This window comes from Asparagus officinalis, chromosome 4 (assembly GCF_001876935.1).
Source record: "Asparagus officinalis chromosome 4, Aspof.V1, whole genome shotgun sequence".
NCBI lineage: Eukaryota > Viridiplantae > Streptophyta > Magnoliopsida > Asparagales > Asparagaceae > Asparagus > Asparagus officinalis.
In genome coordinates, this window is record NC_033797.1 from 33268195 (window position 1) to 33340283 (window position 72089).

The 72089-nt window shown below is 40.6% G+C and overlaps 5 protein-coding genes and 1 long non-coding RNA gene across 6 annotated transcripts in view; 2 read left to right on the forward strand and 4 right to left on the reverse strand.

Moving 5' to 3' along the window:
• On the reverse strand, positions 2480-3017 carry LOC109835881. Its single transcript, XR_002245719.1, has 3 exons — positions 2796-3017; positions 2623-2710; positions 2480-2529 (listed from the first exon to the last, which is right to left on the reverse strand). It is a non-coding gene; the product is annotated as an uncharacterized LOC109835881 (long non-coding RNA).
• LOC109838474 lies at positions 32240-32803 on the reverse strand. The gene is made up of 3 exons (XM_020406915.1): positions 32689-32803; positions 32395-32586; positions 32240-32328 (listed from the first exon to the last, which is right to left on the reverse strand). Exons 1-3 carry the CDS (start codon positions 32801-32803, stop codon positions 32240-32242), a joined length of 396 nt encoding a protein of 131 aa, XP_020262504.1.
• On the reverse strand, positions 43127-49724 carry LOC109837139 (BAG family molecular chaperone regulator 1-like). The gene is made up of 2 exons (XM_020405250.1): positions 49410-49724; positions 43127-43472 (listed from the first exon to the last, which is right to left on the reverse strand). Exons 1-2 carry the CDS (start codon positions 49531-49533, stop codon positions 43243-43245), a joined length of 354 nt encoding a protein of 117 aa, XP_020260839.1. The 5' UTR covers positions 49534-49724; the 3' UTR covers positions 43127-43242.
• LOC109838475 (protein FAR1-RELATED SEQUENCE 5-like) lies at positions 50922-52508 on the forward strand. Its single transcript, XM_020406916.1, has 2 exons — positions 50922-51008; positions 51114-52508. The coding sequence occupies exons 1-2, from the start codon at positions 50922-50924 to the stop codon at positions 52506-52508; spliced, it is 1482 nt and encodes a 493-aa protein (XP_020262505.1).
• Positions 52593-53477, forward strand: LOC109838476 (protein FAR1-RELATED SEQUENCE 9-like). The gene is made up of 2 exons (XM_020406918.1): positions 52593-53348; positions 53442-53477. Exons 1-2 carry the CDS (start codon positions 52593-52595, stop codon positions 53475-53477), a joined length of 792 nt encoding a protein of 263 aa, XP_020262507.1.
• Positions 61509-72089, reverse strand: part of LOC109837141 (proteasome subunit beta type-1) — a 14163-nt gene continuing 3582 nt past the window's right edge. The window contains exons 3-7 of the mRNA XM_020405251.1: positions 67280-67361; positions 62335-62464; positions 62117-62259; positions 61948-62034; positions 61509-61840 (exon numbers count right to left, since the gene is read on the reverse strand). Coding sequence (XP_020260840.1) covers positions 61766-61840; positions 61948-62034; positions 62117-62259; positions 62335-62464; positions 67280-67361 — 517 coding nt within the window. The 3' untranslated portion in view covers positions 61509-61765. The remainder of the gene's footprint in view (positions 61841-61947; positions 62035-62116; positions 62260-62334; positions 62465-67279; positions 67362-72089) is intronic.

Here is a 72089-nt window from a genome sequence, read left to right on the forward strand (position 1 = left end):
AGAGTGTGAGTTGTGGAGTTTTCGGTTAGCTAGAAAACCGAGTGTGTAGAAGAAGTTCCGGCTTCCAAACCGGATTGTGTTAGTGGATTTCTCCCCGAGAGTGGGGAGCGGAGACGTAGGACGGAAGGTCCGAACTCCGTGATCATATCGCTTGTTTGAGTTTGTCTTTGGCGTAGTTGTTTTTACATTTATTTTATTCTTATTTATGCTCATTGCTCATTTCGCCATTGTCTCATTATTTATATGATCCACTATCTAGTTCATATTGTTTACCCCTTGTGTTAGTTTATATATCATTGCATATATATAATTCATCATCTAGGATATATCTCATTGTTTATATTGCATATTCTTGCACATAACTCTTTGTATATCTATCTTGCAAGAATATATTTGTTAATTAGTTTTAATTGGCATTTAATCGGATTAGATTAGCATAATACCCTAATCACCCCCCTCTAGGGTCTAACACTAGCTGTCCTACTATTAGTTCTACAATATCTCGAGTTAGTTCTACTTCGTGCTGGCGTTATTTCTAGCACAAGTGTGTGTTCTGTTGGCCATGTTAGCCCTACCTAACTGCTTGTTAGTTCTAGCTGCCCTCCTGTTAGTTCTATCCCTTCTCGAGTTAGTTCTACTGCGGGCTGGCGTTATTTCTAGCACAAATGTTTGCTCTGGTGGCCATGTTAGCCCTACCTCACTGCTTGTTAGTTCTAGCTGCCCTCCTGTTAGTTCTATCCCTTCTCGAGTTAGTTCTACTGCGGGCTGGCGTTATTTCTAACACAAGTGTTTGTTTTGGTGGTCATGTTAGCCCTACCTAACTGTTTGTTAGTTCTAGCTGCCCTCCTGTTAGTTCTATCCCTTCTCGAGTTAGTTCTACTGCGGGCTGACGTTATTTCTAGCACAAGTGTGTGTTCTGTTGGCCATGTTAGCCCTACCTAACTGCTTGTTAATTCTAGCTGCCCTCCTGTTAGTTCTATCCCTTCTCGAGTTAGTTCTACTGCGGGCTGGCGTTATTTCTAGCATAAGTGTTTGTTTTGGTGGCCATGTTAGCCCTACCTCACTGCTTGTTAGTTCTAGCTGTCCTCCTGTTAGTTCTATCCCTTCTCGAGTTAGTTCTACTGCGGGCTGGCGTTATTTCTAGCACAAGTGTTTGTTTTGGTGGCCATGTTAGCCCTACCTCACGTTGTTAGTTCTAGCTTCCCTCCTGTTAGTTCTATCCCTTCTCGAGTTAGTTTTATTGCGGACTGGCGTTATTTCTAGCACAAGTGTTTGCTCTGGTGGCCATGTTAGCCCTACCCTCACGCTTGTTAGTTCTAGTTGCCCTCCTGTTAGTTCTATCCCTTCTCGAGTTAGTTCTACTGCGGGCTGGCGTTATTTCTAGCACAAATGTTTGTTTTGGTGGCCATGTTAGCCCTACCTAACTGCTTGTTAGTTCTAGCTGCCCTCCTGTTAGTTCTATCCCTTCTCGAGTTAGTTCTACTGCGGGCTGGCGTTATTTCTAGCACAAGTGTTTGCTCTGGTGGCCATGTTAGCCCTACCTCACGCTTGTTAGTAACACATGTCCTCCTGTTAGTTATATCCCTTCTCGAGTTAGTTCTACTACGGGCTGGCATTATTTCTAGCACAAGTTTTTGCTCTGGTGGCTATGTTAGCCCTAGCTCACTTCTCATTTAACATGAAAATACTTACAACACACAACAACAACGTAGTTGTCTGTAAATGTACACGCAAAACAATTAACAACATATTAACAACATGAACATACTTACAACACCACAACAAAAACCTTGGAGAAAATTAAAATAATATTTACAAAAAAGGTGAATCGCGTGCATACAAAAGAGCAGCACAAAACTTTGCTCTATATTTTGCACAATCTCCTTTTGAAATTGTTATCGACCGTTTTTTGACAATGCTGTTAATGAATTCAATCATAAAGATCCCACAATCTAACGTTCGGCATTTAAGGGGAAAATATTACAATATTGAAAATGACTATGAACAAAAAATGAACAATTAAATTAGAAATGCATGAAACACTTACGGTCCTTGTTGTGGCACGGCAACTGACACAAGACCATGATGCTCCAATTTCCCCAATCCCCAATTACTCTCAATGAAACTCATAAACTTATTTATAAATTTCACAGCATCGGCGGTATAAATGGGGGAGTTGATTGAGGAGTAGTGATAGAATTTTGTCTCCTCTCTCACTAACTCTACCAGGTGCCAATGTCCGGAGCTGACAATCGGGATCAGAATTCTTTCACACTCCAAGAACTTCTGCAGAGAAACATTTTCCTTCATTCATTTTGCCACCATTTCAATATTTCCTTCTAGAAATGCTTGCTAAAAGATGCAATAATGTCAACATTGTGGGATAACATAATAATAATATCCACCAATTAGTGAAAAAAACAAGGATATACTTACTGCAAGCCAAGGTCTTATGACTTGTATCTTTCGATCATAACTATTAGTTGTTTCAATCTTGTTACAAAGCCGAATAACAAATGCATCGATCACCTACAAAATTTACCATGAATGAATAAAATAGTTAATATAAATTATTTTATATACAACATCAAACAAACAATAACACAATTGTTTAGAACCTACATCGTCACTGAGTTCACCTCCCGTTAATAGTATATAAGCATCTAAGCGAGATACGCTTGCTTCGGCACACTTCCAAATGTACGTATCACTATATGCAAGTACATTGTGAGAAAATTGCTACTAGAATTAAGTAAATTCAAAGATTATTATTAGAATAAGTCAGTAACAGTTACCTGTTCATTCTCGATTGTAGAAAGTCTTCAATTAATTTGTTCTCATAATCAAACGCCAGTGCCTTACCTGGATAGTCTCTAGATGTAGGTATGAAGCCTTCTTGATTTTTGCACTTTTTTTCCCCTCAGGACTATCCAATATCTGGATGACACGTCTCTTCTTTGTGCCTTCCTTTGGTTGATCTAGAGGCATATAAGGTGAAGTAACAGAGGGTCCATCCTTCCTCTTCCTCTTTCCGACAGCCCGTTTGATAGATGGCGTTTCTCTGTTATTCTCATTACCACCTTTATCTTTTTGAGAAACATCTCTATAGAGTCGAGAAGTCATATAATTAACAAAGAGTTACACAAGAATTATATGGAAAATATAAAAATTAAAATTGCAAGAAATTTTAAAAACTAAACTCACCGAGCATCTTCTAAAATTCTCATGTCTCTTGCGCTCATCACAAAGTCATCACATAAATCGGCTTCCCCAGTTCCTTCCAAATTCTCATATTCCTTAGCTTCCATATCCTCTTTGATTTTTTTTCTTCAGTAACATTTCCGTCATCCTCTTTCTCCTTGGTTTTTTGGCATCTAGCACTACGCTCTTCTAATTCTCGTAATTCTGTAGTGAGCTCATTCAACTCGTACGTCTTCTCCGCAATTAAGAAAATTAATTCAGCTTTCCTTGATTCCTATTTGACAAAAAAGCTAGTATTAGTACGTATACTATAGTTGCAAACATAGATACTAACAAAAGAGACATAAAATAATGAACTATTAGAGCAACGATATGTACAAATACTATTGGCGATGCCGTATGAATAAGAGGAGTATTCTCTTGGCCATTATCCGTAACCAACTTCGGGACTCTATATAATTTGTTCATAGTAGTCCTCCTCCACTTTCCAGTACTCTTCACACAAAAGAGCAGCAGTAACCTTTCAACATCTGAAGTATACTCTAATTCCCCCACTTTTTCATAAAACCAAACCTACAAAAAAGAAACTACACATTAGCATGTACATAAACAATAATCATTATCAAAATGAAAAGATATACAAAATAATGTTCATGTAACTCACCAGTAAAATGGAGGAAAAACCACCCATGTACCCGACATTTGAGCGCTGACCTAATTCCCGCATACTAAGAGACTTCTTTGATTTACTCATCTCTTTGCAAAGAAAAGTGAACACCGCATGGCACCAATTATATTTATGCAAAGTTGATAACTGCTCCGCATATCTAAACGCCCACAAGGGACATGTCTTACATGTCCGCGGGCATAATATGAAGCCGATAATGAAAGCCACAATAAGTTTCACACATATTATAAGGTCTTCATTAATCATATCTACAATCATCTCGGCCATTCTATCGCGCTTCCCCGAAATCACCGCCTTCTTTTCCTCATCGGCTTTCTTATAATTCTTTACAAAATAGGTGTAGATTGTATTAGCCGCTGCCCCACTCATTTTTATCAGAATTCCCTCCTTTGGCAATCCGGTAATTCGGTGAATATCATCTATACCGAACACACAATTTTTATTCCCAATCATGAATGAGCATTTATCGGGATTAAAATTTTGAATCAAGCAATCAATTGTTATTTGCTCATTGCTCAAGGATGTGGGTATATTGAGAAAGTTGTGAAAAAGTGTCGTCTGTAGGGCTTTTATGTGTCTTTCATCTAATATTATTCGCTTATCAATTAAATCTCGAAAATAACACAAATTGGCCGGAATTCTCAAGTGTGTTATCTTAGCCCTACAAGAAAATTATAATTCAGAAAGAGTTAAAAGTTAAATATATTTGGGCAAATTAAGACGCATATTAACAAGTTTATTAACACAAATATTATACATCATGGCTTACAACACCGCCGCATATGACAGGGGCACTCTGATAAAATATCATAATTTCATCATTAGACTAACAAACAAAGTTTCATACGGGGTTTCTATATCTAACCAAATAACTATATAATGCATAACAGATTTGGGGAAGGGGAGAAACACATGCAAGGGGATATATCTCATCAAGCAATGACTTGTTGACAGAGACATCAGTAGGCGTCGGCAACAATTTCAACTTTCGACGCATATTAACACAAACATTTGAACTTCTTCAAAAAAATTACTTACGAAGTTGGAGGATTATTGCATTTAGAAGAGGTAGGCTTTGATTTTGAAGAATTCGAAGACGTCGACGCTTTCAATTTGTTCGAAGCCATGAGGGCTGACGTCGAGGGCTTGGTCGAGCTCCGGAGGCGGCGATGAACCTGAGGGCTGAGCTCAAATGCCATCGGAGGCGTGGCTGATGACGAGGGGTGAGTTCGATGGCGAGGAGGAGTAGACGGCGCTGACCCGGCGGCGACGCTCAGCGGCGGCGATCTCGGGAGCTGGAGAGGAGGAGGGGAGGTGATGGCTAGGGCAAGGGGACGGCGGCGACGCTGAACGGGGACGTCGAGGGCTTGGCCGAGCTTGGGCGGCGGCGCTTTCGGGCGGTGGTGAGGAGGAGGGGGTCGGTGATGGCGAGGGAGAGATGATGTTGACCCTATAGTTTTGATGATGATTTGACAAACAATTTATTACTAATAAGTTTTCTAGTGTTTTGTGTTTATGTTCTCTTTTCAGGTATTTCCACACACGTCAATCAAGCGTTAAAGATTCAAGTTCGTTTGCGTGGATTTTACCTAGGTATATTGTTTAGTTTACTTACATATATTGTATGATTATATCTAAGCTCAATATATGTACACGTAACACAATTTTTTGATGTTTTCTATCATATAAATGATTTCTCATCAAACGTTGTTACAATAACTTTTCTCTCATGCTTACAGCTCTTTAATATTTTCTTGTATACATAGAATATATGCATAACATATATAAACATATTTTCAAGTTCTATATTGACTTTCACCTTCATATAAAAACAGGTTTTCTAAGCAGTTTTCAAAAATGGGTGGTTTTCACAAACAAAAATTGATTTTCCAAAAATTCTTTTTTAAACATGTTTATTTTATCATTTAGAAACTTTCCCCAAAGTTTCATTACTTTTGGACTTGATTTGATATTTTTTCTGGATTTTCAAACTAACCCCAAAACCTGGAAATTTACGTATATCAGAATTCGGTCGACCGGTACGGTCGACCGACTGTTGTTCCGTTTCTGAGTAAACTTCCAGAGAGCCCTCCGGTCGACCGGAATTTATATCGGACGACCGAAATTTCCAATTCGGTCGACCGCTTTTTCCGTCGGTCGACCGACAGCTTTAATTCTTCGTTTCTCTGGGTTTTTGAACTAATCGGTCGACCGTACCGGTCGACCGACGAGTTGTCAGTATGAGCCTAACGGCTAGTTTTTTTTTAAATGGACTTTTTGGTCTTTTACTTATTTCTAGCTGTTGTATTGGGGTGCTATATATACCCCATTGCTGCTCTTCTTCTCTAACATCCAAGAAATCCAAGTTTGTTGTTTAACAAGATATTAATCGCGTTTAAGAGCTGTTTAAGAGGTGTTTCGTTAATCAGTTTTCAAGAGAAAGTTTTCTACAACAAGAAGAGGCTCTCATATTCCATTGGGATCATTTTCTTCAGCTCCTCTTGTTCATTGAGAAGTTTTTCTAAACTCTTTCCATATAGCTTATTATTTCACTTTCATTTGATTAAGCTATATTCATTGAGTTATATTTATTTTCATTCACTATTATCACACACACTTATTGAGCCTGATATTCTCATATTATATATTGTGGGTTGTAGTGTGGGATTTAGTGAGTGTGAGCTTTATTGTGTTCTCACTTGTTAATTGAGAACAAATCATTGTATTGAACCTTTATTTGTGAGATTCACTTGTAACACACTTGTACACCGAGAGAAGTGTGAGGAGAGAGAGACGGGGTCAAATCCAATAGGAGTGGCGTCGATTGACGAACCTAGGGAGAGGTTGTAATCGAGCACTTGAGGAGGAGGACACGGGCTAGGTTCCTACACTTAGTGTGTAAAGTGTGATTGTTGAGTGATTGTGTAGTGTGAGAGTTTTCGGTGAACTTGTAAACCGAGTGTGTAGAAGTTCCGGCTTCCAAACCGGATTGTGATAGTGGATATCTCCTCGAGGTGAGGAGCGGGGACGTAGGTCGTGGGGACCGAACCTCGTGAACATATCGTGTGTTTGTGTTTTGCTTTTGTCTTATATTTTATTTGTGTTCATATTCTTATTGTTCTTATTGTTCATATCTATCTCTTGCAAGAACATATTGTTCTATGTATAATTTTATTAACGCTTTTTAATTAAATTAGATTAGTATAAGAGCCCTAATCACCGCCGCCCTCTAGGTGCTAACAAATGAGAGAAGGGTAGGGATTTTGGGGGGATGAGATTTTTTCACGAAGGGCTGAGATCCTTTATTAGGTTTTATAATAAACCGTCCAAGATCGCGCATCTTCAAGAAGCAAGCCTACGGAGTCAGCCGCAGATTCACTTTTCGCTATATATATTTATGATATATCATATATATATATATATATATATATATATATATATATATATTATATATATTATACAGCACACACACACACACACATACATACATACATACATACATACATACATACATACATATATATAGTTTGAAATCTCATTTTAGAAAGCGATTTTGACCAAAAAATCCAACAATAACCATAAGGCTAACAATCTTTCCCTTTTTGATGATAACAGTCAATCTGCATAAAGAGTATATAAAATATGCATGATATCAAATGAATATATAATTTGTAATGCTCAGGCATAAAAAAAACCAAAGTAATATATACTCATAATATACATATTTCTCCCCTTTTATCAACATCAAAATGGGGACAAACAAAAAAAATTTGAGAGAGCGAAAGCTCTCCCTACCTAGATGCACGGTGAGTATAAAAACAAATAATAGGGAATTGCTCCCTCTATCAAAATGCCTTAATAAAAATATACAATGATGACCATGGAAAACATATGTGAGCAAGCATAGATGAAAAACATACTAATCATAATTCATATACAACAAGACCACGAGAACACATATAGATATATCAATATGAAAAAGTGTGTCTTAAAATACAAATATAAAAACAATGTATAAATAGATTTATGAAATCAAAAGAATAAAAATCATGAGAATCATGAAAAAAAAATATTTTCAAATGAAAACAAAAATGAGAATCATAAAAACTATGACAATCATAAAGGTCCAAAAGAAAAACAAATCACTCATATGAAATCATAAATCAAGTGAAATCCCATAAAAACAAACCACGAATAAAGGGTAAGAGAGGCAACCGTATCAAGCTCTTTAGCTTGTAACAACCCATATAAACCTTTTAGTACCCGGTAAACATGATTTGGGAAATACACACCCAATAAACCCGATGGGTTGCTTAAACACAAACCTCTCATCAAAATAAAAATCAATAAAATGAAAAAAAAATAATTGATCAAAAAAATATTGTTTTCATTTACAAAAATTTCAAAACACGTTTTTCAAAACTAAGAATTAAAAAAGAAAACCACTAAAAATCTTGGTTTAAAATTAAAAAGATTTTGACACCCAAGCATTCTTGGTGGCGAAAGATTTAGGAATATGACCCCTATCATTAAAATTTAAAGCCCTTGGGTTATGAATTTGGACGCATTTAGTGCACGAACTCGGTCAAAGTAAAAATTGTGCAAATGACTTTTTTGATTAGAATAAGTGCAATAGAAGAGGCACATTTGATTTTGTTGACCATAAACTTGTGCACGAGGAATATTTGCAAACATAGATGGTCTTTTAAAATTGTTTTACATATGTGAAACACTATTAAACAAATATGGTTTATTTGAAGAATTTGGCAAAATTGAACATTTTCTTAAATCAAAATAAAACTTTGCTAAATGACCAAATCTATCACAAAAATTATATTTATACACACTAGCATGTTTATGATGAACTTTGGATGCATGTGTATGTGTGTGTGTGAAGATGAAGCTTGATGGGATACACAAGAATCAACATTTTTGGACTTGGTGGTCTTTTGTGCATTATAATAAAATTTAGCAAGATGGTCTTTACGATCGCAAATAGTACATTTGTAAATTTTGTTATACATGTGTGCATAATGTGTAGAAGAATTAAAAGTATTTACACGGGACTTTGCACACAAGTCCATAAGCTTTTTATTATTTGCAATGCATGTTTTAAGAGTTGAATCTAAAGATGATATACGATCCTTAACAAGATTCAACTCATCATTATGCACAAATGTATTGTTATTAGAAGTAGAACATATATAAGTGTTAGCAAATGAACTAACTTTATTTCTCATGTTCTCTACTTCTAATATGACATTATCTTTCTCATGAGTTAAATTAGCAACATTTGAAGTTAAAGCAATATGATCCAATTTTATTTTTTTATTATTTTCTTTGAGGATCACATGCCCATTAGAAATTGTATCAAACTTAGATGCTAACAACTCATGATCGGATTTTAATACAACATGCTTGCTTTTAAGATTAATAAAATTATTTTGTAACTTAGTGTAGGCATGCATTAACCTATCATATGCACATGCGAGATTCTTAATAGAAAGTTTACTTTCGGAATCCGAATTGCATACCACACTAGGGCTATCGCCTAGTGGCAGAGTGCATGATGATGATGCTCCAACTTTACTTGAAGTTGATTCCGCCAAAGCACATTGAATCTTCTCCAAGTCCACTTGATGTGCTTCTATGAATTTCCACAATGTGTAAGCACTATCAAATGAATCAAGCTCATTAGAAAATGATGATCAAAAGCATTTAACAAAAATTCTAACAATAGCTGATTCATTGTAAACATTTTCTTATCATGATTGCTCCACTAACACACCATTGGGCATAGGGGAAACCATCTAATCTAATAGCAACATTAATGGCATAACCTAAGCTAGGTGCACTGTGCATATCCATAATATATTATGCAAGCAAAATACAAAAATATCAAAACTAAATTAGCAATAAGATAACTTGGATCTTTAACTCAAGGAGATTAAACTTTAACTCAAAGAACACCAAGCTCTAATACCAAAGGATGGTACCCTAGAGGGTGGTGGGGGGGTGAATAGGGTGAATGCTAATCTAATCCGATTTAATACTAATTTAAAACTAATTAACAATAATATTCTAGCTAGTATGATATTCAAAAGACTATTGTTTGTTGGAAATTTGATGCAAAAAGACAGTGAAAGAAAATTTGACTTGTATTCTCTCAATAATCGATTACAATTTGGATTCCGATTACAAAAGAGAGGTGGCAGAATCTTTTGAAGAATTCTTTATCGAATACATCCCTCGCCTCCAGAACGCTTATGCGGATGCACTGGCAGCGTTAGCGGTATCACTTGCACAACCTCCCGAAACTGAACTCTTGGTCACGGTGAGGACGCATCAACTCTGCATACCCATATACAGTATGGAGATTGAACAGGAAGATGATAGAAATATGAGCGCCAAGGAGGTGAATTCAACTCAAATTGGGTCTGAGTGCCGAGATTGGCGTTTTTCCATCATTGACTATGTTCAATATGGTATCCTGTCAGAAGATATAAAAGAAAGAGAATCAATCCGGCGAAGAGCGCCAAGATTCTTCTACAATGCCGAAACCTATACGTTATATCGTAGAGGGTACGATGGTTTATTACTCCGATGTCTTTCGTACAAAGAAGCAAAAGAAGTTCTTAAGGAAGCACACGAAGGAGAATGTGGTGCGCACCAGCCCGGTCCCAAACTTTATGATCGCATCAGGAGAATGGGATATTATTGGCCAACAATGGTTCGTGACGCAATTGAATACGCTCGTGAGTGTCACGCGAATTATATGCATCAACCGCCAGAACAGTTGCACACGTCAACCACGTCATGGCCGTTCGAGACATGGGGTATGGACATTGTCGGTCCTATTTTTCCCCCTTCAGTCAAAGGCGATCGGTTCATTCTGGCGATCACGGATTACTTTTCAAAGTGGGCTGAAGCGGTTCCACTTAAAGAAGTAAAGACGAATAACGTCATCAATTTCATCAAGCACCACGTCATATACCGACACGGCGTGCCAAGACGGATCATTCATGACAACGGTCCACAGTTCATAAGCAACGCCTTCATCAGGTTTTGTGACAAGTTTAAAATTGAAGATGTTTCGTCAACGCCTTATTATCCCGCCGCAAATGGATTAGCGGAGGCGTTTAACAAGACGATCATTAAGATCCTGTCAAAGCTCGTGAAGACCAATAAACGAGACTGGGATGATAAACTCGGTGAAGCACTCTGGGCTTATCGCACCACCATACGCACGCCCACAGGTGCCACCCCATATTCACTGGTATACGGATGCGAGGCTGTGCTACCTTTGGAAATTCAAATCCCGTCACTTCGGATCGCCCTCGCAACAGAGATGACGACAGAAGAACAGCATCAGAAGCGTCTCGAAGAGCTTGAGAGGCTGGATGAAAAGCGCTTGGAAGCTCAACAGCAAATTGAGTTTTATCAGGCCAGGATGTCTAGGGCTTTTAACAAAAGAGTCCGACAGAGAAGCTTCAAGGAAGGAGATCTGGTCCTCGCTGCTCGCCGACCAATAATCCTCACTTCCAAGAAGAAAGGTAAATTCGAACCCAAATGGGAAGGACCGTTTGTAATAGACACAGTCTATTCAAACGGCGCATATCGCCTGATTACTCAAGAGGGCGCCAGGCAATTAATGCCAATAAATGGGAAGTTCCTGAAAAAATACTATCCCTAGTATGTTCAGGATAACCCATTTACCGGGAAGTTCCTTGAAGAATATTACACTTAATATTCTAAAGGATAACCCAAAATCATTTTTTTACCACCAAAATCCCTCACTGATCAGTTTCAATTGACAGTGAGTCCACCAAAAGTATCCATCTGGCCCTCTTGATTCTTTCCATAGGCAAGAGGTCCATTTTCATTTCGGAGTCCCCTTTCGATAAACGAAAGAACTCCCTTCTCTTTCTCTTTGGTCAAGCCTTCCCATGGTTATAGCCAAAGTTGAAATACCACTTCGATAAACGAAGAACCAATTTTCAGTTTAGATAACCCATCCTATAAAAGGCAAGTTTATCTAAATTTTCCAGATTCTCGGAGTGGACACCCCACTTCTAGTTTCTTCTTCGCTGGAAATAGAATATAAAATTCTTCCTTTCCAGAATCAGGGAATAGAATATAAAATTCTTCCTTCCTTGTCTGTTGGGTTCGCCTTCACCCTAAAAGAAGACCGGGAAATAGAATATAAAATTCTTCCTTTCCCGCACCAACCTTTTCTAAGAATCTATCAATCTAGGATTCATCCTAGGAAGTTTATCTGGCAGGTTGTTATTAATAACACCAAAATCCATGCCTTACACGCATGGGGAATTTCATCCTGAATCCTAAGAAAGGATATGCCGACGCCTAACACACGTCGCCGGTTTAGTCTTTTTCCGTAGAAGAAGACACCAGAGTTCAATTATGGGGTATTTTATCCCGAAGCCTAAGTAGGGATAAGTCAGCATCTAACACACGTTGCCGGGTAGCCTATTCCCGTGACAATGGCGAAGTCTACGTATTCGAAATCGTAGCGCCAAGTCTAAGAGAATTCACTCTCTTAGCACAACGTCACATGCGGAACGGATTTAGACAATCCGCATGCTAGCCCGACTCAAACGGTAGTCAGTAAAGGCTAATCAAATCCGTTGAAGGCTGGGGGTTAGCCAAAAACACTAAAGTCAATGCCTAACACGCGTCGCCGGGTAGTCTATTCCCATAACAATGGCGAAGTCTATGTATTCGACATCATAGCACAAAGTCTCGGAGAATTCAATCTCCGAGCATAACGTTACATGCGAACGGATTTAAACAATCCGCATGCTAGCCCGACTCAAACGGTAGTCGGTAAAGGCTCATCAAACCCGTTGATGGCTGAGGGTTTGCCAAAAATCCTATGAGTATTGTGGTCAATCATTTCAAATGGAATGACGAATCATAATAAAGACGAAAGCAAGTTTCACTAAGAGAATCAAAAGTCAAAATGTTCAGCAAACAAAATCATACATCAAGACCATGACCAAAAATCTGCTGACTGATCTTAGAAAGCTTCTCATCATAAGCTTGCCTAAGTTCAGCCCTGATGGACTCCTCGGTGGCGGCTGAAGTCCTCGCAGCGATCTCTTCTGTCTCGGCTAGCTTCTGCTCCAGGGATCTCAACTCATCAAATAAAGCAGTATGGGTTTGCTGATCATGTGCTTTCGTCATCTGAAGTATATCCAAAGTCTCCTCTTTTTCACGGAGTGTTCTTCTGAGCTGGTCTATCTCGGTCGCACAAGAGGTAATAGAAAGATCAAGCTCGGCAAACGAAGATAATCTAGTAGCAAGGCTCGTCTTAACTCGATCTACTCGGCCCCGCTACATCTGAATCTCGAGCTCAGCAAAAATCCGAGTCTCGCGTGATGACTGTAAGCGGGCGTCCAGCTCGGCAACAATAAATGAGGAGGCACCTGCATCTCGGAGCTCACGAAACATCTGAAGCTCATGCTCTAGGCAATCAAGGTCATCAACTATAGCCTGTGCCAAATCTGGATGTCCCGCTTCCCTTATCAAATTGACTTTAGAAGCAAGGAACGGCTTGAATTGGCGAAGAGAAAGTCCACCATGGAAAAGCTTGCCAGTCATAGCATTCATGAAAGAGAAGAAGGAGCGGACTTCTATGCAGATGATAATCTTCTCAGGGTCATCATCAGATAACAACTCCCTCGCCAGAATATGAAGACGAGAAGAATTCCCTGCACGATAAAAAAAAACCGTCAGAAAAAGACCTTGAAGAGTAAATAAATAGTATTCATACCCTCTTGAGTCACTGGGGGTGGTGGAGGTGTAACGGCTGGGGGTGTATCAACTGGTGTAGTTGGTCCCATAGCCGGCTCAACAGGGTCATTCTCAACAAAAACTCCTGTTAAATACAAGTCAGAATTCTCAGAGGCATCACATTATAGCTGCATTAGTCAAAATTGGCTAGTCCTATAATTAATTTGGGAGGAGGCATATACCTTCGAAAGAATCATCCTCAAGATTCTTATCGAACGTAGGCTCGGAAAATATATCTCCGGGTAACTGGCCATCAAATTGAGGAGAGCTATACATGAAGTGGAGTGTAGGAGTCTCCGCAATCAAGCCTTCCTCGTCAAAATCATCAATAGAGAAATCTGACGTAAAAGAATATAAGTACCAAAGAAGAATAAAGAGACTACAACAAAAATGAGTTACCCCTTATGGATGCGTTAGCCTCTTTATTCCCAAAATCCACGTTTGCCTCCTGCAAGTTATCTGAAGAAGCAAGATGTACAGAGATGATTAGAGGATGCACAAATTCTTTTGTACACCATCTAAAAGATACATTGTCAATAGTAGATGTACCTGGATCTGCGGAATCAGGTCCTACATTGCTATCCTCCCTAATGTCGGCAACCCCTGTAGGCTTTTTTAACTGGGGCAGCGGGTCAGGCTCACCAGGAGACACAGGAACGGAATCGGGACTCATTTCGCTCTCTCCACGCTCTCCTATATAGAGATGGAAAAGCATGAGTCAATGTTCCGAATAACCAAGAAGGTGGTTTACAGAGTAGATGTTACCTCCGTCACTAGCAGGATCATCACCAACCAAGTCCATATCAGATGCTCGGGAAGCTGCACGCGGCTTGCGGGCTAATCTCTTCCGCCTAGCAGCAGGAACAATAATCGAAGGTCTCGCCTGGGGAGGGGGACGGAACTCTTCATCCTGGTCAACTGGGGTCCCTGAAACATCAAACCATAGTCAGTTTCAATATTTCTGGAAGATGGAAGGAAAAGATGAATAGCAAACCTCGCTCGGAAAAGTCTTCATAACCTTCAGGATCTCCCCCTGAAGCCTCGTCTGCGGAATGAAAGGTCTTCTTTCCCTCTTCATCAATCCGACGAGTCTTGTTCCGTGTCCTCTGTGATCGAGCGTTTCCCAAATCCTACGGGAATCAACCTGAGAAGCTTCCTCGGCCTCTAGCTCTGCAATCGGCTTCACGGGGATGGTCTTGTTGGCTGCTAACAACCACTTGCAGCTTAAGAAAGTGAGGTTCAACTGCCGATCAGCACTCGGGAGACTGAATTTAGCACCAGTACAGCCAGTCACGGTCCACAACCACGCACGGAGACCATCTACCAAACCACCGTGGGCACGAAGCTGCTGACGAGGATTCCCGACGTAAAGCTGATCGTAGCCAAACTGACGAGCGAATCGACAGGGTAGATATGGCTCTATGAAGCACTGATCCCTCACCCGAAAAGTCAAATAACCTGGCCTAATGTTCACCAGCCAGTTAAAGCAGCAAATGTCCAAGTGAGTTCGATACTCTCTCGGCCTGTCCTCATCTATCAAACAATCGCCGTATCGGCCGGAGAACTGCGGAAAGCAAGTGGAAAATGTCCAACACTTGTGGACCTGCAGCTGCTGTCTGATGTCAGAAAATCCGCGCCCCTCCCACTTGCCGTTCTCAAGCAACTGTAGTAAAGGAACGGAATGATCTGTGGCGCTCGGTACCGACATCATATCGGAACGGTGAAGGACGAACCAAGCCATCAAGTAAGTGTACGGGAGCTCTGTCTTAAGGGTGGGAATCTGAGTCGGCGATTCCTTTTCCTTCCGTGTAAAGGCACCAGAAAGCTGTCGAAGTCCTCGGTGAATGTTAGCCACCATCACCGGAAGAAGTGAGAGTTCTTTCTTGTAGGCAAGCTGAACTGCTGGATAGAGCACTTCCAAGGGCAAGGCATCGCCAGACTGATATGGAACAACGCACTTCTTCAACCAGATAGCGAGATAACCGGCAAGAAGAGTCATTGGTCGAATCGGTGCGGTAGCATGCCACAAGAATGATTTGAACTTGGTCCCTGCAGGAAAGCCACCCTCAGAACTGCTAGTGGTATAAGAATGAGCGCCAATCTTCTTCAGCAGACTGTTCACCCCTGAGGGAGTAAGTGGAGCCAACTCACAAATAGCCTCGCCAGAATTACTCTCCAGATTCTTGAACAAATAATTGGCAAACTGCTTCAGACTCACGAATGTCTTAGTCCTCTTTGCTAAAGGCTCAGACTGCGCCAAAGCTATATGATAGTGACAAGTGAGATCCCATAGAGTCTCGTAGCGATCGGGCATACGATCCTTCAGCAGACTTAATTCATGGTTGGAGGGAAAGTATTCCTGATACAACATCTGTCCCATGGGTAAGCCAGAAATCCTGTGCATCTCGTGAAGAGCCAAACCCAACTCCCCTTGCCGGGTCAGAAAAGTGTTCGAATCTGAATTATAAAGCTCGAACAAAGCACAGAAATGCCTTGCGCTGACAGGCAAGCCATACATGGTGGCACGAACGGCTGCATATAAACCACAAGCGTGCAACTCCTCGCCCCATCGGCTCAAGACATACGTCGTCATACGGGTCCACCAAAACTTGTCCAAAGAATGGACCCAACCATAAATCCTGTGACGCGTCGCAGGCATCTCCCGTCCTAGAGCAGCGAGGCGATTCCTCAAGGTAGAAGCGGTGGCGAGGAACTCGTTACGTGGTGGTGCATCCAGCCCCAGTACTCCGGGACGCAATCCGGTGATGTGACTTCTGCTCGAGCCAGGAAACGCCTGATGAGTGATGTAGCCGCAATGGACGCTCTCATGCTCCTCCGTCAAGCGCCACGACATCTCCCGTGTCACGGCCTGACGCCTGAGCTCAGTCAATGAACGATGCCGAGGAATCTTCGGCAAGTATATGAAGCCACTGCCAGTTTTATGAAGCCACTGCTCAGCCTCAATAAACACGGCATCCGGGTCTTCGACAGAGTCGCCAAATAAGAAATCACTCTTCCGAAGAGGCTGAATAGAACTGGCGTCCTTCACAAGAGGTGCATCGGTAATCAACTGTCGAAGAGCTCGGTGCCCACCTTCCTTCACCGCCTGAGCAACCTCAGTCGATGTGCCCAAGACGAACTGAGGAGTGACCGGGATAGGGGAAACATCGTCGGAGGTCGAATAATACTCGCCACGACGCCCGTATACTGCGTGAGATGAGAACGCTCCAGAAGGGTATTCAACTGAGAACAAGCAATTAAACGTTTGTTAATTCCAGTTATAAAAGGAAATTGAACTCATCTTACGAAGGGGTAAGATAGAGTCATTGCCTTATAAAGGGTGTGACGTTTTGGCCACGTTGCGCCTTCATAAGATAGGGTATATCGACAATATATCCCTGCCTTATAAGGCACAACGCAGCGACAAAACGCCCCCTTTATTTATTATGAGATAGTGTTTTGACCAAGCAAAACATATCTTTGAAGCGTCGATCCTCACCAAGGAGAATCAAGGCTTTTCCCGGTTGCCTCACCAAGGAGAACAACGGGGAGTAAAAAAAGAAAAAGGACCAATTTGCAAATTTCCAAGAAAAAAATGGACTAATTTGTAAATTTTCAGAAAAAAGTGGCTCACCGGCATAAGAGGGAGGCGCGCCATCAGTCGGCGCGGTAGAGGATTGACCCCTCGCCATACGGGACATAGAGACCTGCAAGGTAAATTGAGGGATCAGATCTAGAAAAGGAAAAAATCTCATTTTTATCGCAATTCTACCCCTAAAAAGGCGAGCTTGAGGCATCAAATCACACCCTCAACCCTTATATGTGATCCCGCGACTCCATATACTAGATCAAACATGAAATAGATCAAGATGGCGGAGGATTTACCTGAAGAAAAGCCCAAAATCCAATAAAGGCGAGACCTTTAAGGAAACTTGAACCACACGCTCGAGGGGCCTGAGAGAAACTTTTTATTTGGAGATTTTGGGAGATTCCTCAGTCCAAGATTCAAAGGAAAGCCAGATCTAAGACAAATATCAAGGTTTGAAAGAGAATGGATGCTCGAGGGAAGAGAAATCAAGAGAAGAGAGGGAGGGGGTGGCCGGCCCTAGAAAGAGAGGAAGAAAAAGAAAAAGAAAAAAATAAAAAGAACCTCTTTTATAGCCTTGAACCAGATCTGGCTGAACCAGACCAGACCAGACTGAACCAGACCTAGCCAGATTGGACCAGGTTGAGCCAGATTGAGCCAAACTGAGCCAGAATGAGCCACCCCGCGAACAATCTGGCGACCACAGTGGGAGCCACCGATCTCGCTGCTGAGATCGGAGCGTCGCAGCCGCGGATCTCGATCCCGGTCGTGGAGGAGGTCGAGTATGAGTTCGACCAGCAGAAGTACGAGGAGTACGTGTCCTCGTCCGGATCAACCTCCCCCCATAAGTCCAAGAAATTCCAGAAGTTCTCCTCCAGGAGAAAAGTCCGTTGGTGCGAAGAAGTTGAAGCCACCAACGACAACCTCACCCCGATCGACGCCGAAGTTGCGTCGGGTGAAGTCACACCGGCCTCTAAGCAGGTCAAGTCCGCCGTCGAAGCCGTGGTGACTCTCTCTAAGAGAGCTCGCCAGAGGCAGCGTCAACGCCTCGCGAAGCAATTCGCCAAGGCCATGGAGTCCGTTGACGGGGTCCGCTACAATGCGGATCTGAAGAACAAAAGAGAAAATAAAAACAAACCTCCAAATTGAATTTTATCTTCATCTTCATCATCCAACAAAGAGAAGAAAAATATGAAGTGGTGAAAATAATTATTTTATTAATTATAACGAAAAGTTATAAATTTGGAAGGTCTTCTCAATTAAGAGTAACCCTCATCTCCAAATGGAGATACAAAATTTTTCACACCATCAACCCCTCACTCTCTACCTCTATTTATAGTAAACTTAATGAATGAGAGCCCTTGGATTGACTTTTTATCCAAAACAATCAAATTTTAGCCATTGAATTATAACAAACTCATAGCCATCGATGGGGGCATCGATGCCGGCATCGTTGCTGGCATCGATGCTCAGCCTTCTATATTTGATGTCCACAGAATTTCTTCTTCATTTGGCTTTGGGCTTGGGCTTTTTGGCTCTTGCATATATTCTTCATTTAATACATAGGCTTGGTTAAGAGATGTGGTTGTTAGGCTTTATTTCTAATTAACCTACAACTAAAGATAAAAATAATTATTAGTGGTATGTTTATTCATATAAAATAGATAATAATGGTATAAAATTATAAGAAAATATGATTATCAATTATTTTCAAAAAGGGGATTATTTTAAATTAGTAGATCTATTGTGAATTGAGTATGTGCATAGAATTAGCTGTATTCATTTACTGTTTCTTGTTGTGATTGAGAACCGTTAGTAGTCATGACCGTAGTGACCTCATGTGACCTAGAGACATGTGTTATGTTAACTTAGAAAAACAAGAAGAGTTGGGATGGTAAAGTATTTGCTCATGTGTTTGGATATGGCTGTTGATGTATCTTTTAGGCTCACACCAATGAGTTTGTGTTGCACTGGGGTTGGTTTGTTCGATCAAAGTGAAGTTTATGTAGTCACTTTGGTCAGTGGGTTTGATATTCACCCGAGTTTAGCTTGAGTCTGGACCAAGCTAAAAACGTATTGCGTGTAGTCCTCTGACCGAGTTTGTGTAGCGGTATAAGATGCACGTAGGTGATATGCGAACAATCATTTATCAGAGAATATGAACGTTGACTTTATGTGAGATATGGACCTGTGATCTATTTTATGATGGTTAGCACTCGACCCTGTTATTGTATGTTGTTGGCCTTATGATTATCATGATTTAGTAGTGGATTAATATTGCATATTGATTTTGTTAGATTTACAGTTGCACGTTTCTTTGTTATTTCTGTTGCATCGGTTATTGCATTGGTCATTCGACCGTTCTATTTTCTTTTGTGGGATCTTGTTGTGTGCCATGCATACTGACGTACACCTGTTTTCTCTGGTGTACGTTAGATTTAGAGTACAGATAGGTTTAGTGTGGAGATGCCTTGTCGTCGGAGTGTATTCTAGACGCAGCAGAAGAGCAAGCTGAAGCCTAGTCTTTTCTTTCTATAGTTGCCGAGGAATATTAGATTTTTTATGTAGTACTTTCTCTTTTAGTCTTTTGAGGGATTTAGTTATTTTTGCAGTACTTCCTTTTTATTCCTGTTGGACTATGTATTTTCATATTTTTAGTTGGACTCTTTTGTAATAAGGGCATTGTCGACCCAAACTATGTGTCTCGGATGATATTTCATTTATGATATGACTCTTTTCTATTCTGAGTTGTTTATTATATTCTCACTACTATGATCGGAGACCCGTGCCTTCGTTTTATGTTGTTTGACGCTTAGTGTATTAGATTGAGTAGAAGGTCTAGTACTTATTTCTCCTCAGTCTAATACGTCACGGGCTTGTTCACGTTCCGATTCTTTGGTATTTTGGGAAATGGGGCATCACAGGTTTTGTTGGTGGCCCATACAGGTCATGATCCCGAGTTCCTACCAGCGAGAATATAATGAACAATTTTGACTCATATCATATTTCATCCGTAAGACTATAGTTAGCCCTTATCCTATCATCTCGATGAGTTATGTCTTAGTCCCTACCTTACCACTTCTTGACTCTGGAACTTCCTATTGTTTCTTGTCTCGTCATGGAATTGAAACTCTCGTTCCATATCCTTGTCCTTGGGTTCTTTGTGCATCAATCTTATTTTAATTCCGAGGACATAATTTATTTTAAGGGGGTAGAATATAATGACCATGAATTTTTATACTAGTTAAAATAATTTTTCTGATATTTTAAAATATTAAATTATTAATTTCAAAAGAGTATTTATATTTTCTTGATATCCTAGAACTTTCTACGATTTAAAAATCTGATTTTATATTTATTTAATGATTTTGATAATTGTAGGCATCGAAAATTGCCTATAGGTCTCCACGAACGGTTCAGTGTTAAAGAGCAACGATGAACATCACTATCCGATCCACAGGAGTTTGATTGACGTCGATGAACGATTGTAGTGAATCGACGAACTACATGAGCTGATAGGATTTCGGAACAACGAAGACCCGGGCCAACCAGGAACCCGGCGATGTTCACAAAAAGGACAACGCCCTTCGAGTCTCGTTCATTCTACAGATAATCCAACCATTGGAACAGATAGAACTCTTCGTCAAGCTTCCAACGCACTTGGAATCGCTCAAATCCGAGTTCGGACGAAGAATTTACGGCGAAAACAATCAAATATACGCAACGGAGCGTCTCAGGCTGAGTTGGGACACCCGGGGTGTCTCGGGAAAGTCAAAACACCCCAGGGGTGTCTAGGAAAAGCCTAGACACCCCAGGGGTGTCTCGGCCAAGTCGATGCTCCCCATGGCCTATAAATAGCCACCCTGAAGAGATCGAATACGAGTTCGATCAGCAAAAGTTTGAAGAGTACCTCTCTTCCTCCTCCTCCAGATCCGCCTCTCCGAACAGGCGCAGGAAGGCATCCTCTTCCAGAAATGTTCACGGGACCTTCGGCTCGAAGATCCAAGAGCCTATTGCCGCCGCTGCACTCGTACCACGTGACGTCCCCGCGTCGTCCCCGTGTCGTCCAACGTGGTCGAGACCGCAGATCTGGACTTCTCCTCCGCCAAGGAGATGGCTACTGAAGGTGCTCCAGCTGTGTCAAAGAGGACGCGCCAAAGACGGCGCCAACGCCTTGCACGACAACTGGCCAAGGCCGCGGAATCGATGGACGGGATTCGCTACAATGAAGATCTCAAGTCCAGACAGCGCCAAGAGCAACAACAGCACATAACCAACTCCTCCTTCAAGGTAGAAACGAACGATTGGGTTCGTGTCACGAGGACTCGCTCAACCCTCGAAGAGCGAATCAAGAAACGTCGCGCGTTGCTTGCGCATGCCCGAGCTCTCCTACAGAAAGCGGAGGAGATGCAGAAAGAAGAGGCGGTCAAGAATCCGTCAAAATTCAAGCAGGTGTGGGTGCTAAAGGCAAAACCAACGCCTAAGACGAGAGCGGACGATATTGCTGTCCAACCTTCATCAAATCCAGATCCCGTTCCCCTTGCCCCCGCACCTCCGGCGGAGTCAGGTAAGAACACGGATCCTTCAACATCCAGAGTTCCTTTGAAAGGTCGCCTCGGTCCCTTACCAGGGAATCGAGGTAAAGCACCTATCAAGGAGCGATTGGGTCCGTTGAAAGGTCCCCAATTGATAAACCCGACTGGCGGTCGTGCTAATTCCCCCAAGATAGATAACAAAGGGAAAACCCCTATTGCCGACCGCATTGGTTTGTGTGTCGAAGTTCAAGAGCCCGTTAAGATTTTACGCTCGCAAAAGCGTAGACTTGAACGAGTGACTTCTGAAAACACTAATAAAGCGTCATATCCCTAGAGGGAAACACATTCGTCTGATGATGATTGTGTTATACCTGGGAAGTCGTGCCAACACTCTATGGGTTGCTCCAGTTATCAAACTGATGAGTTGTACTATAGAGCTGGGGGTGCGAATAAGTCTTGGAAGCGAGATGCTCGAGACACGGAGTCTCACTGTCCGTGTGCCACCATAATCAAGGCGGTATTGTCGAAATGCTGTTGTTCTAAAGCCCCAAGGAGAGTTTCGGTGTTCGAGAGAATTTCCACCGGAACGTTTGAGACCAAGCCTAGGCGTTTCCGACAAAGAAGAAGGATAGTCGAAGACGGAGAATTTCCGAAGGTCACCACTAATATGACCAGCAAAAGGGCATCGACATGGGATAATCCCGAGTCAATTCCGCTAGTACCCTGGTATTTAACTCGTCTGCAGTCTGGAACCATTACACGAGGGACTTATAGTAGGGTTCGGACGAGATTACCATCAGAAGACGAAGGATCAGATGCCTGCTCTGCGATTGCATCGGACAACACGGTATCCAGCGAGGGACAACCCCGCGAGGTACTCATGATCAGCGCCGAGCAAGTAACCAAAATGCTTGAAGATACCCTGGCTAGGCAGAAGGAAAGTTTCAAGTTCGAGATGGACATGGCCATGCAGCAAATGAGAGAGATGCATGACCAGCAAATCGCGGCTCTGACAACTCACCAAGGAGAACCCACTCGACACAATCTTCAGAATCAAGATGAGAATGAACGGGAAGGGAATAATGTCAACATAAATATCCCTCCTGTCAACAACGACAATGGAAGCGGTCCCGTGGATGATAATGCAAAAGAGGACCACGTTACCTCTTCCCAAAGCCACTCGAAGATAGGAACGAGTGAAGACAGGAAGATGAAGGACTTGGAGAGCAAAATCAATGCGTTGATGAATGCTCAAGAAGTGAAAAGGTCCGGCATACCATGTCCATACCCAAGGGAGTGGGAATCAATTCCATATCCGGCAAAGTTCAATTTAATCAACTTTACGCCGTTTGATGGAAAGGGTTCCCCTACCCAACACTTAATATATTTTAAGTCTCACTTAGGAATAATCTCCGGCAATGAACCCTTGATGGTACGGTCATTCGTTGGCACTCTTCGCGGAGCGGCCTTCGATTGGTATCGTCGCCTCAAGCCGGGGAGCATCAGCAGTTGGGACGACATGGAGGACATGTTTTTGACGAACTGCTTCGACGACGACACTGAGGTCTCAATCGGCACTTTGTTTGATGAGAAGCAGAAGAATGGTGAGACAGTCAAAAACTTTGTGAAGAGGTTCCGAAATAAAGCAATGAATTGTAGGGATCCGGTCAGCGAAGATTTCATCCTCGAGACCTGTCATAACAACCTTTCATTGGACATCCTCGAAGCTATGGGAATGACACCGCCAAAGACCTGGAAGGATAGTTCCCAAAAGTCTATTCGTTCAAAGAGGATGAAGTTCCCGGTATCTTCAAGTACCTCATTGAAAATAACAAGATCAAATTACCTCCAGTTCAGGATCAGGAAGACGCTAAGAGAATCAATGATCCAAAATACTGCGCATTTCATAGAGCGGTGCACCATCCTACCAAGACGTGCTATGCCCTAAAGGACAAGATCCAAGCTCTAATCAATGTCGGGGTCATCACAATGAAGCAGCCGAAGGAGAAGAGAGTGGGAGCAAATGTAGTATCAATTATACCGATTCCAGCATGAGCCAGTAATGAATGCAGTAGTGAAGACGGTGAACGATGATCCTCACAAGCAGCGCCAGAAAGGACTTGTGCCGCACACAGCCCCTAATGGTGAGATTCTTTGGGTTCATCCAGATTTGATTGGAGATGAGCAATGGACTGGAACCTCTTCCAAGAAAAAGTCAAAAGGAAAGGGTAAGTCTTGTTATGGAGCCTCTGCTATTCCAGGAGAAGATGACGAAGAAATTCCCGCCTTCCCACTTTCTGAAGATGAACAGGAAGCCTTTGCAACCCGGAGTGGGAATGAGTATCACTACAAGTACCCGGATGCTTCCGAGCAATTAGGTACCAAAACCGCTCCTTCCAAGACATTGGCAGAACTGGGAATTGCAGCAATTCCCCCAACGCCCATAGCTACGGAGAAAGTCGGGCAGAAGGAGAAGGGGAAAGAGCCTTTACGTCAGGAAGCCCAAAACCCGAGGCAGTCTCGATTCAATCACCCGATTGGGAGAGACAAACCGGGAAATGCAAGCTCTCTACCCCATTTTGACATCATGGCACAGTTGGCTAATATCCCGGCTAGGATAACCCTATACGAGCTATTGCGTCTTTCCAATGATACAAGGAAAGCATTACAAGAGGCCTTGAGTGACTCTGAAGCTTTTCTAACTCGAATCAAGCCATCTCCTGAAGGACCAGAACCGTCAGCTCAACACTGCAATCTCGCGGCGCATCATTTTCCATGCATCTCTTTTACCAAAGAAGACATGCAGACGAAGAACTCAAAGCATGATCGGCCTTTGTATTTCACAGGGCACATTGGCTCCAGCATGGTCAACCGGATCCAAGTTGATCCGGGTTCTGCTGTTAGCATCATGCCATTCCGACTGATGCATCATCTCGGAATCCCGACTAGCAAACTAGCCTCCACCGGCACAACGATTTACGGATTCAACACCAGCGGGTCCAGACCCTTGGGGAAGATTCGAATCAAATGCCAAATTGGGGATTTAAAATCAGAAGTTACTTGCTATGTGATTGACGCAGAAACGTCCTATAACTTACTGTTGGGTCGACCTTGGATCCACGGTAACCTTATAGTCCCGTCAACTCTGCATCAATGCCTCAAGTACGTGGACTACGTATTTCGTTACTTGCGTGCGATTCGTTGATCTCGTCGCCTCGTTGGTTCGTCGGTTTGTGCCGAGCTGTGCTAAGGGACCTATAAGCAATTTTATATGCCTACAACACCGAAACTGGGTTTGATTATGATGGTGGTTTTGTACTTAATGACATTGTACCCATTGTAATCAATCTTGACGATGATAAATCATCGGAAAGTAGTTGTAATTGGCAACTTGCCGAAGAACTATCAATAAACGATGATTTAGAGTACTCGATGTGTCTTGATAATGCTCGTCGCCTCATTGGTTCGTCGGTTTGTGCCGAGCTGAGCTGAAGGACCTATAAGCAATTTTATATGCCTACAATGCCTCTTCAATCATTTTGTATGACGAAAAAACAGGTACAAGATCCATGCGGAACGACACTTGTTATCCCCGCGGGAATAGGGGGTGGAAAAGAAGTCGTCTACGGCAAAGGAAAAGAAGCTCCAATACCCGATCACTTCTTAGAAGAGGAAGATGATGATGATAAACCTACTCCTCACTTATTCAGGTATGACGCAAAAGCGCGCGATCTAATGGAGAAGTATGGACATGACTTCACACTCGGAGAGGGTCTTTGCTTTGGTCGAGGTCCGCGAGTTCCACCTCGAATGGCCTATGTACCGAAGGGAAAACCCGACGATTATTATCGCTATAAAAGAGGTCTCGGCTACGTCTCCTCGTCCGACGACGAATGTTGCTGGCAAATCATTGATCAGATCGCTAACAAAGCTAGAAAAGGATACTCTTCCGACTCTTCGGCTGGGGGTTCCGACACTAGCCTTGGCGAGACGTTCAAAAGGTTGATGTCAAATATGGTCACGGTCGATCCTACCGCAATAGAGGAAGACGACCAGATGCCAACATGGGAAGATCCTTGGGTTCACCACCTAAACATGCAGTATGGTGATAGGTTCGAGCAAAGAGAGCCTCCTACCGAAGATCAAGTACTCCAGGTGAATATGGGAACTGAGGAAAATCCTAAACCGATATTCATTAGCGATAGTCTTCTACCCGATGAGAAAGAAGAGTTAATCTCTCTTATCAAGGAGTACATTGACGTGTTCGCCTGGAATTATGAAGACATGCCAGGACTCGACCCGAACGTAGCAGTACATCGTCTCAATGGGTTCATCACTTAAACATGCAGTACGGTGATAGGTTTGAGCAAAGAGAACCTCCTACCGAAGATCAAGTAGTCCAAGTGAATATGGGAAGTGAAGAAAATCCGAAGCTGATATTCATTAGCGACAGTCTCCTACCCGAAGAGAAAGAAGAGTTGATCTCTCTTATCAGGGAGTACATCGATGTGTTCGCCTGGAATTATGAAGACATGCCAGGGCTCGATCCAAACGTAGCGGTGCATCGTCTCAATATTAAGTCGGATGTCAAACCTGTCAAACAACAACAAAGACGGTTTCGTCCGCAAATGATGGAGGCGATCGAAGCTGAGGTTAAAAAGCTTGTGGACTCGGGCTTCATTAGGGAAGAGCAGCATCCAGAGTGGCTTGCCAATATTGTCCCAGTCCTTAAGAAGAATGGGAAGGTCAGGATTTGTATCGACTTTCGGGACCTCAACGCTGCTTGCCCAAAAGATGATTTTCCCCTTCCCATCACGGATGTTATCATTGACAATACGTGCGGATTCGAGAGAATGTCTTTCATGGATGGTTTCTCTGGTTATAACCAAATAAAGATGCATCCAGATGATGAAAAGCATACTGCTTTTAGAACGCCTCTCGGCATCTTCTGCTACACGGTTATGCCATTCGGCTTAAAGAATGCAGGTGCTACATATCAGCGAGCCATGTCAAAGATCTTTCAGGAGCATCTCCGAAAGACTGTTGAATGCTACGTAGATGATTTGGTCGTGAAAAGTCGTGATAAAAAAGATCACATTAAGGACTTGAAGACCATGTTCGACTTGATGCGAGCCCATCAATTGAAGATGAATCCTACCAAGTCTTTCCTCGGAATGTCTAGTGGTAAATTCCTGGGATTCGTCGTCACCACCAAAGGTATTCACATCGATCCTGATAAGGTAAAGGCGATTAATGAATTGCAGCCTCCGAGAAACCTCAAGGAGCTCAGAGGATTGCAAGGGCGATTAGCTTATATTCGTCGGTTCATCTCGAACCTCTCAGGAAAATGCCAACCATTCTCCAAGCTCGCAAAGAAGGGCGTGTCTTTTGTATGGGATGACGCTTGTCAAAAGGCATTCGAGAGTATTAAAGAATATCTCTCGAAACCTCCTGTACTCGTTGCACCGAAATCGGGCAAACCGTTCTTGATTTATGTCAAGGCAACGAGCCACTCATTAAGTGCACTACTTGCGCAAGATGACGATAACGGTCATGAGCAGGCAATATATTATTTGAGCCGAACCATGGTAGGCGCCGAATCTTGATATCCTATGATTGAGAGAGAATGCCTCGCCTTGGTATTCGCTATTCAGAAGATGCGACATTATCTGGTCGGGCAGACCATTTATGTTATCTCTAAAGTTAATCCGGTTCGAGTATTCATGACTCAACTAGCTTCCATGAGCTGGCAATTAGCAAAATGGGCCTTACTCTTGTTCCAATACGACTTACATTTTAAACAACAGAAGTCAGTAAAAGGGCAGGCCATCTGTGATCTCCTGGCAGCTAATCCAACTACGGACACCGCCGAGATATATGACGATCTACCCGATGAAGCCCACGAAGTCAACGCAACTTCGCACCAACAAGTATGGCGTTTGTACTTCGATGGCGCTTCCCGAGCAGCTATTTTCCGGAGTGGGAGTTGTCTTAGTTTCCCCGGGAAAACACGTGATGCCTCGAGCTTATTCGTTGACTGAACCGTGCTCAAATAACGTAGCCGAATATAATGCATTACTCATAGGACTCAGTTTTGCTAAAGAACTGGGGGTGGAGTACCTCGAAGCCTTCAGCGATTCTCAACTGATAGTTAAACAAGTCCAAGGAGAGTACAAGGTTCGAAGCCAAGATTTAATACCATACCATAAGATGGCAGTAGAGATGGCAGAATCATTCGAAGGATTCTTTATCGAACATATTCCACGACTACAGAATACCTATGCAGATGCGTTAGCAGCATTGGCCGTATCTCTGGCACAACCTCCCGAAACAGAGCAGTTTGTTACGGTAAGAACTCACCAACTCCTAATACCGCTTTACAATGAAGATGCCAAGGAAGAAGAGGTTCAAGAGGCGCACGCTACTCAAATCGAGTTCGAACCACGAGATTGGCGTTTCCCCATCATCGACTACGTCTTGCATGGAATCTTGCCAGAAGATGTGAAGGAAAGAGAGTCAATCAGACGAAGAGCACCAAGATTCTACTATAATACGGAGAATCGAACGCTATACCGCAGGGGGTACGATGGGCTGATATTGCGTTGCCTATCAACCAAAGAAGCCCAAGAAGTGCTTAGAGAGGCACATGAAGGGGAGTGTGGCGCGCACGAGCCTGGCCCCAAGCTTTATGATCGCATCAGAAGAATGGGGGTATTTTTGGCCTTCCATGATGAGTGATGCAATCACGTATGCCCGAAAGTGTAATGCATGTCAAATACACGGGAATTATATGCATCAACCTCCGGAGCATCTGCATCCTTCGGTTACGTCATGGCCGTTCGAGACTTGGGGAATGGACATTGTTGGTCCTATAAATCCCCCTTCGATCAAAGGCGACCGGTTCATCCTGGCGATTACCGATTACTTCTCCAAATGGGCTGAAGCAATTCCACTCAGAGAAGTTAAGACGAGCAACGTCATTGGATTCATCAAGCACCACATCATCTATAGGTATGGTGTTCCAAGACGAATCATACATGACAACGGTCCTCAGTTTGTCAGCAACGCCTTCATAAGGTTCTGCGAAAAATTCAAAATTCAGGACATCTCATCAACGGCTTATAATCCCACAGCAAATGGATTAGCTGAAGCCTTCAACAAGACTATCATCAAACTCTTGTCAAAAATCGTGAAAACTAATAAACGAGACTGGGATGACAAGCTTGGCGCGGCTCTATGGGCCTATCGGACCACGGTGCGCACACCAACGGGAGCGACCCCGTATTCACTAGTATACGGATGTGAAGCTGTTCTTCCATTGGAGATCCAAATACCATCTCTTCGGATCGCTCTTTCAACCCAGATGACGACCGAAGAACAACATCAGAAACGCCTCGAAGAACTCGAGAGGCTTGATGAAGAGCGCCTGGAAGCTCAACAACACATTGAATTTTACCAAGCTAGAATCTCTCGAGCCTTCGACAAAAAGGTTCGACAAAGGAGTTTCAAAGAAGGAGATTTGGTTCTAGCTGTGAAACGGCCTATGATCCTAAACTCCAAGAAGAAGGGTAAATTCGAACCCAAATGGGAGGGACCATTCGTAGTGGAGACAGTCTACTCGAGTGGCGCATATCGCCTTGTCACCAAAGACGGCGACCGGCTCATGATGCCGATAAACGGCAAATTCCTGAAAAGATACTATCCTTAGTATCTTTTTGGATAACCAATGCATCGGGAAGTTCCCGGAAGAATACCACATGGGTATTCTTAGGGATAACCCGGTCATTGTGGAATCAACGAGTAAGAAATCTGCATTCGAACTCTGAAGGTCAGAATGTCTCTTCTTATTCTCATCAAAATTTTCCAACTCTTATGAGTTACTTTTGTGAGATGAGATCTAATCCTCTGATAGGTTAATCTTTCCTCACCAAACCATCCGCTGATCAAATCAAACGACAGTGGACCCACCAACATTTCCATCTGCCAGTCATTGGCGTATCTCAAACTCCAGTTTGGTCAAACCTTCCTACAGTTAGGGCCAAAGCCAAAATCCCCTCTCGATTCCTCCAATGAACGAGAGGTCCACTTTCAAATCGAGTGATCAAACCTTCCGACAGTTAGGGTCATCTCAAACTCCAGTTTGGTCAAACCTTCCTACAGTTAGGACCAAAGCCAAAATCCCCTCTCGATTCCTTCCATGAACGAGAGGTCCACTTGAAACAGTCAAACCTATAAAAGTTAGGATTGTTTCCGATCTCGCTTAGTCAAGCCTACACACAGTCAAGACTAAAGTCGAGTCACTCCTTTTCGATAAACGAAAATCCACCTTTGTCCCCTTTTTCCACCAAACCTATAAAAGTTAGGGTTGAAATTGGGTCTTCTCCTCAATGAATGAGGGGTTCTTTGGGTTCAAATGACCAATCCTATAAAAGGTAGTGTCGTTCGAACGTAACAAGGGTGAAGCCTATGTATTCAAAATCATAGCACAAAGCCTCAGAGGATTTACTCTCTTAGCACAACGTTACATGTGGAACGGATCTAGACAATCCGCATGCTAGCCCGATTCAAACGGTGATCGGTAAAGGCACATCAAACCCGTTGAAGGCTGGGGGTTTGCCAAAAATTCCAAAGTCTATGTCTAACACACATGGCCGGTTTAATCTTTCGCCGATTGAAAAAGACTCCAGGGTCTAAACCTGGGGAATTTTATCCCGAAGCCTAAGAAGGGATAAGTCATCGCCTAATACGCGGTGCAGGGTGCCTTTTCCCTATAAGAAATGGTTAAGTCTATGTATTCAAAATCATAGCATCAAGTCTAAGAAAAGCGATTTTCTTAGCACAACGTTACATGTGAGATGGGTTTAATAATTCACATGCTAGTCCTATTTCAAACGGTAATCGGTAAAGACATTTAAAACCCGTTGATGGTTGGGGGTTTGCCAAAAATCCCATAAACCTTGTCATTCAGAATAAATACAGAAAGATCACAAAAGAAGCAAATGCGGAGTCTCTATTAATAGATCGAGTCAAAAGCATACAATAAAAAGCTCGTTAGCCCGAAGGCAGTTGGCGGTCGAGGATATGAGACTTTAAACTAAAAAGTCTATCTACATAACTCCGCTCGAGTTCTGCCTGCAGATCAGCTCGAGCAGATTCTTCAGAACTACTCAAGATCTTCGCGGCTTCACTCTTCAGCTTCATCAGTCTCTCCTGAGTGGATCCTAGCTTCTCGAGTGCCTGCTCACGAGAACGCTCTAGACCAGCCAGGTCATCTGCAATAAGAGCAGCAGATTCCTCGGCGCACTTCAAGGCCTCTTTCAACCTAGTCACTTCCTCGCGGCTCGAGGGAGTAGCTCAGCTCTATCCGTGTCTTTCCTCGCTACGGTAGCCATCAGCTGCGCAACGGAACTCTCATGTGATTGAAGCTCGCATCCGATGGAAGATCTCAGGTCACGCCACTGTGCCAGCCTATGCTCCAGCTGAGAGGACACGAAAGAAGAAGCCCCATTAATCTCCAATTCCTTCAACTCTCGGATCTCTGACTCCAGGACAGCGAAATCGGCGGTGAAGGAATTGGCCAATTCCGGGTATCCTTCTTCCCTCATCATCATCATGTGGCGAGAAAAGGAACGCCTGAACTGATCAAAACCGTATCCTCTATGAAGAAGTTTCTCGATCATGCCGTTATAAAAGGCAGTGAAGAAGCCGAGGTCCGTACGAAAAATGTCTCTGTCAGGATCAGTATCGACCAAAAGGGCACGGACACGCTCATAAAGAGAGGATCGAGATCCTTCAAGCAACAACATAGAAGTTCAGTAGATTATCGAATACGATAAGGAAATTCAAAGGCAAACTCTGAGCATACCAACGCCAACGGAGGTCCCCTCAGGCTGAGGTCCGACAGGCTCTGAGACAACGGCAGAAGTGGTCATGGAGGGTATATTAACCCCTGTAGGCAGATTGCTCATACCACTCGGCAAGGGCGGGGAGACGCCACTTCTATGTAGACTTTCAGCCCCGGGAACTGTAGTAGTATCAGGCACAACGGCCGGTCCTATAGTTACACTCCTGTATTAGTCAAATGGAAATTTGGACAAATAAGGAGAATCGGGACAAAAAGATCGTATGCATACCTGCAATCCCACCGTCCTCAGATGCAGCGGGAATGCCAAGAGTCATAAGGGTATCGGCCCAAGCGGCTGGTCCTATAATGGTACTTCTTTATTAGTCAAAATGAAAATTTAGACAAATAAGGAAGATTGGGATGATAAGGTCATCTGCATACCTGTAGGTCCATCATCCGTAGGTATCTGGGGAATGCCAGGAGTCATAAGAGAATCAGTCCCGGTGGCTGGTCCTATGATTGCACTCATATATTAGTCAAAAGTCAGATAAACTTAGAGAAGTACGATATCCCTAAATCGTATGCGTACCCGCGAGCCCGTCACTCCGAGGTAAGCTAGATATACCAGGAATCGATATTGGGCTAATCCCAATGAATGGTGCTGTAATATTAATCCTTCGTTAGTCAGACAAAAGATCAGGCAAGATGAAGGGGATCAGATATATACATGTGAATGAATCACTCCCAAAGAATGGTCTCTCGGTTCCTCTGGTAGTCTGTTCAGCCAGCATGTCAGCTAATAAGCCAGCATCGGGTTTCGAGAAGCTTGGTACAGGAGCACACCCCCTCTCCTCGAAACCTGCATCATGATAGGCTCCATCCTCAGCTGGCCTTTCCATCGCGACATCTGCAGGGTAACCTGAATGTTGGAAAGATGAGGAAAGCTTAAAAATACTTGCAGCAAAAACAGAAGATCTTCCTTCCCCATGATTGAGGAGGGTATCATTGGATGTAGATATACCTGAATACGGGACGGTGGACTCAACACTATTCACTTGCCCAAGATCAATGTTTAGATCGATGCCCAGAGACCCGTCATGAAGGGCGTCGCACATCTGCTGCATAAAGCAATCCATGTTATCAGATCCAGGAGATACCGGACCCGGTGGGAGTTCGCCCTCTTCGAAGAACCCTGGAGCATAAAACATGGTTACGAATCCCAAAAGGAAAATCACCTTAATCCCAAAAGGTAAATCACCTTAAAGCAATGGCAATAAAATGTTACCTTCCCCTCCATCGGCAGTGCTTCCTAAGTCCACTCCATAAGGACGCTGACCGTCGTGGGGTTTATGTGCGGTCTTCTGCCTCTTCGGGGCACCAACCCTCCGAGGACTAACGGGTCGGTCATGCACAGGCCTGTCACACGTTTCAACGTGTGTAGGAGCTGGCGGCTCATGATCGTCAACTGTCCTACCTAAAGTGACAATGGTCATTTCATTAAACAAACAAGAGCTGTCGTTTATACCAATTAGAATGGAGAAGGAAAATCGAAGAAGCAGGACAAACCGGTATCGAGTTCTCCTCTGTCGGTATCTGCATCCACATATTCTTCCTCGGAGGTCTCGTCGTCGTCACCCGTAGGAAGGAGCTCTTCATCATCTGTGAAAAGAGATTTGGCATACCCCTTTCTCCGCTTCTGAGCAAGCTCAGCCCTGCGGGCAGCCATCATAGCAGCCCGGACCGAGTGCTCGGACTGTAACTCTGAAAGGCTCCTCACACCTATGGATTCATAGGCGGAAAGGAACCACTTGCAACTAAGGAAAGTGGTCAGCGGCTTACGCCTATAGGAAGGAAGAGCAAAATGGGCTCCAGTGCAGCCCACCATAGTCCACAGCCATGCTCGCGCAAACAATAGTTGGTCATAGCCGAACTGACGAGCAAAGCGGCAGGGAAGGTAAGGCTCTATGTGGCATTGATTCTTCACCCGGAGGACAAGATACCGAACGCGGATGTTCACTAACCAGCGGAAACAACCAATGTCAAGAACAGTCCGGTCACTTCTAGGTTTCTCCTCGTCAATCAGCACGTCACCATAGCGACCCGAAAAGTGAGGAAAACACTTGAAGAACTCCCAGCTCTTACGGACTCGAAGCTCTCGTTGAACATCACTGAATTTGTTCCCGAGCCATCTGCTCTTCTCCAATAGCTGCATGAAAGGAACGGGGACATCAACAACGCTGGGCGCCGACATTAAGTCAGGACGGTGAAGAACGAGCCACGCCATCAGATATGCGTAAGGAAGCTCGACCTTCGGACAAATAAGCTCAGTCGATGGTTCAGAACCCATCTGTGTAAAACTGCTGACTAGACACCTAAGCCCGCAATGGATGCCAGCAACCATCGCTGGGAGCAGGGAAAGCTCTCTCCCGTAAGCTAGCTGAACTGCAGGGAAGAGCACCTCGACAGGTAGAGCGTCTGAAGGCTGGTGCGAGACAACACATTTCTTCAACCAAAGGGCAAGGTAGCCTGCTAGTAGAGTCCGGGGCCCAATGGAGTTCTGTGCACGGCAGAGAAAAGAACGAAACTTGGTTCCCGCAGGAAAAGCTCCCTCAGCACTGGCAATGGTGTAAGAACGAGCCTCAGCCTTCTCCAACAACTCATTAACGGCGGTAGGGGTCAACACGTCTAATTCATGAATGGGCTCGCTGGAATTACCCTCCAAATTCTGGAACAAATAGCTAGCAAACTGCTTCAAGCTGATCTGCCTCTTCCTTTTCGCTAGAGCAGAAGTCTGGACCAAGGAGGTATAATAGTGACAAGTAAGATCCCAGAGAGTGTCATACATATCGGGAGTATCTTTCTTCATACACTCCAACTGCTGGTTCGAGGGGAAGTACTCCTGATACGGACAATCCCCCATCGGAAGACCCGAAACATGATGCATCTCATGCAAGGCCAACCCTAACTCGCCACCGCTGGTCAGGAAGGTGTTACTGTCAGGCATATAGGTCTCTAGCAACGCCAAGAAATGGCGGCAGCTGACCGGGATTCCGTACATGGTGGCTCGTATAGGTGCATACAACCCACTGCTCTTCAAATCCCTCTCCCAGCGCGCCAAGACGAAACTGGTCATACGTGCCCACCACCCCTTGGCTAGTGAGGAAGCCCAACCATAGCATCTATAATCCGATGGAGGTAACCTTCTCCCAAGAAGAGCCAGACGGTTACTCCTCGGCATAAGCCGAGCCACCCTGAGGTGGCCACCCAGATCTGTGCCAAATGCACAGATCTGGTTGCCTATAAATAGGCAAGGTTATTCATCATTTTGGAGGATTTGGGGAAGAACTTTTGGAGAGCCGAAACTCTGCCGGATTGAGACCTCATCTTAGAGTTTTTGAAGGCTTGAAGACTTGGACGTCCAGATCTGATTCTTGGCGAGCACCCGCATCACAAAAGGCAGGAGTTCGAGGGGATCGAGATCTCAGATCTACGTTGTTACACTCCGGATCAAAGCTTGGTCTTTGATCCCGAGATTCGAGCGATTGTTTCCTTGGTGAAATAATCCCTCCGGCTATTATTTCCTTGGTGAAATAATACCCGTTATACTGCGTAGATCTACTCGGATCTAGATCGCGCGGTGGTCCACGGCAAACAGCCCCGGCGTAGGCAAACAACCCACCAAAGCGAGCAACCGCAAAACAGGAGCTCGCGATCTGTTCGACAAAAGAGAAAGAGTTGTAATTTTCTTTATTTTTTTTTTTTGATTTTCATTGTAACCGGATCTAAAAAAGACCGGATCTTCTGTAACCGAAAAAAACTGTTATTCAAGATAGCAATGGAATCAGTGAAGAAAGCAACGATCTTCACCGTGAATAATATGGCGACCACAGTGGGAGCCACCGATCTCGCTGCCGAGATCGGAGCGTCGCAGCCGCGGATCTCGATCCCGGTCGTGGAGGAGGTCGAGTATGAGTTCGACCAGCAGAAGTACGAGGAGTAGAAAGTCTTAGGCCTTGATGTTTCGGTAGAAAGTCTTTCAAATACTGAGACCCTCTGTGGAGCAGTCTTAGGGCAGCTACACTCTGATAATACTGCCCTGATAAGCTGGGTACACGGACAGTGAGAATCCATTTCCTGGGTATTTCTCTTTTGAGATTTGCCCGTACCCCCAGTCCAATAGTACAACTCATCGGTATGATTATCGGAGCAACCTATCATGTGCGGGTATGATTTTCCAAGTCTAATGTCGTCATCTTCTGACGAACACGCTTCTCTTTGGGGATATAACACCTCATTGGCGTTCTCAAGAGTCACTCGTTTGGAACCACGTCTTTGTGAGAGTGAGTCCCCAACGGGCTCTTGGATTTCAACTCGTAATCCGAGACGAGCAGTTACAGGTACTTTCTCGACATGAGAGGTCGTTGACTTATTAGGAGGACGCGTATGACCCCTAGTCTGATGAGTTGTTTGAGGTTCATTCGCCGGACACAAGCGTTCTTTAATCAGAGTTTCGCCTCGACCTTCATGAAAATGACCGAGATGATCTATAATCTTCATTTTGAATCAGGATAAGTCCACGCTATCGTGAAGCTCCATCAGAGGTGTGGGATTTGTCGGGACAGGAACAGGGGTCATCGGAGACTCGAAAATGACCACGGGAGGTGAAACGGGGGTGAGACAGGCCTTGGTGGCTCGGGCACATTTGGTGACTCGGCCTTGACCGAGTCTCCATTTGGTGACTCGGGCTTGGCCGAGTCTACATTTGGTGACTCGGCCTTGGCCGAGCCAGTATGTGGCAGTTTTGGTTTTCCGACGATTTTAGGCGTTGTTTTGGCCTTTTTTTCTCCATACTTTGTGTGGTTTTGGTGGTTTTTGGGCCACCTCTTCCTTCTACAGTTTCTTGTCTTCCTGTATAATGATTTTTGCATGCACAAGCAATACGCGGTGCTTCTGAATGTGTTCCTTAATGGTTGAACGGGTCCTTTTAACACGGACCCACTCATCTGTTGCTGGTTTGGAGGAGGAGGTGATCGCTCGCTGTTGTGGCGTTTGGTGCTTCCTAAACCTCAAGTCCGACTCATAGTGGATCACGTCAACTGGCTCCAAAGCCTTGGCAAGTTGGCGTGCAAGGCACTGGCATTGCCTTTGACGTGCTCTCTTCGATAGAGTTAGGGCACCTTCAGTAGTGAGCTCCTTGACCAAGGAGGAGTTCAGATCTGAAGATCCAACTTCTTCAGACATCATAGGAGCGTTGGGAGATGCAACTGCAGCAGCGATGGGGCAAAGATCATCATGTTGGGTCTTCAGATCTAAAGACCAGTGAACTTTCCTTGTGGAGGAGATCATCTTGCTCTTCTGAGGGGAAGATGATCTGGAGGAGGAAGACATATACTCTTCATACTTCTGTTAGTCGAACTTGTATTCAACCTCTTCATTAACCGGTATGAGGATCCCTTGTTGTGACACTATAGCCTTCACAGAAAGGTTGTCGGCTCCCACTGTGGTCGCCAGTTTGTTTTCGTCAAAAGTTGCTTTTTCCATTGCTGTTAAACCTATTACACCGTTTATCGATTACAAGTTTAAACTGAAAGAAATTTTGATCTTTTTATAAGATCTTACACAATTAAAAGTAAAAATTACAACTCTTTCCAATAAAACGCAGCAGTAGTTTATCTCTTGTTACTTTGCGTGAGATCTTTACCTGTGCTGAGGACGCGTTAGTCCATGGACCATCGTAGATCAGATCCGGTTGGCAAAATAGTTATGCTCTTGCTCCACGAAGGAAACAATCGCAACAGCGACAATCACGACCAAGCGAGATTGTGGCTCTTCTCAAGATTAAAACCAAGTTTAATCCGGAGGAAAGATGGTGAGAGAATCTCAAATCTTTCGAAGGTTTTTTCTTTATGAAAAAGTTCGCCAAGATCTGCCAATTCTCCTCCGAAATCCATGGTCTACTGTTTAAATTGACAGCACCTCGCTCTCTGATTTTAGATCCTCTCTAATGAAGATCATGGGCTTCTATTTATAGGCTTTTGTTGCTGTGTTTTCTGATAAGATCAAGTATTTTGGCGTCATCTGTAGTTAATAACCGTCGAATCACACTTAAGGATAGCTTCAGAACAGTTGAGGAGGCTCTGGGATGAAAGAATTCTAACAAAATATTGAAATCCGCATTTTGGGGATTTTTTAGAGGTCAAAACACTCTTGGTGGCTCGCATGGGTGTGAGCCACCATTTAGTGGCTCCCCCCCGGGGCTTGGGTGCGAGCCACCATTTGGTGGCTCGCACTCACGCGAGTCTCCTGACCTGTTGTTGTGTTTTTTTGACTCTTTTGGCTATTTGTATCTCTTTTATTTTGCTTATTTTGAACTTGTTTTGCTTTTGTGTGCGTTTCGTCGCTTTGTTGACTTATACACTTCACCGATTTACTTCATGCGTTTGCCGGTGTCGGATAATCTTCCTTGACTCGGATAATGACGTTCATCATCTTCTCTCTGTCTCGAACTGTGTTCGGGGACCTATAGGCAATTTTTAACGCCTACATCTATGTATTGATATATTTCATATTTGTTTTAATTTATCAGTTGTATTTAATTTTATTCAGTTAGAACACGATTATAACTATTATTGGATTCTCTCGTTTCCTTTATCATGTTCATTGCATTATTATCTTTATTTTATTTGCTTTGTATCTATACTTATTTATTGATTAATTCCATTAGAGAGATATTACTATGGTGGTGAAACATGTTGTTGCACTGTGTGGATACATGGCAGGTTTGATATCATTGGGTTCACCTTGGAGTGCAACCTTGTGTGAAACCAGGGGCGTCACATTAGCCCTCCTCTTCTAAGAATCCCTTGAAAACAAAGCTCCTTCTTATTTTATCTCGACCAATTGATAGTGGGAGAGCAAGAGCGATGTTTTAAGTTGTGAAATTTTGTAATAAAAAGAGAAAATGGGGTCATGGTTTCTGGTTGGTCGGAGGAGGGAGGAGGGAGAGATGGTTTTGGGGAATTTTCTTTTGAAATGAGAAAATGAAAGTGAGTGAGAGGTTGAGTGTGTGTGTGTGTATGTGTGTGTCCACGACCCATGTGGAGTGGAATCTCCAATTATGGCCAAAATTTGGGGGTTTTGTGCAAAATCCTCCCGCTATCATGGTTGACCAAATTATTTAAATGTGTTATTTAGAGAGTTTTAAAATAGAAATTTATCAAATTGGATTAACTCTAATTAAGTATTAAAATATGGTTGGTTAAGGTTCACATACTAGGTTTATATGCATGCTATAAATTTGATCAAAAAAAATAACTCTATCATAAAATGAGAAATTAGCTAGGTTAGAATTCTCGTACTAGAAGATTATATGAAACAGAAGGAAGAAAAGAAAATATTGATTCATGGTCTAGTATGGGTAACGGTCTCTGATCATCGAAAGGAAAAAAATTACGATGTTACATGTTAGGTAGGTTAGATTTATTGCTTTATAGTGTAGATCTATTTCATGCTTTTGTAGTGCAGATTTATTTTCTTTCTCTTTTATGTTTTGATGCTATTTTCTTTCTTTATTGTTTGTAGTTTAGATTTACCTCTTGTTATTTTATTATTACTAGTATAGATTTTATTTTCTTATTTTTATTTTGCAAAATGAGTAACTAATTCTTGTAGGAAATCTAAAATTGTATGAAACTTGTTTAATTTCTTTTATGGTTTATGGATTGCTCTCTTTATGCTTAAAATAATCATTGTTATAATAAAAAAACTAGAGAACTAATTGGTAAAAGAAGAATTTAATAATGTATGCTTGTCTTGAGTGCTTTGATAAGTTAAGCTTATGAATTCTATTATTACTATCAAGTTGCTTGTTCTTTTATGAATAGTGATTTTAGTTGGATGATAATTTGATGGGTTATGCTTTCCATAAGTGTTTTGATAGTCTATGCTTAGTAAATTTAAAGTAAAATATAATAAAAAAGATAGTAGTGCATAACTCCTAATTGAAATTAATTGGCGGATTCAATTCTTGATTCCTAACTTCTCTACACGTTTTTCCTCAGTTTTTCTTGATATGATTTTTCTCTTCCTCTCTTGATTTTCCTCTTTCTGGTTTTATTTTGCTGATTTTCTCTTCTTCCTACTTCTTCCACTTTTCTTTTTTTCATTTATTTTTATTTCTTTTTAGTTGCATTTTTTCCTCCTTTTACCCTCTTATTTTAACATTTTTAATTTTTGCGACATATCCCTCTCTATATCTCTATATTTTTACTTTTAATCTTTTTTTTTTGTCCACACTTTCCTAGGACCAAATTTAGAATTTCTAAACACACACCTTCCTCGTGGGTTCAACATCTATATTATACTATAAACTAATAGTTATGCACTTGTAACTTTACATTATTTATCTCACCATCATCGTTACCAGGGTCCCTAGCCTCGGGACCCAAAGCCATCAATGCCCCTAGCTAACGGCAGTGAGATCCAAGGCTTTTTCTATGTTTTTAAAAGACATCAACTGCTGGCAACAAACGCCAACGATGGTGGGGTGCTGGGACTCTTGCACCTAGCATTAGGCCCCAGACCTCAGTCCCGTCGTCACCGTCAGCATCCACGATGCCAGCGATGACAAGATCTAGGGTTTTGAATTTTTTTATTTTTAGAAAAAATTAAAACTTTTTAATTTTAAAAAAATAAAACAATTTATTTTTTGATCTCAACAAAAAATGTAATAAATGCCTGATTTATTAATGTTGGCCAAAAGTTGAATTTTTACTATAGATCTGACATCCCTAATGCCAAAAATATAACCTTTACAACAAATTTTTAATTTTAAGAAAATAATTTAATTTTTAATAATAAAACTCTAAATTTCTATTTTAGGACCAATATCACCATTAAGTAACCACAGATCTAATTTAAATAAAAACCAGATGCAATTATACTTATACCTAACCCTAAAAAAAGATAAAATGTGTGAATAACCCTACACTAGATCTAATACAAATGTACACTATACATGCATACATATATTGAATATAAATATATTTTTTTAGATATTACATATTTTGGAGATATTACCTATTTCGGATCTTTGGAATGATTGACACGCACCTCAATCTTCAAACAATTGTGTGGAAGCAATCACACTAAAATGGCAAAAAGCTCCAATATGTCACCTTGCTACTAACTCTAGAGATGACAATATTTTTCATTTTGTCATTTTTATTTTTCTTACTATATTCTCATTTAAAGAGAACAATATCTAATTTTAATCTAATCAGAGTTAGTTAAATATCTTATCTCTAAATTAAGTCCCACTTAGTTGGGTGCATTTTTATCTATCCATGGCGAACATAAAAACATAGACATGATTATGAGGGAAGAGAAAGAAACGATAGATGAGAAATAGATTTCAAGAGAGGGACTACAATTGAAGCTCGTGCTTTGCGAAAATCACCTGATATACAATTAGAACGGTGAGAGACAATCTTCATCTTAAATATGAATAAAACAGTGGGTGAACATTTTCAATTGAGAAAGATGGACAGCGGTCTGTAGGAACAGAGGGAAAAAAGGATAGAGAGAAAATATTTCAGCTAAAAGGAAATTACTATTGACGTAAAGGCTCATCTATGTAAGATTATAATAAATGGCTAACTTTAGAACTACCCATCAACTATAGGGGGTGTCACAGAAAACACCCATTAGCTATTTAATTTGAGAAAATTCCCTTAAGTTTGCGCATATTGTATACAATCCTCCTAACTTTTAAAATCTAAGAAAATCCCCCGAGCATTTCCCCACTTACCCAACCCGCCCCCCACCCCCCGTATCCCCCACAAAAAAACTGTAGGTGGTGTCGTCATAAAATCCCTCTCAACTATTTTAATTGAGAAATGCTCTCGTCAAATTTGAGGATAATGTAGATAATCTCCCTCCCCCTCAGCATTAAAATCGACGATTGAAATTTTCTCAGTTAACCCCTAAAACTAACATCGTAAGATCTAACATATCACATGACAAATAGCTGTGATTAAGAAAAGATTAAAATTACCCCTCAAATTATAAAAACTTACCCTGATATTTTTTTGAGTTTGAGATATAACTATATTATATACTATATATATATATATATATGATATATATATATATATGGGGATTTGCTTCGTATGCGAAAGAATCTTGTCGGCACTAATACGTCGCGAAAACGGAGAGGGCGTGATCGTTGAGTTGGTGATAGCTGGATGTGCGCCTGTGATTCCGTTCAGCCCCTCTCTTTTATTCTTTGTTTAATTCCTTCTCCCCCTCCACCTGTTATTCTTGTGTTATTTCTCCTCCCCTCCGTTTCCTATTTCCTCCTGCAAAAATCGCATATTTTCTCCTTCTTTGAGACCCTTTACAGAGATCTAAGCTACATCGCAATCTCCACATCTTCATCAGTCAAAGAAGATGACTGCAACCGCGAAGTCAGCAACGCGCAACGACACCTGCCGCCGTATCGCTAGCACGGATGGCACCGGCTACCCCTCCGGCGCCGTCAACATCTCCTCCGTCGCCGCCGCCTCCTGCAGAAGTTCCTCCCCCGGCGCCAGCAACCGCAGAAGTTACGCCGGCACCGGTTCCGACCGGGGAGGAGTCAAGACCGCCGCCGCCGCCGCCAAATTCGGCTACTTTGAAGGCTGTGGGCATCATGAGCTCCGTTGGAGCCCTCTTTGGGTCACTCATCTTCGCGTTTTGAGGTGTGCTTGAGATTTATTTGTTTTTTGCGTGTGGGAGTTGTGGGAATAAGCGATGCATGATGGTCCGAGAGTCGATTGATTTTAATTCGTATACATATATATATGGTTTTTTCCTTTTTCTCTTTTTATATTTGATTTGTTTGGCCTTGTGAGTTATCGAGCTTGTAAACAAATAGCCAAATTTGGGCAATGAATAAAGGAACGAGTGGGCTTTGTTTTGAAATGGACCTTACACATGAAATATTTTACCTGCAGATGTAAATTACCAGTCCTTATAAATCTTTCTCTAAACTCATTTAGATCTGTAGATAGCAACATAACATTCATGAAAATTGACAGGAGTAACATGGCAATTTATGTTTATAGATTGCATACCTGCTAGAGTAGAGCATAGCAATTTTTCAAGCAACTGAATACAAAAAATATAGTAGCATTTATGAGACCACACGGATTTAATATTTTTCAACATCCATTTTACTTGTCTTCTATCGTTTAAAAATCTTCGAAAAGCCAGTTCAAACGCACGCATACACAGAAGAGAAAAGAGACAGGTCAGAAAGCGTCACATATTTGAGATGCTTCTCTTGCTTATCAATGAAACTAAACATATAATACCATCGGCCCCCCGAAAAAAATGAATTCTAATTACATTAGTGTGCGGTCAACTCATAGAAGCTTGTAGTTCTTTATTTTTGCCGCTACTACAGTAAATGAGTAATCTTTACAAAAGATGACTTGCAGTTCTCGTGGACGCAAGTTGTTTTCACAAATCTGACCCATTTTTACAACTGTTTTTGGAAAAGTTTATAATCACAGTGAAACAAACGACTGCAATTCTAAGGGCAACTGATAGATTTCGACGCCTGCTCAGATTTCACAGCTCGCCTCATTTCAAGACATCGTTTAGCCTGAGCTTTGAGATCCTCTAACACGACGAGCTTCGATTTATCTTTAACGCCGGCGGTGTCCAAATACGCTGTGGATTCTCTCTCCTTGTCTTTGTACAGTATCTTCTGATCTAACGGGTGTAGACCCGTTGGACCCGATAACAGCTTCTTCAGTTCCCCTGCTCCAAATCCAAAACCCGATCAAAGCCTAGAGCCTGAAAAAGATAATTAACCATAATTTCTGTTGCGCGCAGCGGAAATTTCGGCAGCACTTCAGCAGCACAACAAGAGAGTCAGATCGCAATAAGAATTCCCGTCTCACCAAGGAGACAAGAATTTGAAGCGGATATCTCAACCAAGTGAGATATCGGCTCTTCCTCTCATCAGTTCTAGGACTGACCTGTCGAGGGATCCTAAAAGCTATTACAAATCACACAAAAGCAGTACAACCAATTTTTACGTGGTTCGGCAAATTGCCTACGTCCACGGGGCAAGGAGGGGGGAGATCCTATAATAGAGGGAGAGATTACAACTAGGGTTTACAATCACTCACAAACTAAACCCTCAAACAAACTCTCAAATCCCTCACACTATCTCTCTACAAAAGGCTTCTGCTGAAAAATACCCAAAGCCGAAGCCTCTGTTTTTGCACCTGCAGCCGCAAAAAAATTCCCACGAACACCCGCACTTTTCCCTCTGCCTTAGCCGCAAAGAAGAAAAGAAACAAAGCACTGCCCTCTTGCACACTCGAAAACCTAATAAACAATTCCTATATATAGGTGTGATTTGCGGTTCGTGGGCCGGCTTCAGAAACGAATCCACGCACGAAACTCATTTACCCCACATCACGTGCGTGTTCACAATTCTCCACCTCGGTGAAGTTTTCCCAAAACTGAGCCGACACCAAAGCAACCAAATGTCCCACTTGTTGTGATCAGTATGAACTCAATCCACAACAAGTCGAGAACCCGAACGAGAGTAGCAGTTTTGCATCTGAAAGACTGCCTACGTATCCTCTTGCCCAAGGAATCAAGCCGAACGTAGTTCATCCAAATGGCCGTCAACGGCCTCAATAATCACGAATGTGCAACAGGTTTCGACAATGATCAAACTTGTTGCTCGGAACCACCTTAGTGAGCATATCTGTCGGATTATCTTTTGTGTGGACTATCATAATTTCCACATCGCCATCTTCAAGATCATCCCGAACGAAGTGATAACGAACGTCAATATGCTTTGTTCTCGCATGAAAAACCTGATTCTTCGCCAAATAGATAGCACTCATGCTATCACAATGAATAGTGACGGACCTCTGCGATATACCAAGTTCCTCCAAAAGTCCTCGAAGCCAAATAGCCTCCTTCACAGCCTCCGTAACTGCCATATACTCTGCCTCCGTTGTAGACAAAGCCACTGTAGACTGTAAGGTGCATCTCCAACACACCGGCGCACGGGTCAAAGTGAACACATACCTCGTCGTAGACCGGCGCTTATCCAAATCCCCAGCATAATCCGAATTAACATAGCCAATGCATAGCTGCCCACCTGTAGTGTCCCGCTCATAAACTAAACCAACATTGAGCGTACCTCGAATGTACCTCAAAATCCATTTCACGGCGTCCCAATGACCCACTCCTGGATCGTACATGTATCTCGATACCATGCTTACCGCCTGTGACAAATCTGGCCTCGTACATACCATCGCATACATCAAGCTCCCAACTGCGCTCGCATATGGAGTCTTCGACATCAACTTTCTATCTTCAACTGACTTCGGTGAAAGACCAGCTGAAAGCTTCAAATGGGCTCCCAAAGGTGCACTAACTGGCTTCGTATCCATACTAACATGGAATCGCTGTAGAACCTTCTTCAAATAAGCCACTTGTGTCAAACAAATTCTGCCCTTCTTCTTGTCTCTGCCGATCTCCATCCCTAAAATGCGCTTCGCCTCACCCAAGTCCTTCATCTCAAACTCATTTGAAAGCTGAACTTTCAACTCATCTATAGCGCCGATCTCCATCCCTAGAATGCGCTTCGCCTCACCCAAGTCTTTCATCTCAAACTCATTTGATAGTTGAACTTTCAACTCATCTATAGCCGACCTGGAAGTAGAGGCAACTAACATGTCATCGACATAGAGCAACAAATAAATGTACGCACCTCCTTTCAACTTGCGAAAATATACGCAAGGATCAAACTGGCTCCGAGTGTACGAATGACCAATCATAAAACCATCGAATCGCCTATACCACTGTCGAGGAGACTGCTTCAAACCGTATAGCGATTTCTTTAATCTGCAAACCAACTTATCTTTCCCTGCAGCTCGGAATCCCAATGGCTGAGTCATATATATTTCTTCATCAAGATCACCATGAAGAAATGCCGTTTTCACATCCAACTGATCTAATTCCAAACCATACTGTGCCACCAAAGCTAGCAAAATCCGAATCGAAGAATGCTTCACCACCGGGGAGAAAACCTCATTATAATCTATTCCTTCCTCCTGTGCATAGCCCTTCGCAACCAACCTAGCCTTGAATCTCAACGGAGTGCCTTCAATGCCCTCCTTCTTCGTGTATACCCACTTGCAACCAATTGCCTTCCGCCCCTTTGGAAGCTCAACAAGCTCCCATGTATCGTTCTTATGAAGAGATTCCGTCTCCTCCTGCATAGCCACCTGCCACGAATCAGCCTCCGAACTCTGCTCGGCCTCTCTGAATGTAGTAGGCACTAACTCATCGATACTCTCCACCGGAAGTGCATACGCAACTGTGTCGGCATACCGTGCTGGCATCTGTATGTTTCTCCTCTGTCTCCTAGCCGCAATAGAATCCTGAACCTGAGCCGTCGGTTCCTGATCCTGCACATTTGTACTCGTATCCTCCGTGTCATCGTCGTGCTCGCCTGGCGTCACCTCAGTCGGCACCTGCATGGATACTGTACCATCTGGACAATGTGGAGCTGCATCGATCTCCACCACCTGCGATATCTCCTCCGTCGGGTCGCTCTCCACCTGATGAGAGCTGGGAAGCTTCAAGATAGAAGCCTCATCAAATGTGACGTCCCTACTCAGAACAATCTTTTTATCAACTGGATCCCAAAGCTTGTATCCCTTGACACCACGCTTGAATCCTACAAATATGGCCTTCCTAGCTCGAGGTTCCAATTTATCAGTTCTAACATGATAATATGCAGGGCACCCGAATACCTTGAGCTGGTCATAGTCATGTGCTGGCTTTCCCGACCACATCTCCATAGGGGTTTTCCCCTCAATCGCAGATGAAGGCAGCCTATTAATGAGGTGGCTCGCATATGTAAGTGCCTCAGCCCAAAAGATCTTCTCCAAACCACTCTGCGACAATAAGCATCGGATCTTCTCCAGTAAAGACCGATTCAACCTCTCTGCCACCCCATTTTGCTGCGGTGTATGACTAACTGTGAAGTGTCTCTCTATGCCCTCGTCTCGACATAGCTGCTGAAAGGGGTCAGAAGTATACTCACCACCGTTGTCGGATCGCAACGTCTTGATCTTTCTCCCAGTCTGCAGTTCCAATCTCTTCTTCCACTCCACAAACAAATCTAGGACTTCACTCTTCTTCGTCATGGTGTACACCCAACAACGCCTAGAATAGTCATCTACAAAAGTGACGAACCAATGTCTACCACCAAGTGATGCAGTCTTGGTGGGACCCCAAACGTCTGTGTGCACGTAATCCAGGATGCCCCTCGTCTGATGAATGGCAGTCCCGAACTTCACCTTCGTCTTCTTGCCAAGAACACAGTGCTCACAGAACTCAATCTTCCCACTCTTGGCTCCCTTCAATAGCCCCTGCTTGCACAATGTCTGCAGTGACTTTTCACCTGTGTGCCCCAATCTATAGTGCCAAAGTCTGCTCATGTCCGCTTCTGAAATAGCCGAAGCAACCTGGCCAATCTCGGTGCTTCCCTTCAGATAATACAAATTCCGATTGCGGACTCCCCTCATCACCACCAATGATCCCTTAGTAACCTTCGCTACAGCGTTTTCGAAAGTCACCTTGAATCCCTTCGCCTCCAAAGCTCCAACTGAGATAAGATTTTTCTTCAGTTGAGGAACAAATCTCACCTCCTTCAACTCACGGACTACTCCATCGTGCATCCTAATCCGCACGGTACCTATCCCACAAACGCCACAGGATTGATCATTTCCCATGACAACAACGCCCCCGTCGACTTTCTCAAAAGATGCAAACCAGTCTCGCCTAGGGGTCACATGAAAGGTAGCGCCGGAATCAAGCATCCAATCTGATGCATCCACATGGTTCACCTCCGGAGTAATCAGTAGAGAAAAGCACGAATCATCGGAATCATCGCCTTTCGCAATGTTCACCTCATTGGCCTTCGGGCCCTTTTTCTTGCTATTCTCCTTCTCTTTGAGCTTCGGGCAGTCTCTCTTCCAATGTCCCTGCTCCTTGCAGAATGCACATTGGTTCTTTGTTAGTTGGTGACGGCCTCTAGACTTTGACCTCCCTCTGTTACCACCTTTCGGATATGGGCTTCTACCTCTTGTCGACAAGGCCTCTCCTGAAGTACTAGCGCGGGAAGTCTCCTTATCCTTCCTCCTCAAATCGTAGTTCGTCAAAGCGTTAGTCACTTCACTATAGCTGATAGAAGATCTCCCGTTCAACAAAGTGAGCACGAAGGTATCATACTCCTCATCCGGTAAGGAGCCCAACAAAATAATCGCCTTGTACTCATCCGATATCTTCTCATCAACATTCGCCAAGTCCGACAATAACTTCGTATAGTTGTTCACATGAGCCGCAAGCGAGGTGCCTCTGGACATCTGGAATCTGAATAACCTACGCAGCAAGTGCAATCGGTTCTCAACACTCTTCGTAAGGTACTTATTGTTGAGAATTTCCCACATCTTCATCGCAGACGTCACCCCAATCACATCATACTTCAGCTCCTGTTCCAAACAGGACCTGATCACCCCACAAGCGTTCCTATTCATTTTCTCCCATACCGCCTCTTCATATTTAGGTGGCCTCTCGTGGACCATGATGGTCTCTTCCAAATTCTGAGCATTGAGCGCATCCTGTACGTCGCTCATCCACAAACCAAAGTTGATTTTTCCGTCATATTTCACCACACTAATTTTGGTGTTTTGAAAACCAACTTGTATTGTACCCGCCATCGATTTGCTGCTTTCACCTTCTTCTCCCATTGCGAACTAACTCCAAATTGTAGAGAAAGAACAAATTTGATAGAATTAGGAACCACCAAACTGAACCCTAGATCGGATTCCAAATAGATCTCCTATCCACACGAGGAAAGCGAAATCTCCAACGGCAACTCCTAATGCTATCTCCACCGAAGCCGAGAACTCCAAGAACTAAGCTTCACACAAGAATCTTCCTCCACCAAAAAACCCTAGATCTGAAATCTGGGCTCTGATACCACTTGTTGCGCGCAGCGGAAATTTCGGCAGCACTTCGGCAGCACAACAAGAGAGTCAGGTCGCAATAAGAATTCTTGTTTCTCAAAGGGAACAAGAATCTGAAGCCTATATCCTATCAAAGTAGGATATTAGCTCTTCCTCTCGTCAGCTCTAACAAGAATTTGAAGCGGATATCTCAACCAAGTGAGATATCGGCTCTTCCTCTCATCAGTTCTAGGACTGACCTGTCGAGGGATCCTAAAAGCTATTACAAATCACACAAAAGCAGTACAACCAATTTTACGTGGTTCGGCAAATTGCCTACGTCCACGGGGCAAGGAGGGGGGAGATCTACTAAGAGGGAGAGAGAATACAACTAGGGTTTACAATCACTCAATCTAAACCCTCAAACAAACTCTCTTGCTGAAAAATACCCAAAGCCGAAGCCTCTGTTTTTGCACCTGCAGCGGCAAAAAAATTCCCACGAACACCCGCACTTTTCCCTCTGCCTCAGCCGCAAAGAAGAAAAGAAACAAAGCACTGCCCTCTTGCACACTCGAAAACCTAATAAACAATTCCTATATATAGGCGTGATTTGCGGTTCGTGGGTCGGCTTCAGAAACGAATCCATGCACGGAACTCATTTACCCCACATCACGTGCGTGTTCACAAATTTCTTGAACACAAAACTCACCAAAGGTGGCTTGAGAGTTGACACAGATCTCGTGATAAGCGGATCCGTACTTGACCAGCACCCGGATCGCCGGAGCCGGTTTGGATGCGGATTCTGATTCTTGGCTCCGCTTCTGAACCAGCATCCCGCACGGCCGGACCTCCCACTCGCCGCCGGCTGCCGCGGACGAAACCTTCAAAATTGGAGCTTAGATGTGGACTTCTTGCTAGCTCGCATCATCTTCTTTGAGCTGATGAAGATGTGGAGATTGCGATGGAGCTTAGATCTCTGTAAAGGGTCTCAAAGAAGGGAGAAAATATGCCATTTTTGCAGGAGGAAATTAGGAATAACGGAGGGGAGAAGGCAGAGGGGAGAAGGAATAAACAAAGAATAACAACGGAGGGGAGAAGGAATAAAAAAAGAATAAAAGAAGAGGGCTGAACGAATCACGGGCATCCAGCTGTCATCCAACTCAACGAATCACGCCTCTCTTCGTTTTCGCACGTTACTGTGCGAAAACTTTTCGCATCCGAAGAAATCCCTATATATATATATATATATATATATAGGGTAAAGTGAATCTAAGGTGACTCCCTAGGTTTAGCCTAAGGATGCGCGATCTAAGCCGTTGATTCAAAAAACCACAAAATAATCTCAGCCTTTGATTCAATAACAATTCCCAAAATTAAAAAACAAATTCCAAATAAAGAAAACACGTCCTCCCCTCTATCACGTTCAGAAAAATTCGCATTTCTCCTTGCGCGATCGTCTCCTCCGTCTTCTTCAGAAAAAAATCTTGATCGTCTCCTCCGTCTTCTTCAAAAAAATCGTAATTTTTCAGGTGACTCCTCCGTCTCCTAAGCCCCTCCACATCCGCGACTGCTCACCACCGAAGTCTCCTCTTCTGCATCGGATCACGCCGCCGCTCAGCTTCGCCCCCTTCTGCCCCCCCCTCTGAATTCAGGTGATTTTTTAATTTTGTATGTTATTTTTTTATCAAATTGATTTATACGCTCCCAGCAAAGATCCCAGTTTCCACCTTTTGCTTTCGTGCGTGCAAGATAATGAATGTGCAATCGAAATAATTCCTATGTCATAAAGCACACTTACAGACATGAGCGACAGGCCCACACCAAATAATGATAGGGAAATATGCAGATTATTTGAAATAAAAGTAAAGGTGCAAGTATAAGCATCCATATATCTAATGAATATGATTAATTTTTAGTTTAGATTTTAAGATTGGTTTATTGTTAATAAATTATGAATATGATTAATTTTTAGTTTAGATTTTAAGATTGGTTTATTGTTAATGAATTATGAATATGATTAATTTTTAGTTTAGATTTTAAGATTGGTTTATTGTTAAATTGGATATGAACTTTAAATTTGATTTAAACTATCCTAATGAAATTGTTTAGTGAGATTGAAAGATTAGCTTGATGACGATTTTCTAAAGAATCTGAACTTCTTATATGTGATAATTTGATAGCTTGTATGGACACTCCAACAATTCTCTCACTCGATACAACAATGGATGAAGATGAAAACAAACTTATAACCATTGGCCTTGAAAGTGAGGAACATGATCTACTATCTACAACAAGTTTTTTATCTCAGGTGATAATATCTTATTGTTTATAGTGTACTACTAACTAATGACATATACCAAAATAGTTGTCTTTTAGTATGAGTTTTATAAGTTTTGTTTTTCTATTTTTGTAGGCATCCGAGCATGAGGAGAATGTTGATGAGCCTATTGGCGTTGAAAATTGTGAAGGTAATTTTGTTGTTGATCCATATATCGGAATGGAGTTCTTTACTCATGAGGAAGTTTATAATTTCTACAATGTATACGCCATACTTAAGGGGTTTGGTGTTCGCAAAGGTCATACAACTTGGTCGAGAAAGAAAGATGTAATCATATCTAGAATATTTGTATGTGACAAGGAAGGGTTTAAATTTTTAAAAGATAAAAGAGAAGAAGGTCGGAATGTAATTCGAAAGTTTGATACAAGATGTGGATGCAACGCAAGGATGGTTATTGGACTCGGTAGAAGCACTGAAAAATGGGTGGTCCGAAATTTAAACATTAATCATAATGGTCATCCATTAACCACCCCAAATCGGGTAAAGAAGCACTACTCACATCGGACACGTCATCGAGCTCAATCGACAAAAAGGTTGATAGATACTATTGACAATCAAGGTTTACGACCTTCTACCATTTGTAAGGTTGTAGACGTTGCTCATGGAAATGAGCAAGGCTCTCTCACTCAACAAGAATGCCAAACACAACTTAGAATCAAAAGAAAAAATAATGTCGGCCATGAGTGTGTGAGCATAGTTCGTCAATTTCAAGAGAAAAAGGTATCTGGTCCTCAATTTTACTTTGCACTTGATTTAGAAAATGATGGGATGATGAGAAGTGTTTTTTGGATGGATGGTAGGTCGAGCACTTCTTACTTGCAATTTGGAGATGTTGTTTGCTTTGATGTTACATACAGAACGAACAATTTAAAATTGTCGTTTGCACCATTTACAGGCGTTAACCATCATCGACAATCTACTCTATTTGGATGTGCGTTACTAGCAGATGAAACAGAGGAGACGTTTATATGGTTATTTAGTCAATGGTTAAACTGTATGTCGGGTATAGCACCATTAACAATCATCACTGAGCAAGATAAAGTTATGTGTAGTGCAATTCACAAAGTTTTTCCTCAAACTCGTCATCGTTTTTGTTCTTGGCACCTTCATAGGAATGCAGTACAAAATCTTCAATCAATGCATAATAATTATGGTGAGGATGTGGGTATAAAGTATAACAAATGGTATTGGAGTAAATCAGAAGAAAAATTTATAAAGCGTTGGGAAGAAATGAGGGACAAATATGGCGCAGATAAAAAGAATTGGTTAGTAAATTTATACAATCATCAAGATCATTGGGCTCCAGTGTATCTTAAAGACACTTTTACTGCAGCAATGACATCTACTCAGCGGAGTGAGGGAATTAATGCTTTTTTTGATCATTTTGTGAATGCAAATACCGAGTTACATGATTTTGTTAAGCAATATGATAATGTTGTCGGAGCTCGCCGATCCGCTGAACTTGAGTAAGATTTTAAGTCCACAAACGCCGTTCCTACATTGATAATTGAACATCCCATTGAAAAACAAGCTAGGGAGAATTATACAAAGAATATGTTTACTATCTTTCAGAAAGAACTCAAGGATAGTTACTTCATGCTTCATGAAAGGTTGTCGAAGGACGGCACAAGTGCTACTTATACCGTTTGGAATATAGCTAGCGAGGCTGAAAGCAAAAAGAGGGTAAAGCATCATGTTATTTTTGATGCATCCAAAGATAAAAGAATTAAGTGCTCTTGTGCGAAATTTGAGATGGAAGGTATATTATGCAAACATAGCTTGCACATTTTAGTAAAGGAGCAAGTATTAGAAATTCCATCAAGATATATTATGCAACGATGGACAATTAAAGCAAGACATGTTGGTTGCGGAGTTGTTACAAATTGTATTACAAATAGTGAAGACCAACTCTCTATCATTAAACATTGGGCCCTTAGGAGTAGATGTAACAAGGCACTAGAAGATACACTGACTTCAAGTACACTTCATGATAAGTTTAGTGCTTTTTTAGACTCGTTTTTTGAAGAAGTTGAGAATTACAAGAAAGAGAAGGAACATAACGACAATGGAAATGAGAGTAATGCCAGCAATAAGATACATACTTCATCCATACCCATCTCTGTAGAGGAAGCAACTCAAATCACTATTCGTGATCCAGATAAGCCTATTGCCACGAAGGGACGACCAGCACAGGCTACTAGAATTAAGACCGGAATGGAGATAGCACAAGAAAAGAGTTTAAAAAAACAAAGATTTTGTGGATTTTGTAAGGAAAAAGGACATTATATAACGAGTTGTCCTTTAGCTAAGGTATTATATTTAATCTTGTTTTAATATATTTTTCAAGTCGATGCATTTTTCATGATAAAGTTGTAATTTTTTTGTAGATGAAAAATGTTTCAGGTGGAGGTCGAGAAAGTTAATGGAGGACCAAAATAAAGTTAACGGTGGGCCAAAAGAAAAATGTTTCAGGTGGAGGTCGAGAAAGTTAATGGAGGACCAAAATAAAGTTAACGGTGGGCCAAAACAAAGCAAGTGTTTCGGAAGAATGTTGATAATTTGAATTAAAGTTTATGTACGTATGGATGATTTGGTTATATGGTTTAATCATGTATGGATGATAATGTGGTTGTAATGAATAATCATGTATGGATGATAACTTGATTATAGTTTATGTATGTATGGATAATTTGGTTGTATGGATTATTCATGTATGGATGAGAATGTGGTTGTATGGATTAATCATGTATGGATGATAATGTGGTTGTAATGAATAATCATGTATGGATGATAATTTGATTATAGTTATGTACGTATGGATAATTTGGTTGTATGGATTATTAATGTATGGATGAGAATGTGGTTGTATGGGTACAAAACGTGCATAAATAGGTACAAAACTTGATTAAGCGGGTACAAATTTATTTTTAGAACAATGAGGTACAAAACGTGCCTAAATGGGTACAAAACGTGCATAAATAGGTATGAAGCCTTCTTTAAGCGGGTAACAAAAAAAATTTCAGAACAATGAGGTAAAAATAAGCCTAAGTAGGTATAAAACTTGAATAAGTGGGTACAAAATTTTTACCCAGATTAATGAGGTATAAAACGTGCCTAAATGGGTACAAAACGTGCATAAATGGGTACTAAACGTGCATAAATAGGTACAAAACTTGGCTAAGCGGGTACAAAAAAAAAATTTAGAACAATGAGGTACAAAATGAGCCTAAGTAGGTATAAAACTTAAATAAGTGGGCACAAAAATTTTTTCCAGATTAATGAGGTACAAAACGTGCATAAATGGGTACAAAACGTGCATAAATAGGTATGAAGCCTTCTTTAAGCGGGTACAAAAAAAAATTCAGAACGATGAGGTACAAAATGAGCCTAAGTAGGTATAAAACTTGAATAAGTGGGCACAAATTTTTTTTCAGATTAATGAGGTATAAAACGTGCCTAAATGGGTACAAAATGTGCCTAAATGGGTACAAAACGTGCATAAATAGGTATGAAGCCTTCTTTAAGCGGGTACCAAAAAAAATTTCAGAACAATGAGGTACAAAATGAGCATAAGTAGGTATAAAACTTGAATAAGTGGGTACAAAATTTTTACCCAGATTAATGATGTATAAAACGTGCCTAAATGGGTACAAAACGTGCATAAATAGGTATGAAGCCTTCTTTAAGCGGGTACAAAAAAAATTTCAGAACAATAAGGTACAAAATGATCCTAAGTAGGTATAAAACTTGAATAAGTGGGCACAAAATTTTTTTCCAGATTAATGAGGTATAAAACGTGCGTAAATAGGTACAAAACGTGCCTAAATGGGTACAAAACGTGCATAAATAGGTATGAAGCCTTCTTTAAGCGGGTACCAAAAAAAAATTCTAGAACAATGAGGTACAAAATGAGCCTAAGTAGGTATAAAACTTGAATAAGTGGGTACAAAATTTTTACCCAGATTAATGAGGTATAAAACATGCCTAAATGGGTACAAAACGTGCATAAATGGGTACTAAACGTGCATAAATAGGTACAAAACTTGGTTAAGCGGGTACCAAAAAAAATTTTCAGAACAATGAGGTACAAAATGAGCTTAAGTAGGTATAAAACTTGAATAAGTGGGTACAAAATTTTTACCCAGATTAATGAGGTATAAAACGTGCCTAAATGGGTATAAAACGTGCCTAAATGGGTACAAAACGTGCATAAATAGGTACAAAACTTGATTAAGCGGGTACAAAAAAAAATTTCAGAATAATGAGGTACAAAATGAGCCTAAGCATGTGTTTCTGAAGAATGTTGATAATTTAAATTAAAGTTTATGTACGTACGGATGATTTGGTTGTATGGATTAATCGTGTATGGACGATAATGATGCCGTATGGATTAATCATGTATGGATGATAATTTTAATTAAAGTTTATGCACAAATCAATCCGTTTAATAAATTGGTATAAAATTTTCTCAAGAATAATAATGAGCTATTACATTTGAATAAGTGGGCACAACTTTTTCTCTAGAACAATGACTTACAAAATTTCAATCACATAATATCAAATGAGGGTATCAAATGAGGGTAACAAATAAACAACATTTTCAATAAACATTTTGTCACTTCCACTTATTCATAAAGTATCATCAACATAATATCATCCACATATTGCATACAAAACAAACACCATGGTGACAATTAAAATAATATTTACAAAAAAGGCGAATCGCGTGCATACAAGAGAGTTGCACAAAACTTTGCTCTATACTTTGCACAATCTCCTTCTGAAATTGTTATCGACCGCTTTTCGACAATGTTGTTAATGAATTCAATCATAAAGATCTCGGAATCTAAAGTTCTGCATTTAAGAAAAACAAACAATATTAAAAATGACTATGAGAAAATATGAACATTTACATTAGAAATGCATGAAAAAACTTACGGTCCTTGTTGTAGCGTGTCAACTGACACAAGAACATGATGCTCCAATTTCACCAATCTACAATTACTCTGAATGAAACTCATAAACTTATTTTTAAATTTCGCAGCATCGGCGGTATAAATGGGGGATTTGATTGAGGAGTAGTGATAGAATTTTTTTTCTCCTCTGTCACTAACTCTACTATGTGCCAATGGCCGGAGCTGACAATCGGGATCAGAATTCTTTCACATTCCAAGAACTTCTGCTGAGAAACATTTTCCTTCATTCGTTTTGCCACCATTTCACGATTTCCATCTAGAAATGCTTGCTAAAAGATGCATTGATCACAACAATGTAGTGTTATATATTAATAAAAACCACAAACTAATGAAACAACATGGATATACTTACTGCAAGCCAAGGCCTTGTGACATGTATCTTTCGATCATAACTATTAGTTGTTTCAATCTTGTTCCAAAGCCGAATAACAAATGCATCTATCACCTACATAATTTACCATGAATGAATAAAGTAGATAATATAAGTGATTTTATATACAACATCAAACAAACCATAACACAAATGTCTAGAACCTACATCATCACTGAGTTCACCTCCTGTTAATAGTTTATAAGCATCTAAGCGAGATACGCTTGCTTCGGCACACTTCCAAATGTATGTATCACTATATGCAAGTACATTGTGAGAAAATTGCAACACAAATTAAGTAAATTCAAAGATTATTATTAGAATAAGTCAGTAACAAATACCTGGTCATTTTCGATTGTAGAAAGTCTTCAATTAATTTGTCCTCATAATCAAAGACCAGTACCTTTCCTGGATAGTCGAGAGATGTAGGTATGAAGCCTTCTTCATTTTTGCTCTTTTTTTTCCCCTCAGGACTATCTAATATCTGGATGACACGTTTCTTCTTTGTGCCTTCCTTTGCTTGATTTAGGCACATATAAGGTGAAGTAACAGAGGGTCCATCCTTCCTCATCCTCTTTCTGACAGCCCGCTTGATAGATAGGGTTTCTCTCTTATTCTCATTACCACCGTCCTTTTTTTGAGAAACATCGCTATGGAGTTGAAATGCATATAATTAATAGAGAGTAACACAATAATTATACGAAAAGTATAAAAAGTAAAATTACAAAAGATTTGAAAAAAAACTAAACTCACCGAGCTTCTTCTAAAATTTTCATGTCTATTGGACTCATCAAAAGGTCATTATCAATATCGGTTTCCCCAGTTTCTACAAAATTTTCATATTCATTAGCTTCCATATCCTCTTCGCTTTTATTTTCAAATTTTACATTTATGCCATCCTCTTTCTCATTGTTTTGTTTTTTGCATCTAGCATTTTGCTCTTCTAATTCTCGTAATTCTGTAGTGAGCTCGTTCAACTCGTACGTCTTCTCTGCAATTAAGGCAATTAATTCAGCTTTCCTTGATTCCTATAAGACAAAAAATACACATATTAGTACTTATACTATAGTTGCAGACATAGAACATAAAAAATAAGATATGAAATAATGAACTATGAGAGCAAAGGTATGTACAAATACTCTTGGCGATGCCTTATGAATAAGAGGAGTACTCTCTTTGTTATTATCAGTAAGAAACTTCGGATCTCTATATAATTTGTTCATAGTAGTTCTCCTCCACTTTCCGGTATTCTTCACACAAAAGAGCGACGGTAACCTTTCAATATCTGAAGTGTATTCTAATTCCCCTACTTTTTCATAAAACCAAACCTACAATATAGAAACTATACATTAGCATGTGCATAAAAAATAATCATTATCAAATTGAAAAGATATACTAAATAATGTTAATGTAACTCACCAGTAAAATAGAGGAAAAACCACCCATGTACCCAGCATTTGAGTGCTGACCTAATCCCCTCATACTAAGAGACTTCTTTGCTTTATTCATCTCTTTGCAAAGAAAAGTAAACACCGCATGACACCAATTATATTTCTTCAAAGTTGATAATTGCTCCGCATATCTAAATGCCCATAAGGGACATGTCTTACATGTTCGCGGACATAATATGAAGCCGATAATGAAATCCACAATAAGTTTCACACATATTATAGGGTCTTCATTATTCATATCTATAATCATCTCGGCCATTCTATCACGCTTCCCCCAAATCACCACTTTTTTTCTCATCGGCTTTCTTCTTGCCTTTAGAGCTATTACTCTTCTTCTCTTTGAGTGTCTTATAATTCTTTATAAATTTGGTGTAGATTGTATTAGACGTCGTCCCACTCATTTTTATCAAAATTCCTTCCTTTGGCAAACTGGTAATTCGGTGAATATCATCTATACCAAACACATAATTTTTATTCCCAATCATGAATGAGCATGTATCGGGATTAAATTTTTGAATCAAGCAATCAATTGTTATTTGCTCATTGCTCAAGGATGTGGGTAACTTGACAAAGTTGTGAAAAGGCGTCATCTCTAGGACTTTTATGTGTCTTTCGTCCAATTTTATTCGCTGATCAATTAAATCTCGAAAATAACACAAATTAGACGGAATTCTCAATTGTGTTATCATAGACCTACAAGAAAATTATAATTCAGAAATAGTTAAAAATTATATATTTTTGGGCAAATTAAGACGCATATCAACACAAACAATTAACCTAAAAATTAAATAGATACTCGATATGACAATAATTTACTTACGACGTAAGAGGATGATTGCATTTAGAAGAGGAAGGCTTTGCTTTAGAAGAAATCGAAGGCGTTGACGCTTTCAATTTGTTCGAAGTCATGAGGGATGATGAAGAGGTCAAAGCGAGCTCCAAGCGAGGGTAAGATCGAGGGCGAGTGCGAGCTTCAGCGACGACGCTGAGCGGGGGCGGATGGCCTGAGGGCTGACCTTGATATCCAATTTAACAATAAACCAATCTTAAAATCTAAACTAAAAATTAATCATATTCATAATTCATTAACAATAAACCAATCTTAAAATCTAAACTAAAAATTAATCATATTCATTAGATATATGGATGCTTATACTTGCACCTTTACTTTTATTTCAAATAATCTGCATATTTCCCTATCATTATTTGGTGTGGGCCTGTCGCTCATGTCTGTAAGTGTGCTTTATGACATAGGAATTATTTCGATTGCACATTCATTATCTTGCACGCACGAAAGCAAAAGGTGGAAACTGGGATCTTTGCTGGGAGCGTATAAATCAATTTGATAAAAAAAAATAACATACAAAATTAAAAAATCACCTGAATTCAAAGGGGGCGATGGTGAGGGGATGTGGAGGGCTCAGACCTGACTTCAGCGGCTGGGCGGAAGGCGGCGAAGCTGAGCGGCGGCGTGATCCGACGCAGAAGAGGAGACTTCGGTGGTGAGCAGTCGCGGATGTGGAGGGGCTCAGGAGACGGAGGAGTCACCTAAAAAATCGCGATTTTTGTCAAGAAGACGGAGGAGACGATCAAGATTTTTTTTTTGAAGAAGACGGAGGAGACGATCACGCCAGGAGAAATGCGAATTTTTTTGAACGTGATAGAGGGGAGGACGTGTTTTCTTTATTTGGAATTTGTTTTTTAATTTTGGGAATTGTTATTGAATCAAAGGCTGAGATTATTTTGTTAAAAGGGTAATTATTTTAAATATTTTACATTTTGAATATACAACATTAGGGAGGTTTGATGAGAAAAGTATGAAAGATCATGGAGGTTCTGTGAGTCATCCTATAGTTGAGGGGATTTCTTAAATATTCAGAGTTTAGGGGATTATCTATAATATGCCCAAACCTGACGTGGTTTTCTCAAAGCAAAATAATTGACGGGCTTTTATGAGACATTTAGGTGATTTCTAAAATTAAACCTTCATAAATTAGCCTTTCTTATTTTCCTATAATTCAGAAAATAAATTACTAATACAAATTACGTATGCAAAGCTACTCTTTCACAAGTAAAGATTCTATTACATCACTCCTATAGAATATGATGATTTATACTACTCAAGAGATATTAAAGAGAGTTAGTTTTATAAATTCTAGTTATTTGTTAATAACGCAAAACAACCCACTTCTTTAAGGATGGTCTTGATGGGATTCTTATTGCACGTTCTCTCCCATTTAGTTTTCTAAGGATGGTCTTGATGGGATTCTTATTGCACGTTCTCTCCCATGTAGTTTTCTACAAAGAACAATTCTTCTTCTAGAACATTTATGACGATCCTAAAAAGTTCAAATTACATTAATGAAAAGCTAGAAATAAAAAGATTGGCGCATCATTTTCTCAGTTTCTGAGTCAACACATCGTAGTAGAGACATATGGCGGGCCCAAAGAAATGAGGACTAAAATTTTAACCTACAAATAATATGTTGAGGAATGTCTCTAGCGCAAAAAGGAAGAAGAAAAGTCTCTTGTCAACAGACTGCACTACTGCTATATCTCTCAGTTCCGACAACACTTTACATCTTACTAATAGAAGAGGGTTCACCATGATACCTTCACGTTTTTACCATTGTTTTAAATATTCCGGACATGACCCGATATATCCTCCAATATGTTATTTTAAAGGGTTTGTCATTAACGATATAATCTTTAAATATTCTTTACCGTTTTTTGGCTATTTTGGTCAATATATCCCCAATATGGCCGATATGTTGACCGATGTATATTTCTATATGGCTTGTCGCAAAACAATATACCATGTTTGGTAACATTGGGCGAGATATCATGATTTTCTCATTATATCAAACTAGTGTGAACATCGTACAAAGCACGGCATATCTTTTTATTTCCTGCTACAGTAATTCTGGTTTTTAATGTTACAATATTTTTGATTTTTTTAAATTACTACAGTATCCGCTCTGCTGCAATGTTCTTTTAAAATTGCTACAGTATCTCGTTCTGCTACAGTAATTTTTTGAAATTTCACCTTGCCCTTGCGCTACAGCTCTTTTCAAAAAAATGATGTGGTATCCCGTTTCCTTATCGCTACAGTACTTATGCTACATTAAATGGTACTGTAGCATTTGCTGTATCATGAATAGTGAATCTTGGGTTTTCCTATTTGTATAAAGGAATAGATGGCATTTTGCCCTAAAAAAATCAGACAAGACATTGCAATATTTATTTATAATTTAATTTGTTTTACAATATTAATTAGTGATCCTAAACATGTATTATTTACATTTTGTATATTTAGATTTCATTAACATTTTAGTGCATTATACTATATATGAAAACATTCGCTATGACATTCCGATATTTACCACGTTTCCTCAATATTTTTCTAATATCCACAATCCAATATGAATTTTGACCATCTGATATTTTTCCGATATCTAATATTTAAATCTTGATTTTTACAACTGGCTACTCAACTCTCTCAAACGAATGTTATTATCTTTATCTATTAAAGCTAGTAAATTACGAAAAATACAATTTATTTGGTTGATCAAATACTCTAACAGATAAATTTCAATTAATCCAAATAGAAAGTGGTAGCCTGCAGCCATCATCATTTCTCTTATCAGATAAGTGCAATCATTATACTAGTCCATGAGAAACATCTTGAAACTTTTGCATTAACGAACTAAAAAAACTGCAATAATCCCAACTTCAAAGGAATACATTTAGTCAATACATATCAACCAAAAATTTCCCTTTCTAAGCATATAAGTTAGTGTTCCCATTGAACCATTTTACTAGAACAAATTATACTGGGAGAGTAAAGCAAGACAGCACAAGTTCACCATGACCCAGGCCCTTGAAACAGTATCCGAAGCTTCCGCATAACAGCAGACCATCGAAGCGAACCTAGTCCTTCCTGAGTTCAATAAATTCACGGCGTGTGCCTGCTGCATTAATGACAATAATTTCAACTTTATCTCCCTGCAGAAAACCAAGAAAGAAAAAAAAACAAAGATATTGAGTACTGAAATATAGATATGTTTTATTTCTAGCTAACCATACAATAATGCAGGATTCAACAGACATACTGTGTATATATCCCTTTCAGTAGCAGAAGCAAAAACATCTTTTACCATATCGACGGCTTCTGATTCAGAAAGAGGGGTAACAGCATCCTGATCAAGTTTAAAAGCAGAAAAAGGTAAGTTTTTACAAGATAACATTTTAAATTCAATCAAATTTATTGAATAATCATACTCTGGCAGGAAGTAAGAGAGGACTCGGAGATTTCAGTTGGTTGTCCAACACTGGCATGATGAGCGTTGATCCGGAACCTTGGGCACTGTAACCGACCCTCTCATAAGATCCAACAGCATCATATGTGAACACACAACCCTTCCCTGAAGATGAAATAAGGTGGATAAGCATTGAGAGTTTGATGAAGTCAAAAGACATAAGCTTGAAACCGACTCAACCTTCATTGTCAAGGCCCCCCAGAACATTAAAAGCATAGTATGGGAAGAAACGCTTGTAGTAAAGGGTATTTGAGAGCAGCTGAGCCATTGCAGGGCAACTCATTTGTTTACTGTGCTGATGTTGATATGTCTGGATGAAAGAAGAATATGAGTAATGTAAGCATCTGATCTTATATAAGGAAAAATAAATCACTATAGCTATGCAAGAGCAAAAGCAGATTTCGGTATACAAGAAAGAGCCTAATAGTTTAGATCAAACTAGGACTAATATTGGGCATGTTCTCAGTCTAATAAAGTGTATATAGATGGCATATATACAAAGCATGTTTACCAATTTATCAACCCAAATATGGCAGACCCATATTTGAATATAAGCCCGAAAATAGGCTGGAAGAATAGTTATAACATCATGCCATCAACATCACCATCAAAAACTAAACTAGAAGTATCCCATCAAAATGACCGTGTGCGCACCCCTGAGGCCTGCCTCATGTTACAAAGGTTTGGAGTTCATAGCAGAAGGTCTCAGCTTCCTGTCTCGATAAGAAAAGAACAATAAAGAAGTCCAAAACAATTCAAAACAATTCAGCAAGTTCCAGTGACAAAGTTACTGACGTAGAATTAACAATCTATTATGCAAATTTTCTGATGAAGGTAAGCAGCGTAAGCATGATGGTTCACAAGCCCTAGAACAAGAGCAGCCAATTAGCTGATTCACAAACCTTTTCTTTAATCATGCAATTTAATCCCATGGAATTGAGGATCAAGGGGAGTTTTTTCGTTTTCTATAGAATCATCTCACAGCATAAAGCAAGCAAGACTCCAAGAGAACATGGTTTCACATTTCTATCTGAAATACTGTACTTACAGAACAGGAATAAAAAAAGGGAATCACCTTCAGAGTTCAGCTTATAAGAGGAGTTGCTGATTTATGTCGAAGTAGCAATAAATTTCAGTGACATTTGTTACCACCCATGACATTATATGCATCATTTAATTAGTATCAGCATTTTTCAGGTATTATCAGTACCTAAACTGTTGAAATCTAAAAGATATTTTGTTGAAATCTAAAAGATAAAATGTATGTGGACATTACTTTGTATGTGGACTATTAACTTGTTATCTTTTCATTAGTCTAATGTTCTTTTATCTTCCATCATGTATCTATAAATTGTACCATGTATGAAAATAGATGTGATGAATAAAATTACAATTTCTCTTCTTCTCTTGTCTCTTGATTCATTTCTTTAATATATTACAACACGTTATCAGCACGAAAGCTCTTGTTAGCCGGTTCGTAATCGTCCGTTGGTGGTAAGAGATATTTCGGTGTACACCTCTTACAAGGTAACAATACATAACACATTCAACATTTGTCTATTTACTAAGTTTCATGTTTTTCGTTATCGGTTGATCAATTATGCCTCTGTAACAGTACGTTATGCAATTTTTTTTAACCATGTGATGATGATATATTGACTTTGTTTATTTGATAAGTTTTCCTCATATAAACCTGTTAGTCTTGTTTATTATGAATGCAATCATGAAAAATAAACCACTGCCTTATGGCACAAAAAAGGTACAAGATTCAAACACGAAGAAAATGTCAAATGATAGGAAAGGATTAAGCATTCTACATAATACTAAAAGAGAAAAGCTGACAGTTTAAATAAGTTGTCCGCCATCTGCACGCCTTATCGCCCAAACTACAGAGTTATTTCTCTGATTTATTTAATGCAGACCGAATTTTACCAATTACGATGGTGGACTACCACTATACAGAAAAAGAACCTCAGGGACCTATGTCACAAACATAATTATGGCTCAACAAGTGATTATACGCACTCCTATTCTATTGGATTGTAGCTTTAGTATGAGTGTTTTAAATTAAAACAGGTAGTATGTAATGGAGTATATGCTTGAGAAAAACATATGCACATATTCAAAAAGTGTCCAAGAAAGTTTGGGTATCGGTAAAGGTACATGTTAGGTATAGGTATGGCTTCCAAATAGAAGTATCTAAGTAACATAGGCAATCACCAAGCTGAAATGATACTTTCATTTGTTTTCCTATTAAAGGTCACTAAAGAATTGGCATGGACAAAAGAGAGAAGATGATGGGGTCTCTACCACCAGGCTACACAGGAGTAAGCAATAGTAAAGTCCTTACATGGGCTAAAGTAGGATTCCTCCTCCACAAACAAACAGGTGCCTCCAAATTACAAAGGTTTCATTATAGTTCATTTTCTCTAGGTTTGAACATGACATCTTCCTACAAAAACTTAAACCACCAGTTATAAACTTATGTCTGTGCACCCTTATATGATCTTGAAATCCACAAACTCTACCATCCAATATAAGGTTTTCACAGACCCAGACCAGATATCAAATTACGATTTTTTACATTTCAATGCGTGGATCTTTTAATTAAAGTTCACATACATTTAGAGAAAAGAAGGGATGGAAAACCATACTAGGTTTTACCATTGTACAGTTCGACGTGTGTAGCTTGGAGTTTCATCTGTTTTAACTTGAAGACTTACTGCATCACTTGAAATTTATGTAGCACGGACACGGATCCGACACGGCCATCCGACACGCCGACACGAGGCAAATCCTAAAAAATACATAGGATACGTGTGTTCGACATGTGTCCGACACGGACACGACACGACACGGCTTCATGTTATGCGTGTCCATGCTTCATAGCTTGAAATCTCATTAAACAACATTGAGAATATAGATTGAGGTTCAGCTGCAAAATTAAAGACAAGCTGGAAATCTCTGCTTTTCACTACACTAAAAATTACTTCTCCTCTACTAGGTTGGAAACGTGTCCTTTTGTAGTTTAACAGTGGCCATGATTAGGAAAACATAATATCCTTCAAATTTTTCTTATCATCTTTCTTTCGGTTTCCAGTTTTCATATGAAATCGGAGCAACACAAGCAAATTGATTCACATAGCAAACCAAATATACTTATGGAAAGAAACTTTAACATTTTATGCAATCATGGCAGTTGATTTTTCTTGTTTCAGTTAGATAACTGTTGATGGATGCTTCTATTACATTTACGACAAATCTGAAAGCTAAGGATACACAATTCAGTTTATGACCCAGTCAGATCCATGGCCCACATATTTAATGTATACAATTCTGATATAGACAACATTTGGAAATCATAGTCACAATATCAAAATAGTTTCAGGAAATTAGGACTTCTGTGGTATGATCCAGTAGTCATGTGCTCTCTTTTAGGGCACACCATTTTGACATATACTCTGCATTTGTATCCATTTCAAATACAACAGCTATCACAATCCCTTAACCTTGCTTCATTTGAAGTCTTACCTTTTATATTGTTTTCTTTTTTATCATATTAGTATACCACATCTTAAACAAAAAAGAACATGCAGTTCTATATAATGTCCTAAGTTGTGGTGCTGAACTTCTAAGGATTATTTAAGATAATGTTGAAGCACAGAGCTTATTTTACCTTTTTATTAATACTTTTAAATGTAGCATCAAGAAGAATGCAAAATAATTCATCAGTAATTCATCAGTAAGTCCTCATAACATTGATTTATCTGGACTACAAAGAACAATCTAATACCTACCACCGTTGACAGTAAAGATGAGCCCTAATCATGTACTCATGAAATGAAATATCAGACAAATCTGATATCTAAAAGGAAATTAGATATCCAACACAATAACGATAATATTGATCATTAGCAAGAAACACATAAGAATAACAAGAAACACATAAGGATAAGACTAACGGTGGGTTTTGATACAAATGATGCTAGGGGAGGCAAATGATTATAGTAATCCAAAGGGAGTGAGTTTCTTTTTTTTTTTTTTGGTGCACGGGGGAGGGGGGGCGCAGTGATAGAACTAATTGTGTTCGGATAGACAATTGGGGAAAGAGAGGGGTACACTCTGATTTGTGTTTGTTTAGAGTAGAGAATAGAAAGAGAGGGAAACTACATGATAAATATGACTTAAGTCCAGGGATAATTCTGGAATTTTAAGAAAATATCACTTAAAACTCAATCGCTCCCCTCTCAATCTGTCCACTTTAGGAGGGTTAAAGGGAGGAAATTTGCTTCTTTTTAACCCTCCCAATCCTTCCCCTCACTAAAAAATGTAAACAAACACAGTTCATATATGGAACATTGTAACCTTCTCAACTCCTCCCCTCCCCTATTAAAAAAAGCTTTCCAAACCCACCCTAGAGGAGATATATGTGTATAAGTAGAGTGATGAATGGTCATGGTTCTGCCATCAACAAATCAATATAAACACATGACTCAATGAATCATGCCATAACACATAAAAGCAAAAGGACAATAATATCCTTCACCAATTAGCAACCATTAAAGATTTTAAATATGTCAGCAGAGAAGAAAAAGCAATCATGAAATGTTCAGTCAAAATCTCCATAAGAGATGCCTTTCCAGTGTTCCCAACATTTGAACTCAAACTTCTTGGATCTGGTTGTGCCATTAATAATTGTGTCAACTATAACGTATCCATAATCTTTTTATCATGACATAAGTGGGTGATACAACATTCTCTGACTGGACTTTTCAGGACTATTGACTTAATATCAAACAGCAGATCTTGCTACTTAATTACCAACATCTAGATGTAAAAAGAGACGTACCAAAGTATCAGCCTTAATACCCCTCATCAAATATACCCAAAGGAACATCCATAAATGGGCCAAAACAATACCGATTAATTGAAGGGTGCAAACAATTGGAGAATTGAATACCATAGAAATGAGGCCCGCAATCATGAAAAGCAAGAAATTGAATGTTTAACCATGTAGATTGCTTCTTTCAGTGGTTTGACACATATTTATGCTATCAGTGGCAACTTTCTGAGGAGTAAGAATGTGCTTTATCTAAAAGTCAGTGATCAGCTCAATTGCACTCACCAGGTGCTTTGCAGCCAAGTTTTTCTGCAAGGCCTTGATATCACCCTGGAATCCAGAGGATGCTAATACACACTTGTCTGCTCTGCATATGCACATGACAAATAAGTTTCTAATGATAAAAACATGAATCGATAAGTTTTGAACCTAGTCAATAAGATAAATGCATAAACAATGGATCATCAACCAGTTTCTTTGCTAGATAAACTAAAAGCATTATGACCAACAAGCAATTCTTTAACATATGACAATGGTCAGACTTGGTAGTTAGCTACCGCAATGGAAGATAGTGTTCCCCTACAATCACTGCAAGGAGACGGGAACGCACAGATGCTACATTGAATTGAGTTATCGGACTCTCATAGATAAGCAATTGCGCAGAAATCATTAGGGGCAACACAGGACACACTCTAAATGTTTCATTTAATTGGCCATATAACCCAGTTAGCACAGCTAATCCTATCTTATTGTATTAATGTGATGCAGCAACATCACTGGTCGACCCCTCTCATGGAACATATAACCTACTCAGCACTATCATAGCTATTCCAATATTATTACAAGAGATTGATCCAGATTACCTCGATACTACTTTGCATCTCTCAAAGTCGGAAACACGTCTAGTTTTCAGTTTAAGGTAGAAAATCTTTTCTTTTTCTAGTTCATGAAAGAAAAGAGCTTGATTATAGCTATTACAGCTCCTAAATCATTAAATGTATTGAGAATCGCACCATTATTTGACAATAATTTTTAAGCCAAATACAAGGGAAGATGTTGACCATGATTTGTCTTTTCATTACATAACTTTAAGTCCGACCATGATCAGTAATAAGTACAACAATATCATCATTGAGGTTGGGCATTCTTCACTCTGGATTTTTATATTTTCCTTTCCAACATTTGGTATTACTGATAAAACTAATTTCAGATTAAAGGTAGTAAAAACCAACAAAAAAATTCATAAAACCTCATACTTAAAAAATTTACAAAATAAATGTTGCAAAATCTACTTTAAACTTAACCAAGACCACTAATAATTATAAGACCCCACAGAATGACGAAGCTTCTTTTCAACACTCGTGAAGAACTTCGGAGTCCAAATTACCCAACAAACCAAATGGTTAACCATTTTATGTTATTTCTCCATTTACTAAAGTTCACTATAAATTATATCTATGGAGTGAATCCTCAAGTTCAGGATTATGAGATAGGTGGTGATTTTGGTTAAGTGCATATTGCTATACTCACAGATCAGTTGTTCAGTAAGGAGTGTCTACTGCATAGATTATCCACATCATGGTTTTTAGTAGACTAGTAGCCAATTGCTGTTGAGTATCAAGAATCTTTACAAAGAGCTACTACGTTCATGATCCTTTGTTCTACTTTTTACACGTCAGAAACACCAAAATATCTATAATATGCCAATAAGTTCAAAAATATTTTGGTAATCAGGTTTACAAAAGTTTGTCATACAATGTTATATTAAACGCTAGGCGCCAACTCGGCACCTAGCGCCTAGGTGCCTAGGCTGCTACCTAGGTAGCTCCTAGGTGGATTACTTTTTTTTAATCGGAGGTAGAGGAGATTTTGCTTAAGGTTAGAGGTAGAGCAAGTGTCAGGAGCCAACGGAGAAGGCCGGGTAAGAGCACGTAGAGGCAGCAACAAAGGTAATCTGACACAACCTAAGCAGCTCCTAGGTGGATTACTTTTTTTATTTTTTGTTAGCTGGAGTAGAGGAGATTTTGCTAAAGGTTAGAGGTAGAGCGGGTGGTAGGAGTTGGTGGAGAAAGCCAATGGGTAAGAGGACGTAGAGGCAGCAACGAAGGAACTCACACACAACCTCAAAGCTTTCTAATCTACGTAATGGTCTACATTCCCCTAGTCACTCCAAAGACCTACGTAGATGGCCTAAGTATCATCTAGGCCTAGGCAAGAGTCTAGGTGGGAGTCTAGACTGCTTTTTAAAATTTTGTATTAAAGATTTTACGATATAGCCAACTACTATGTCATATTCAAACATTAGGCAGCAACGAAGGAACTCACACACAACCTCAAAGCTTTCTAATCTACGTAATGGTCTATGTTCCCCTAGTCACTCCAAAGACCTGCGTAGATGGCCTAAGTATCATCTAGGCCTAGGCAAGAGTCTAGGTGGGAGTCTAGACTGCTTTTTAAAATTTTGTATTAAAGATTTTACGATATAGCCAACCACTATGTCATATTCAAACATTAAATCAATAACTTAGATACACTATCAATTGGAAAGGAAAATATCTAGAAGATGCAAGTTTCCAATGGAATCATATAAGATCAATTCTAAAATGAAATAGTCAAAGGTGAAGGGAAGAATAAACTACTAAGTAAAAAATATAAGAAAAAATGACTCACAAAAAAGGAAAATTGTTGTAATAACTGGGAACCAAGCAACAATGTTGTGGATAGCAGATAGCATTGGGTAGCAGTCAGGAACCGCTAAGCCTATCTAGTGCTCTTTTACTCAACAATCAGTCTGGTTCCTTGTACATCAGATCAAGGGAGGGACCATTTGCATGAACAATGAGAAGGTGAAGACCATAGAGGAATGGGATCCCCCATCAAAGGTATATGAGTTAAGATCTTTTCTTGGCCTAGTAAGCTACTATCGTAGGTTCATCGAAGACTTCTTGGGTCAAGTTGCACCTTTGACTAATCTGCTTAAAAAAACAACCATGGCATTGGGCGAGAGAATGTCCAGAGGCCATTGAGGACTTAAAGAAGCCATCATGACTGATCCGGTGTTGGCCTTGTCGGATCATGTGAAGTCGTTCGAGGTACATACAAATGCTTCGAGCTTCGAACTATGCCATTGGTGTGGTTTCTTATGCAAGAGGGGCACCCAATTGACTCTGAGAGTCGTAAGCTCAATAACACTGAGCAAAAATACACAGTACAAGAAAATGGGTTGACTGCCACAGTGCACTAACTACGCACTTGAAGACATTGTCTGCTCGGGTTAACACTCATTGTCTGAATGGATAAGATAGTGACCAGCTATTTCCAAAACTAGAAGAAGCTCAGCCCAAAACAAATAAGGTGGAAAGATTTCTTAGTTGAGTTCAATATGTGTATAGAGTATAAGCTAGGACACAAATCGTCTGGCTGATGCATTAAGTCAGAAAGCAAATCTTGTGAGCTTGAAGCTACAGGAGATAACTGCTGTGAGCCAGTTTAGGAGCACCCTTTAATATAGGATCAAGGAGGGGTCTACAATATATCGCAATAATGCGATCTAGTTTAAACATGTATAAATATTCAAAAAATAAGAAATATTCAAAACATTTGTAAAAATTCTACAAATCACACAATAACTGACCTAACTAATTACCCATCATTTACAACATCAGAACAACATAAAACAAAAAAAATTTACAAAAGCAAAAAATTAACTACTTCTCAACGTTGCACTTGCATGTGTCGAACTGAAGAGATGAGAAGGTGGTGGAGTCAGTGGTAAGGAGTTGAGAATGTTGTGGAGGCAGGGAAGTTGAGGAGTTGGAGTGGAGGAAGTGGCAGAGTTGCGGAGTTGTAGCCAAGGAGGTGGCGGAGGCAACGAAGTTAGTGAAGCGAGATGGCAGAGCCGGTGGAGGGAAGCAGTGGAAGTGAAGACTAGAGAGGAAAATTAGGATTATGATATTAAACGGAGAGGGGATATCAAGAGAAAAGAATCAGGTATTAAGTGGAGAGGTGAGTTAGGGTCGGGTTTGGGTAGATTTCAGGTCAGGTCATTTAAAAAACCGACTTATCTAAAATGCCATATTAAGCGCTTAAAAGCACTATTTGGTGCTCATAACTGCTATTTAGCGCTTTTACGCTTATTTTGCCGCTATTTCAATTTAATAGCAGTATAGCCACTTTTTTGCCCTCTTTTGATGAAATCATTAAGGGCGGGTGCCGCAACTCCAATTGCGGCCGCAATTACGCGGCAATCAGCCACAACTTATAATAGTGCCTAAGATGCATCAAATGCCCATTTTATCTGGCTAAAATCTGCTAATTACCTATAGGAATTCCTTGTAATATTGCCATTTCAGTGATCACTTGTTATTGAGGATCACAAAGGTCAACTTCTTATTTTTAATGTTAATGGCAAACCCCTAGCAACTTGATTAAAAAATTAGTCTCTAAAATTGAGAAAACAATAAGAAAGAGGGAAAACAAAAGAATCTCCATTGCAAAAAAAAATCACTTGTTTAATGCCTAATCCGTAAGTTTTCCTCTGAATTAGAGGAAAACAAAAAAAACCTCCACAGAATGTGTGGGAGTTGTTTGATACATTTTTCAATGTTGGAGTCCTTCCTCTAATTTAGAGGAAAACGAAAAAAATCTTCAAGGCACATGCAAGGGTCTTTTGATACATAAAAAACTACAGCGGTATTTACAATTTACAAAGACTACTGCAACTGTATATGTTAGTTTTGCTCTAATTGTAGCCTTTTGCCAACTTCAGATATAAAAAAACACTTTTTTGTAAAAACAACTTGCATGCCACAAGTTATTTTAATAAAATAACTGATGTTTTGCAACACTAGTTGCAATATAGTTAAACTGAAACAACTACAATTACAACCGTCTTTTATAGATTGTATCTACAGTTATATAGTAGCAATAGAGTGTGACAATAACCTGTCATTATTCAGCTTACTTTATTACTTTACAGCTTCCAAAATGCACTAAAGAGGTTGCCGCCAACATTACAGCTTCCAAAATCAATTAAAGAGGATGCCGTCATACATAGAATAGAAACTACTAACATCTTTCTGATCTCCTCAAATAC

Excerpts from the sequence above, each read along its gene's own strand:
- LOC109837139 (XM_020405250.1), bottom strand. The coding sequence starts at position 49,533 with ATGCTGGTTCAGAAGCGGAGCCAAGAATCAGAATCCGCATCCAAACCG. Across the intron at positions 43,473-49,409 it reads CAACTCTCAAGCCACCTTTG|GGGAACTGAAGAAGCTGTTA; the intron begins GTGAGTTTTGTG and ends GATTTGGAGCAG.
- LOC109838474 (XM_020406915.1), bottom strand. The coding sequence starts at position 32,803 with ATGGATTGCTTTATGCAGCAGATGTGCGACGCCCTTCATGACGGGTCT. Across the intron at positions 32,587-32,688 it reads GTCCACCGTCCCGTATTCAG|GTTACCCTGCAGATGTCGCG; the intron begins GTATATCTACAT and ends TCCAACATTCAG. Across the intron at positions 32,329-32,394 it reads TGGGAGTGATTCATTCACAT|CACCATTCATTGGGATTAGC; the intron begins GTATATATCTGA and ends TTAATATTACAG.
- LOC109838476 (XM_020406918.1), top strand. The coding sequence starts at position 52,593 with ATGTTTACTATCTTTCAGAAAGAACTCAAGGATAGTTACTTCATGCTT. Across the intron at positions 53,349-53,441 it reads CGAGTTGTCCTTTAGCTAAG|GTGGAGGTCGAGAAAGTTAA; the intron begins GTATTATATTTA and ends AAAATGTTTCAG.
- LOC109838475 (XM_020406916.1), top strand. The coding sequence starts at position 50,922 with ATGGATGAAGATGAAAACAAACTTATAACCATTGGCCTTGAAAGTGAG. Across the intron at positions 51,009-51,113 it reads CAACAAGTTTTTTATCTCAG|GCATCCGAGCATGAGGAGAA; the intron begins GTGATAATATCT and ends CTATTTTTGTAG.